Genomic DNA, 72,089 nt, shown 5'->3' with positions numbered 1-72,089 from the left:
CTACAGGATGCTTCCCTGTGACACAGAATCACTATATTTGACAAGAAGCAAAATTGTACACTTGCCAAAAAGGGGAACAAAATGACCAACAGATGGAGCTTCATATGATAAAAAAGCAATAATTAGCACAACTGATTTTTACCAAATGCGATGTACTTTATACCAAATGTACAACACGTCGGCCGTCATTCATCACCAATACTTGTAGCCGAGGGTCAATGTTGCAGGCAGCATCAGCATATCAGTAGATATGGTGAGGAACTGACGTCGGATCTTGGCTTTTAGCATCCCTAGTGAGGTCGGCCGATCGCGGTAGACTTGCTACTTTAGGTAACCCAATAACAATAATCAAATGACTTGAGGTCTAGGGAACTGGGAGGCCAAGCATGATGGAAGTGGCCGCTGAGCAAACGATCCTCACTAAACGATGTGAGCAAGATATCTTTCACATGTATAGCAATTTCGGGTGGAACGCCATCCTCCATAAGATCCTCACCTTCTAGCACATGTTCATCAGCCAGGCCAGGGATGATGATATTCTGTAACGTATCGACGTACCCCGCAGTCCATCATGCTGACAATTTCAAAAAGCAGAAAAAAGGTCCGATCACTATTCGTCTGATGACCCCACACCACACCATAACTTCCTCATCATGGAATTGGCTTTCCACATTTTTACGATTTTCTGTAGCCCAAATTGTGCAGTTGTGTGTGTTCTCATGCAGTGTCATTGACTTGTTGTTGTCCAGCGCCATCTGTTGGTCAGATTTTGCTCTCTTTCTCGGTTACAATAAAACTCCATGTCTCAAGTTTTACCTCTCCATCTACTATATTCTTTGATTAGTGCATTTTCAAGTGTTAACGGAAAGTATTGCAAATACAAACATTAACACAACTAAAAGAAAAATTATTATCAGAGCTTCGCTATAAAAGTTCTAACATTAACATTGAATCACATTTGCTGAACAACGGCAAAAGGTCTCCGCCCAAACAGACCATGAAGGCACAACGGTACCAACCGGTCGCCGTGTAATCCTCAGCCCACAGGCGTCACTGGATGCGTATATGGAGGGGCATGTAGTGAGCACAACGCTCGCACTGCAGTATATAAGTTTACGAAACTGCAGCCACTACTTCTCAATCAAGTAGCCCCTAAGTTTGCTTCACAAGGGCTGAGCGCACCCACTTACCAACAGAGCTCGGCAAACCGAATGGTTTCCCATCCAAGTGTTAGCCCAGACCGACAGCGCTTACCTTCGATGACCTGACTGGAACTTACCACAGCGGCGAGGCCCTTAGCAAAGAGCTGCAAATGTAACTAATAAATAGAATCTGACACCCTGGTTCATTGGCTAGTTCAGATCACACTCACCTGCATCACTATAAGGAGAAGGGAAGAAAAATACTCAAAAGCATTCAAAACTTAATTCATCAATTGCGTACTTCCCTACATTAAAAAAGTACAAAAATCCAAATCTTTGAATTGTCCTATCATTCCAGACACTGGGAAAAACTCATAAATCTACATTAATTCACAAGTTCCTGGTTACACCAATATTCACTCTGGAGAATTTCCAAAATCTTTAGAAATCATTCAGAATATGTTAATTAGTATGTCTCGCCTCTTGGTTAATCCAAAATTTAATTACCTTATTATCTTCGCCAGCCAGCGGCATAGATGTTCTAGGCGCTTCAGTCTGGAACCGCGCGACCACTACAGTCGCAGGTTCGAATCCTGCCTTGGGCATGGTTGTGTGTGATATCCTTAGGTTAGTTAGTTTTAAGTAGTTCTAAGTTCTAGGGGACTGGTGACCTCAGATGTTAAGTCCCATAGTGCTCAGAGCCATTTGAACCTTATTATCTTAAAAACGGTTATGATCACTTAACAAAATTTACGGAGGAAGGAGAATCCTAATGAGCTCCTCATTGTTGCTGTTCTTAACTATTACTTGTTTCCAGAAGCAAGATCTTATTTTGTCAACTCCCTGGTCATTTTAAATTAGTTTCTCAATATGCAAACATAACAAGTGTGGCTTTGTATGCTTTGCATAATAAATATTAGTATCCATCCAATTTCTGTGTTGCAGAAGCTCTTCATCTTATTGTGGCTTATTTGAGAAAAGTATTTACTCACCCATGCTCATTAAACAGATATCTCCTCTTTTCTCATCTCAAATAATAACTGGACTGTTCTCTTCCCTACTGCATTCTTCCCTACATTAAAGAAGTAGAAAAATCCAAACCTTTGATTTGTCCTATCATTACAGACACAGGGAAAAAATCATAAATGTACATTACTTCACAAGTTCCTGGTTACATCAGCTTCATCAGTCATTAATCAATGAGAACCTTTAGAACATGCCAAAGCACCGAGTAGCCTTTTCAGCTACTTCTCTATTTTATTCAACATGCACAGAAAAAAAAAACTCAGTAACTTCCCCACATTGAGAAAGATAAAGGAATCATACACTTCTTACTAATTAACATTGTCACAATATCATGTTCTCCATCTGGAGATACAGCTCATAAATAAGTCCTTGCCTATTAAAACTCAGATAAAATCAATGTCATAAACAACACTTCATTTCCATTCATCATTGATATATCATATTTTCAGATGACTAACTTTTTCAAAACTCTCAACAACAACAAGCTGGTGTTAGAAACCTATGTTAACACATGTACTCGTAATAGGAATAGAGCCGGAAAATGAAAATTTCAACAACATTGTTAACAGCTGGCATCCTTAGATTTGCTGCACCCATGACATATGAAGTTGGATTATCCCAATGAGGATTAAATGGTATTCTACCATCATATCAATATCACAAATTCATCCTGACAGTTTAATCTTACTGAGAAAATAACAACGGACTATAGAAGACATTTTTCATGTCATGTACTTATGTCACACTGACCAGTGGACAATCTCTAAAATTCAGAACTAACTTGACATAACACAGTAACGAACAATAATCTCTTCTAACAGATGCATACACACAAGCCAGAACAGAAACATCAAGAAAAATATAAATATTCGGAATAATGAAATGCTTCATCCAGTCCACCATTTCAAATTATACTTAAATATAACTTCCAGTAAGGACAGGTTTCTATTTGAGAAAATTCACTTATTTACTGCAAAAGTAATAATTTAATAAAGTATCAAGAAAAAACTTAACAAATCTACACACAAGTCAGTCTAATCAGTTTGTAGGATACATTTGGTCATGCGAACATTAATAAAAATTCTTCAAGCACAAGGCAAAAATTATCAGCTCCATACATTAATCATGATGAGAGAAAACTGGTACTATTAGAGAAAAACGAGAATCAAATGAACACACTAGGAAATGCATTTTTGGCAAATTGTCCGTACTCAAACCACTGCAAATTTCTCACACCAGACGTAACACTCAGAAAAATGGCACAAGATAAAGAGAAAATTACTTCAGCAAGGAAGAAAACATAAATACAGAGAAAATACATGAAATAACAGATAGGAAGCATAATCATAACTAGCTGCGGACACCTACTATCACATGAAAAACCACTAAGCACGTTACTCATCAACTATCATATGGAAGAGTATTGGGAACTTCCTCATCACTTATGCTTTTTTCTGAGTCATCAGTCTTGTGATTGGTGTTATGTGGCCTGCCACAATTTCCTCTTATGCGCCAGTCTTTTCATCTCAGAGTAGCCCTAACAGCCTACATCCTCAATTATTTGCTGGATGTATTCCTATCTCTGTCTTTTTCTACAGTTTATGCAATCTACAGCTCCCTCTAGTACCACTGAGATCAATCCCTAATGTCTTAACAGACGTGCCATCATCTTGTCCCTTCTCATTGACAGTGTTTTTCACATATCCCTTCCCTCTCCGATTCTGCACAGCACCTCCTCATTCCTTACCTTATCAATGCATCTAATTTTTGACGTTCGTCTGTAGCACCCCATCTCAAATGCTTCGATTCTCTTCTGTTCCGGTTCTCCCACAGTCCGTGCTACACTACAATACAATACCGTGATCCAAATGTACATACTCAGAAATTTCTTCCTCAATAATCATGAGGAATGTATGTATTCCTCATATCATATAAGGAACATTTTCATAAAGGAGAATCACAAAACATAAAAACTGCTTCTGAAAGATGGAAAAATAGCACTACAAGAAAAGTACACATCCCTTATTTCTTTATGCGCCATTCACATTGGGAAACTAATGAGAGACAGCTCATCAGCAGTAAAGACCCAAACAGATCCAAACACACAAAGATAGAATGCATAGGGGTTATTTGGTTACACAAGGAAAACTATCAACAACACACGGACAGAGACTCTAGATACTTCACCCTGGCTACAGTTGTATTAGAGAATCTGGTGATACTACATTTTCTCAAAGGAAACATGAGTTATTGTTTTATGCTCATTAGTAGTGACAGACAGACACACATTAACCTTTAACAATGAGGTGGCTCTTTATATAATTCTATCTCTCGCACGTACTGTACAATAAGGGATTCCTTCCTTACTTTCACACAGTTGTGTTACAATAGCTGCAAATTTATACACCTTTTCTGAAATTACATCCTTTTCTCCTTTTTCCCATAAATTCAATTTCAGCAATATTTGTGACAAATGCCAAACCTGATATATTCTGTTCCTCTTTAGTTACATTTATTTGTTCATTTACTTTAAGGAACCCAAGCTCAGAGTCACCTCTCGTCTTTTGGAAGATCTGTACTGTGTGGTCTTTAAGTTCAAGTACAGGTTTTCCCAGAATAATTGTGAGCTTACATCTCACATCAAACAGTTCTTTCAGCTCATAAGCTTTACATTTTGACTGATTTTTTATGTTCCTCTAAACATTTTATAGTCAGCTTTCATTTGATCAGTATTCGCCCTGGACGACTTTCTTAATTTATTTACGTCGATCTATGTTCTTCTGTATTAACCTAGTCTTTCTTTATATTAATACAAAAGCTGTAATGATAGAGAACTCGCATCCTGTGCAATTTAGGTTAATGCAAAAACCTGCTGCCCAACCTACACACAAAGAAAAATTACAACAAAACGAAAAAAATCTGTAATACTGACTTACTGTACCACAATAATTACATGAAATAACGAAAAAATAACATCCCAATGTATCACAAGAGTGTCTGTATCTCACCATGAAAGATGAATATTAAATAACTATTGCAGACTTGGTTTTTCAGAAAACAATAGTAGACTCTGTAATTATAGATGAGTTCAAACAAGCCTCCAAAGTCTGATTTCTCCACAAATTAACACAAAAATGGAAAGAACAATCATCAAATCACCTTCAGTAACCAAGAAATTCGTACTGCCCATCAACATCTTAGAATCATAAAACAAATGGCCTTACAAATCACTTGAAAATGTTATTCTGAGTGGGAAGAGCTGCTTGTAATTCACTTGAAATTAGAGATGAGTAGCACTGGAATGAATACAGATTACCACGCGCTCTGAGTCAGTTGAAAGTGAAAAGAAGTCCAGGTATTCTGTGCACGAAATCCACTCGTAAAATAGCATGCAAAAAGAAAAGATTTTAACTAATTTGAATAGTATTAGAGATCCTAACCATTTAAAAACAAACACAATGCTCGGGATTTGCTTCAGTCTCACATTTGCAGCAAAGGTTGCCGGCTGAATGCGCCGAGGTTAACAAAATACAAATGTCTCAAACGATGCTTGCTGTAGCATGCTGTCTTAGGCGATATTCCGGAAGAGAATGTCTTCCGTGTCAAAGCATCCTGGAATCCAAACGAGTTCTACCACCTAGCGTTTCTACTGGCCTGCCTCGGTGAAAGTTTTTAGCCTTTTTGTAAAATCTAGCAGCACATCTACATCTATAGCCACATTCTGCAAATAACTGTGAAGTACATGGCAGAGGGTATGACCCTTTGTATTAATTATTAGTTCTTTTCCCATGCCATTTACGTATAGAGAGCGGCAAGAGTGATTTATTGAACGTCCCTTTGTTCTGTAATTAGTGTGGTCCTGTCCTCGTGATCCCTGTAACAGTGACATGTAGGTGGTTGTAGTATATTTCTAGAGTCATCGTTGAGAGCCAGTTCTCGAAACTTTGTCAGTAAACTTTCTCGGTATAGTTTATGTCAGTCTTCAAAAATGTGTAAGTTGAGATTTCTCAGCATCTCTGCGACACTCTCTCTCTCCTATTTTCTAGAAAAGATGAGTTACTCTCGCGGTCAGAGTCAGCGCATGACTGGCAGTCTATGATCAACAAATGACTTACACCAAGTGTGGCGGACGTCTGCGATGTATGAAAGGCTTGTTCCGAAACGGCCTCCTCTAAAACGTTACAGCATGTCGTGCAAAACTCTTTGTAACATGAAGTGTTTAAGATGCCCAAATTTCAGCAAACTGCCCGTAGCCTTCTGTTAAACAGTTTGCGTGACAGATAATATATGGGCAGATTTCCTGACCTACGTGTTCGCCAGATCTAAAGCGACAGTTGAAAGTTCTTGCATTTTGAACTCGGGCACCAAATACAGAGTGTCTTTATATTTTCGCATTTTGGAAGGCTGCGAAATCATAGCCAGAACTTCAGCACTACGTTAAAGCATGTAGGTTTCATTGAGACGTCAGATTGATTTATGTATCACTGCTAACGAAGAGCATTTTGAACATATCACGTAAGAAAGCTTTTGTTATACGAGTGCTATTCGGAAAGTGGGGAACGATTGGTCATGAAATGGAAACCACTGTGAAAATCTGACAAGGTTTTTCACAGACGTATTGGGCAGTGTCTCTAGCATGCACGTCGATCCCATCAAGACGCTCTTTCCAGTTGCGAGCGAGTAAAGGTGCCTAGAACAACAATGTCTCCCACCAAATAGGAAGGAACGCTGAGAGGCTTCGCCTTAATGAACGCAGCCCACCTAACACAACTGAAACGCACTTCCTTCCTCAGCAATTCTGAGCCGCACTCTACAGGGGCAGTGAAAACGAGCCTGCAGCCTTTTCGATAGGAATTGTTCGATCACCCACAACACAGTCCTAATTGGCTCGTCCTGAGTATCATCTCTGTTCATATGACACGCTGGATTTGAAAACAACACTTGGGCGTAGGCTACGCGCTGTAGACAAGCGTAGAGAGTTATCGGAAAGCACAGGTGGCCGCCTTGTATGACGGTGGTGATGAAAATTTGCTATAACGCTCCGAAAAATGTCTAAGTCGGAGCGGCAACTACGCAGAGAAGTACCTGGAAGATGTAGCTAAACGTGCAAAGGAATCAGTTTTGATTTTCATTTTGGTTTCCGAACAACCCTCGTATTTTTTGGCTGTCTTCGTGTTTACCTTGATTAATTAGTGGGAAGAGTTGTAGAAACTGTATTATCATTTGGGAATACTGCGTTTACATACCCACGTATATATAAGAACATTTTGTTTTGTTCGTGAGGAACGTTTCTTACATGTTATACGCTGTATATTACTGTAAAATGGTTACTGGAGAGGAAAGTGTGTGTTTAACTGGAAAGAGTGATAGGGGTTTTGTTTTGTATTTCAGTTAAAAGCTCAGTAGGGACCGCCAGCGCAAAAGTGCATTGCCTTCTGCGACACAGAGGCGGTTTAGCGGCAAACTCTGAGGAAAATGACGTCCGTAGCGGAGAAGAGGCTCATTATATTGCCCGCGCAGGAAACTCACGATTCTGTCTGCGGAGCGGTTCCGGTCTGTAACTGTCACTCCTTTGTACACCTGTAGGTTGGTAGGTACCTGTCGGTCCCATCCTTCTGTATTTCACATAATAACTACTGAGTAAACAGTATTTTTCCCTATGGTCGAATTTATTCCACAGAACATTCATGTTGGTTTACCTTGAAGTCTGGTTTCGAAGTAGCTACAACGGATAAAGATCTAACTCCAGATACTTTAATGACACTTCGCCCTTGGGATATGAGGAAACGGAGGGGAAGTTAAAGCAAAGCAAATACGAAACGTAAAACTCTGGTAGCTACTGCAAAATTAAACAAGTGAGCTTAGTCCAAGCATTTTCTCCAGCACAGCTGACATGTAGCCTATCACATGATTCCGAATACTGAATACATATAACTCCCACAATATATCTTGACTGTTAAGGTCTGTTATCAAAATAACTTTAAAACGAGCTATTGTGTCCATATTATGTACCATTGTCTTGCAATCAGTCGTAGCTTTGTCGAATGCGGTTCAGTTACTCTATTACTGAATACAACGCCGCTGGCGTAAAACATGCACTCGAAAAATGTATGTTGGAACGAAAAATTAAATCAAGTTAGCCTTAATGAATTCGTTTGTTAAATGACACTTTGTACTCATACAGGTATGTGTTCTTAAGCCACTTATTCCAATCCTGGTCGACGTTAAGACATGAGGAATGTATTCATAATTTTGAAGCCTTGGACAGTGGAATAGTTTACAAAAACAGATTATTTCTTCCGTTCCGTTACACTCACGGCAATTTGCATCGTCATAATCACCTTTCCGGCCACTATGTTGTTCTAGATACATCCCATACTGTGCAGCTCATCCCAAATTTCTGATCAGCTGACAGTCAGCATAATTGTCCAAATACACTACTGGCCATTAAAATTGCTACACCACGAAGATGACGTGCTACAGTCGCGAAATTTAACCGGGAGGAAGAAGATGCTGTGATATGCAAATGATTACCTTTTCAGAGCATTCATACAAGGTTGGCACCGGTGGCGACACCTACAACGTGTTGACACGAGGAAAGTTTCCAACCGATTTCTTATACAAAAACAGCAGTTGACCGGCGTTGCCTGGTGAAACTTTGTTGTGATGCCTCGTGTAAGGAGGAAAAATGCGTACCATCACGTTTCCAACTTTCATAAAGGTCGGATTGTAGCCTATCGCGATTGCGGTTTATCGTATGGCGACATTGCTGCTTGCGTTGGTCGAGATCCAATGTCTGTTAGCAGAATATGGAATCGGTGGGTTCAGGAGGGTAATACGGAACGCCGTGCTGGATCCCAACGGCCAGGTATCACTAGCAATCAAAATGATAGGCATCTTATCCACATGGCTGTAACGGATCGCGCAGCCACGCCTCGATCCCTTAGTCAACATATGGGGGCGTTTACAAGACAACTACCATCTGCACGAACAGCTCGACGACGTTTGCAGCAGCATGGACTATCAGCTCGAAGACCATGACTGCGGTTACCCTTGACGCTGCATCACAGACAGGAGCGCCCACGATGGTGCACTCAACGACGAACCTGGGTGCACGAGTGGCAAAACGTGATTTTTTCGGATGAATCCAGGTTTTGCTTACAGCATCATGATGGTCGCATCCGTGTTTGGCGACATCGCGGTGAACGCACATTGGAAGCGTGTATTCGTCATCGCCATACAAGCGTATCACCCGGCGTGATGGTATGGGGTGACATTGGTTACACGTCTCGTCCACCTCTTGTTCCCATTGACGGCACTTTGAACAGTAGACGTTGCATTACAGATGTGTTACGTCCCGTGACTCTACCCTTCATTCGATCCCTGCAAAACCTTACATTTCAGCAGGATAAGGCACGATCGCATGTTGCAGGTCCTGTACGGGCCTTTCTGGATACAGAAAATGATCGATTGCTGCCCTGTCCAGCACATTCTCCAGATCTCTGACCAATTGAAAACGTCTGGTCAATGGTGGCCGAGCAACTGGCTCATCACAATACGCCAGTCACTTCTCTTGATGAACTGTGGTATCGTGTTGCATGGGCAGCTGTACCTGTTGCATGGGCAGCTGTACCTGTACACGCCATCCAAGCTCTGTTTTACTCAATGCCCAGGCGTATCAAGGCCGTTACTACGGCCTGAGGTGGTTGTTTTGGGTACTGATTTCTCAGGATCTATGCACCAAAATTTCGTGAAAATGTAATCTAGTATAATAGATTCGTCCAATGAATACCCGTTTATCATCTGCATTTCTTCTTGGTGTACCAATTTTAATGGCAAGTATTGTATTTAAGTTTCGCACTGGCATGGAAGAATACAGATCCAAAGCTGGCACAAGAACAGCAGTTTATCATCTCTAATTGATGATTTACTTTCTCGGCCGATAATGAATTATATTATCAAATATATGTTTATTCTAGTATCCACAGATACAAACTACATCAGAGATAGTAAAATTACCTTTCAGAAAAAATAAAAAACATGCTTTCAAAATCCGCATATGAATGGTTGATGAAGAAAAAATAACGTAATTGGGTAGACAGTTGATGCTTATGTACAAAAGAATGTGAGAAGGGGCCGATTACTGCACGAGCCTTACCCTCTGCCGTTTTTAATGACTGGGAACCAAACAGGTGAACGTAAACCATCCACAATCTTGCAGGATCTTTTTCCCGCCGCAGCGATGTCGGAAACTTGACGTTTTACCGGATTACTGATATTCACGGTACACTCGTGGAATGGTCATATGGGGAAATCCCCACTTCATTTCTACCTCGGAGTTGCTGAGTCCCACGTCTCATGCGCTGACTATAATACCACGTTCAAATTCATTTGAATCTCGGTAATCTGCCATTGTAGCAGCACTAACAGATCTAACAACAGCACCAGATACTTTCTATCTTTTATAGGCGTTGCCGACCGCAGCGCTGTATTATGTTTACGTACCTCGGTATTTGAATAAGCTTGCCCATACCAGTTTCTTTGGCGCTTCAGTGTAGAAAGCACTACAAGTATCATAAAACGTCCCTGTGAGCAAACTTTTCGTCTCCACTGTGCAAAAAAATGTAAATGCCACGCTGCTGGAAAACGTCTGTAGATTTGGTTCTAACCGATTGCTACCACAAATATCATGGAAGTTCAAGTGAATGCTCGCCATGGCATGATACTGAACTCAGCAGACTGTGTCCATAGCGCAAGCATCCGTTCTTCCTGATGAAAGCCACAACCATCGATCTCGTATAATGCTCTAGTGGAATGAGTCCCCATTTGTCTCTGCTCCACAGCATGGTCTGGCAATGCCAGCAGGCGGTACTCGATCTCGCAGTAGGTAATGGTCATTACTTTTCGGTCCATATACACAAGGGTGCTATAAATGATTCGTTGGTCTTCAAAATTCTACGTTTTCCAAAATACTGAATATATAATTATGATCTGTGTATGAATAGAACTGTAAACGCATCAAGCTTGCATTTTGCACTGTATCAGTGCTCTCGGATCACACGACACGCCTAAGTGATTGTCAAGTTCGTTCCAAACGTCACATAGCAACAAGTTGTAGCTCCTCTGTAAGACTGTCTCCATCAGAAGCAACATGAGCCCAGTTTACCAACGTTCTTACGACGCCAGTAGCTTTTCAAGTGTGATGGCAGCTCGACGCTTGCATATAAATGTCTGTATGCGTAGGTTGAGGATAGACGGGATGACATAATGAGACACCCACTCTACTAGTAACCAAGACGCCGAGAAACGATAAGCCAGCATCCTTCTCTATTTCCATGGTAAACTCAATCTTCGGTTTAAGTTCTGTCGAATCAAGTTCGGCTTCCTCAGAGTCTTCCATAAAAAACACTTCTTCCATGGAAAGGGCTGCACTACGAAAGCTATGATGGATACAGACTTACAAAGGATCTAGAACATCCACAATGTGTGTTCAAAAATAATGGTTACACTCCACAGCAGATTAGTACAGCACTAAGAAGGAGGAAACGTGACAACCCACAATATCAAGAGGATAAGGAGCATTCCTTCCACACGTCGGCAACCATACGTATAAAGTAGGCAGGAATCAATGGAATTACCAAGTTAAAGTAATTTCTGGCCACCGGCGAAGATCATTGCCATTCTCGGTTCAGTAGAGGACGATCTGGGTCTGCTGAAGGCCGGGATTTACAAAATTCCTTGCCAATGTGGCAAAGCGTACGTAGGTCAGACGATACGCACAATACACGACAGGCACGTTGAACATGAGCGTCACACTAAGTTTTCGCAAACAATTTCCACGGGACCGTTTATGGATCATTCTGTCACAAAAATCTTGGCCCCGGCGTGATTCTCTGGATCCAGTAATTAAAGAATCAGTGCAAATACATCTAGCACAAAATAAATCATGATGGCGGCTTTCAGCTTGACAAGGCATGGGACACAGTGATCTCTTCAATTTCTTCTGAGAGAAAACATTTTAGTTATAATCTCATCTGACTTTTGTTTGTTTTTTGTTTTTAGCGAAGGAAGCGCGCATTCTGTGACAGGGCGGACATGAGTCTCACTTTTACACATGCGCCTGAGGCCCACAGATGGAACAGTATTTGCAGAGGTTGCGGATTTCGATAGACGCTCCTATGAAAGCCGCCAATGCGCATTCGTTTCCAAGCCAATTTTTGCTATAAAGCCAGCAGTCTCCATCCAGGGGGTTGTAATCCCTCCTTTCACACTCTTGCATCCTTCCTTACCCCTCGTCTCCCTGGCAGCCCCAACACCCTTGTCATCCTCCAATCCTCACTGCCGTGATCAGAAAGCTCAACACTGTGGTCACGGAGGTGGAGATGCTGACGGATATGAATGCCATCCCTCCCTCGAAATCCGTTCCACCAACTGCATTTATAATGACCCCGGACCCACCTTCCTTATGCATGTCTTCACCGTATCTGCCTCCTCCATGACCACCTGTTTACCCAGGGAGCCCTTATTTATAACTGCCACCACCCTGTTGACTCTTCCTGCTCCCCTCCCGAGTCCTAATGGGGCCAAAAGTGTCTGGTCTATAAAGATCACCTTATCTGCGCCTGTAGAAATCCTCCCACCTGTCTCCAACTGCAAGGCCTGTCACTTACTCAAACAGCGTTCCAACCTTGCCTCCTCTCCTTCCTGTACTACATGTTATGAAGTTCACCTTTTCCACTAAATGTAAGACAAAACCTCCTCCCTCCAGACCAGAGCCCACCATCCCCATTTGTCCCATTGATCAAACCCTCACCCCAACAATTCCTTCTGGCCACCCTCCCACAACTGAAGACATCATCCGGTTCCTTATCATTGTCCTTCAAAGCATTCACCCCTTCCAATGCCCACACACCCTCCAGCAGATCTCCCTCGCTGCCTGTTCCGTTTTCCACCTGAACGCCTACGATATTTACTCCACAACCAAGCCCACTACGTCTTTACTCGCCTCGACACCTTCGTCTAAGCTTCCCTCGGTCCCCGTCTTTCTCCTTCTTATTTCTCTGTCCTCAAACAATGACAGTGTCACATCTCTTATCAAAAGATCCTCTTCTTTCCTGCTAACAAGCCCCTATTCATGCTTATCCTGTCACAGCACCTGATTGATACTTCATCCTCAATTAAACCTACCTCCAACCTCACCCCATGGCCCACATCTCTCCCTATCTCCTTCATTGTACCGATAATCCCCACCCTGTAGCTGAGTTGGGGCCGCTAGTGGCCACCTTAAGCATATCTCCATCTGGCCATAACCCCTGTTGAATGATCCTACAAAACACCTTATACTCGGCTTTTTCCCCACCCTCACCGTCGCCTGTGCCATCATATACGTCTGTCCTGCTGTTCCTGTCCCCTGTGACTTCCTCTTTGACCACACCTTCTACACCTATTTGACTGCTGCACGCCATAAAATTCATAGCCATAACTCTGCCAGACTCTGGGGGTGGCATTAGCTCCAAGACAACTTGTCACTCTGCCTCAACATACCTGCACCGAAATTAACACAACTCCAGATCTCGTCCTCGCTTGCCCCACCCTCCTTGTGCATTTCACTGTGGAACACCTCATCCCATTGGCAGTGACTACTTCCCAGTCCTCACCACCTCCTTTGCTCCTCACCCTTCCCCAGCTCCTCACCCTGACGCCCTTCCCAAGGTCACTCGCAGCTACTGCCACCCCATCTGGAAAGCTTACCGGGAATCATCGACACCCAGGTCTGAAGCCACCCTTTTCCCCATTTTGAGATCATTGATCACGCTCTGTCCTTCTTCCACAAGACCGCCTCTTACGGTCTGCTGGCCTGTATTCCCATCAAACCTATCCATCCCCACCATCCTACCATTCCTCCACAGTCCTCCTTCTCTGTGAATCTGTCTGTCTCTACAATTCCTTTCTGTGCACACGTGACCAGGACACATTCCTCTGCCACTGACAATTACAAAGACATGTTCGAAACCATCTGACAGCAAATAAACGCAGGGACTGGCACCATTAAGACATTAAAGTCCTCGTCCGCTCCAAATGGAACACTGCCCGTGGTCATGATTGCATTACCTACCACCACCACAAGGAACACCCTCTCTCCTTCCTCACCACCCTTGCTACCTCTGCAACACCTTCCACTCCATAGCCTTTTATCCCAACTTGTGGAAGATCTCCCACATTCTGTTGTTCCTTACACCCAACAAACCCCGTTCTCACACCTTCTCCTATCGCCCCATATGTCTCATCTCCATACTCAGTAAGGTCTTCGAGTCCATCCTCTTCTGTTGCATCCATCACTACGTAACTCAACACCAGTTCCTCACTCTCACACAGTGTGGTTTTCTGTCCTATTTCGCTGACAAGCAGCTCCTTAACATTACCCATTTCCTCTCCCTCCAGCTTAACTCCATTCACTTGCTATTTTTGTTACTCTCGACCTCCAGACTGCCTGTATGGCATTCCTCACTCCTTTTCAAGCTTCAGCTGCATCATTGCCTCCATCCTCTTTTCACTCTCACCATCCTTCCTATGTTATCATTTGTAATACTAATTCCCATATCTTCTACCTCACCACACCTATCCATCTCCTTCAACATGCTGATGACACTGTCATTCTTGCCCTCTACCCTACTGTTCAACGGTCCCAGCGCTCCCTCCAAACTCACCTAGACGAGTTTACCACTTGGTGTAACCAGTGGCTCCTTTGAATCGATCTGTCCAAAACACAGGCAATCATTACAGAAAGTACCACCCCCTCTCTCTGGCTCATGGTTTCTACCTCAGCACCTATGACCATCCTATCCAACTTACCTGCAGCATGAAATTTCTTGGCTTCACCCTAGACCATCACCTCACCTAGACTCACTATCTCCTTACCATCCAATTCAAATCCTACAGTAGACTCTGCCTCCTGAAATTATCGTCATGCTGGACATCGGGTTCCATCCTTCTGCCATCATTCTTACCTACAAATCCTTGATCTGTACCGTCCTTTGTAAAGAAAGTGTTCCTTGGATGTCTGCCCCTCAGAAATTCTATAAAGCCCTCCAAATCCATGAATGCCAAGCACTCCACCTCACTTTCTGTATGTCTCTGGTCCCCGAAGAGGACGGTTTATGACACAATTCTCACATCTCCTTGTTTTCCTTGAACACATCTGTATCCTCTACACCAACCACCGCCTTGATCCCACTCACCCCTCAGAGGTCTCGTTTTCTCTCCACTCCCCACTTGCTGCCGCATCTCTACCAATGTGCAGCACCCTTTCTCTGTCTCCACACCCTTCACCTCCTCTCCCAAAGAAACTTCCGACGTTTTCCCATCCCAGATGATGTGCTTCACCCTGATATTTATACTTCCTTCCAACTTTGACCCTCCAATTCCCCTCCCCTCTTCCCTAGGGCTCTATCTCCTTCTCCTCCCCATCTGCTCTCTCCTAACCCCTCAGTCCTTCTCACTATTCCGTTTTGTAGTACTTTTGCTCCTTCCTGGGCTGATACCCCACCAACCCATCTCCTGCCCCTTGGTGTACTACCCCTTCCTTTCCCTCTCCTCCGCCAAACCCCTGCTCTCTTTCCTCTCTCCCTCCTCTCTGACACTCCATCCCTTGGCAGGTCCAATTTTAATCCAGTTAGTCATGATTTGGTGCTCTCCATATACAAGTGCAGTGTGTGTTCAGTGTCATCGTCTAAAGTGGCTCTCATTAGTGCCATTAGTGCTTATGTGCCACATCTCTGAGATCTCTGTGGAGCGTCTTCTTAATTATATGTGGATTTTATGTAAATGTGATTTGTAATACTACCCATTAATTATATATTTTAACTTCCATTGTTTCCCATTGTCACGTGTGAACATCGTCTTTTGTCCTCATCTCTTATGTATGTAACGTTTTATTTTATACAGTCTCTTGGCTGCAGGGCGGCGATTGTGTCACTGCCAGCCCAACCCTGCTCACACAGGCAAGGATATGAAATAATAACTGTTGTTCTTATGGTCTTCAGTCCAGAGACTGGTTTGATGCAGCTCTCCATGCTACTCTACCCTGTGCAAGCTTCTTCAACTCCCAGTACCTACTGCAACTTACGTCCCTCTGAATCTGCTTAGTGTACTCATCTCTTGGTCTCCCTCTACGATTATTACCCTACACACTGCCCTCGAATACTACATTTGTGATCCCTTGATGCCTCAGAATATGTCCTACCAACCGATCCCTTCTTCTAGTCAAGTTGTGCCACAGATTTCTCTTCTCCTCAACTCTATTCAATACCTCCTCATTAGTTGCATTTCTATATTCTTATTTCACAATATAGAAATGAAAAGACTAGTAGTCCCCCACTGAAACCTCACAGAATATCTCATCAGTGATAACTACAGCAGCACTGATGCGTTCTCTGAGCTGTTCCAGTGTTCTTGGCACATCCCTTAATGAGCCCCGAAAGGAGAAAGCCACAAGACGTTAGGTCTGGCAACCTGGGTAGACAAGGGAACAGAGCCACATCATCTTCATCACCAAACACAATCCAGGGTAAGGAAGTTCGTCGTTTAGGTAGCGACAAACATCGATGCTCTACTGAGGGGTTGCCCCATCTTGATGGAAGATGAAATTATCGGAATGAGAAGTCAGTTGTGGAAACAACAGCAACTGCAACATATCGAAGCAAGAGGTATACGTCAAAAGCTTCTCAAAAAAGGAAAATGCAAGAGTTTTCCGTCAGAGACTTCAAACAAAAAAAAAGACAGTAGCATTTCGAGTCTAAGAGATATCCAACACAGACTTCTCACAAAAGTAAATAACTAAAAATGAAAAGACGTAGACACACATCAAGCGCACACACACACACACACACACACACACACACACACACACACACACACACATGCGTGCGCACGCAAATGAAACTCACACACACGACTGAAGGCTCAGGCAACTGAAACCAGTCGCCTGACACTGCACTCGTGTGTGTCAGTTGGATATGCGTGAAAGTGTGTGTGTGTGTGTGTGTGTGTGTGTGTGTGTGTGTGTGTGTGTGTGTGCGTGTGTGTGTGTGTGTGTGTGTGTGTGTGTGTCTGTGTCTATTGTTGACTAAGGCTTAAAGGCTGAAAGCCTTATTTGTGAGGCGCGCAGTCCGGAATCGTGCGACGGCTACGGTCGCAGGTTCGAATCCTGCCTCGGGCATGGATGTGTGTGATGTCCTTAGGTTAGTTAGGTTTAAGTAGTTCTAAGTTCTAGGGGACTAATGACCACAGCAGTTGAGTCCCATAGTGCTCAGAGCCATTTGAACCATTTTTGAACCTTATTTGTGACAGGTTTTTCGTTGTGCCTATCTGTTGTTAAATTCCATCCTGGATTTTCAATTGCTTGAAAAAAATTAGCTCATACATCTTCGGCTGTGACATAGCACAGAATACATGAACCACTGGCAAATCTCGTTCGATTTCATGAAGATTTTCGGTGCCCTATAGTTTCACATTGTAGCTATTAACCTTTCCAGATAAATGCAATGTTGCTTAGCCGATGATTAACAGCTTGGAGGCGAAATGTTCATTCTCAAGTGTTTACTGCATTACGATGCAAAATTGAAGGTGCCGTCTACAATCTTCTGGTTTTAATTTTTGCACGAGATGCAGACTTTTTTTTTAAATTCAGCTGCCGTTGAAAAATTGTCCACAGCGTTTGCTGCGATGTTCCAAGTTCGTTGCCCGTACGGACCATTTACTTTTTAGGACTACGTATGGAACATTCCCTCACCCTCTCCACGCTGCGTTTGACAAACTTGGTCGATTGGTAAATTAATGTTTAGAGAGACAACCAGTGTCTGTGAATGCTGTGTTTACATGGCGGTGAAGGCACTGTACTCATAACGGCAGCTGGTGAGCATAACTCAAAGTCGGTGATGTCAACCATATTTGTACATGTAATATACTTCGGAAAATATAGAACTTTGAAAACAAACGAATCATTTATAGTTCCCCGTATGTACAGGGTGTAACAGATGTACGTTGAGATATTGCTACTAATGACCGAGGACACTGTAGTGAACAACATTACATCAATATTTAGGTCATCTGCAAATTAATAAGTACAGCTATTACGAGTCGTATATTTTTAAGTTGGTTAGTATCTCCAAATACATGTGGCAAGAGCTTGCCATTAATGCTTATTGTACCCTGGTCAGCAGTTCAGGCGTTGAAATGTAAATGTGTGGACGAAAAAGTTTAATCTATACTGATAGGCGTAGACCACCTACTGATACAGATAGGACAGTGCAGAAAACATCAGGGCGTAAAGCTTATGGTATGTTTGGGTAAGACAGTTCGACACAGAGACAAAGCAACAAGAACACCGATATGCGTACATATTAAGGTACCACACATAGAAATATGTGCACTTACATCCGTTCTACACTACAGAAACTGTAATTAACAGGCACAAAGTGCCACTATAAAAATATACAATAACAGAAGCAAAAAACAATATAATAAACATAGCTCTGCAAACGAAACTTCCGCGAGATAAGACGGTATTATGAGCAGCAGCCGACTTCAGTCCGAAATAGCGACCCGCTTTGTACAAATGTATTTGAAATGAAGTTCACAGCTAATTGGGGAAGGACTGAGAGAAAAACTGTAGTGAATAAGAGGCTAAGAAGTGGTGCAGCACACCAGTATGTCAATCAAACGAACAGTGTCTTAAGAATTCAGTTTGTTGGTGCAACATTTTCTCAGAATCACTACATTAAGGCAAAAAGCCTAATTTGATGTGAAACGCAGTAAGTGGCCACATTTAAAAACATACCTGTTGAGAAAATTTGCAAAGGTAGCAGTAAAAGATACCTGCCTAGAATAGTGAGAAAAATTCATTAGTACATTTAAGCATCACACTCATTACTCGTGGCAGACTAATCTACCAAGTCCCGTACGAGTGTGCGTTCGCACAAGATGGTTAATGGCCGGGTAGCCATATTTTAACTATATATGACTGATATACATCATTGGGGGTATGTTGAAAATGTGTGACCCGACCGTAACTTGAACCTGGGATCTCCTGCTTACATGGGGTATGTGATGGGCAAACATCTATTAGGCGCACTACGTATATCTTAGAAGACAACAAAAACGATGGCTATTCTTGGAAAAGACCAAACACGAAAGATAAACGATGCCTGACAAAAAATGAAACACTCAGAAGGGGAGAAGAAAGCTAAATGAAGTGACTTCGTAGGTTTTCCCGGCGTAATAAGTCTTTAAACTCTCTTCTGGTTTGCTTTCGATTTTATTTGATTTTAGTTAACTTGAGTCAAATTGATTTTAGGATCCGGCAGCAAACCCAAAGAGACTTTCATAATTAAATGAAACTTCACGGGTTGAGAGGGTATTTGATCTTCTTTCATAATTACAAAATTAGATTTACAGAGTAATTGTCAGTATGAGCAAGCATATCAGCATAACACTGGAGGCACCTCTCCATCCAGGATGCGTGCACAGAATCGATGGGGCGTCATAAAGCAACTGTATTCATTACTAAGGCAAGTTGCCCCGCAACTATTTTAACTCTTCCTTCATGTCTTCTGTCCTGGCACTGGGATGGAGTTAACATCCAAGTTGGTCCCACATGCTTTCTATGAAGAACTGATCTGGGAATCTTGCTGACAAGGTGAGTACCTCATCATCACGCAGAAAGTTAACAGAAGTATATGTCACCTATGGACGAGCGTTCGGCTGTTGAAAGATGGCACCACCATACTGTCACGTGTGAGGTAACACACGATGACTCAGGATTTCAGTAACATACTGTTCTGCCGCTTTATTTCCTTGAGTTACCACTAGGCGTAGCCCGACGTCGTACCCGATGGGTCGATACACCATGCTGCCAGGAGTGAAACCGCTGTGCCTCTCCAAAACATTGGAAGGTGGGACATCCCACCAGGGTGACGCCACAACCGCCATCAATGGTCATCCGAGGTAGTGCAGAGCCTCGATTCATCGCTGAACACAATGCAGTTCCATTCATCGGCCGCCCATGCTTCCCAGACATGGCACTACACCAACTGCAGCCTTTTGTGTTGTGTTAATGGCAGCCTACGCATGGGATGGTACTCTCGTAGTCCATCTGCTACTGGTCTCCAATCAGTGATGATGGATATCTCAGAATGTTACAGGGAATCCATTACTTGGTATTGGATGGCAAGTGCTGGACCAACATTGAGCCACTTTTGTATCCGAATGCTCCAAAAATCTGGGTATTACACGATTAGATCAGTGGGTCGAATGGAGAACCATAACGAGGTACCTTTCAAACTCTGTCAGGTGTTGATAACGCTGTCTCACACGAGAGTGGTGAATCTTAGTGTCCTTTATAGTGATAATATCTGAAGCTGTTAAGGCCCCTTAAATATCTTTCGAGGTTTGGTAACAACGCTAACACAAACAATACCAACAGAGTGTGGAGGCCGTTGTACTGGTCACAGAGGGTTACAGCTCCTGTCAGTTACGTACCATCCGATGGCGTTTGCATGTATAAGGCCACATTAACATTCGAGCATGTTTTGTGTGTTGTTCACTTCCTTTGTCTGTAGCATATCTCTTGATTATAAAGTGATATTCAAAACTGCTGTATTTTGATAGTGACTTCATTTATGAGTACAAGAACGTTACAATTGAGAACGGATGAAACTTCCAATTACATGCGGATCGATCGTAAACAAAATTGTAAAACAATGGTTATTTCAGCGATACTACACAGAACTAAGCTGAAAAGAGAAAATCCACATTCAAGATTAAGAAATAATGAAGATTCAGATGTACTAGAAGACTAGAAGATACAGACAAAATCTGTACGCATAAAACGATGACTGGTATACATTTTCAATCTCTAGTACATTTATACTTTATATTTGGGTACTATATATCCGCGTGTGGGTTTCAACAAAAAATAGAGTCTGTGCAATGAAAATGTGGTTGGTTGTCCGCGCTGTGAACAGGAAAAATAAGAAAAGAAATATTTTCAGTTTATCAGATTAAAGCGTAGGAGGAAAAGACTTTGAGAGCGGGTGGCAGTACAAGTATAAAAATGTGCACGAGTTGCCAGAGCGCGTTTGTCGGCAAAAGGCCGCGCGGGACCGTCGGTAAATTCCACTGCAAATATACAGACGGTCAAATAAATTGAAACTGCGTACGTCTTTGTTCTGTGGACTTACTAGCAGAATCACTCCATGCGTGTAAATGTGAGCTTCTAGCCAAGTTATTTGTTTCGTTTGGTGTCTTGTGCGTACGTACAACGAGTGTACAACACGAAATAATTTCACGAAGCGGTGTAATTCTTAATGTTTTTAACAATATAAGTATTTGGGTGGACAAGAATATTAAGGGAACCAGTAACACCTGTACTGCGAAATTTCATTAAAAATGTGACTCTACATATATGAATATTCGGAACTATAGATGATGGTGCAATAATGACTGTGGTAATTTCAACACCCATAAAAAAGTGACACACCATAAACGAAAGCCAGCGAAAGTGTGGAACAGCAGCGGTTATGAAAGAACAAACAGTCTTGGTTTCTAAATTTGATTTCTTATTTTATTTATCTTCCAGTGACGAGTTTCGTCTTATACATCGCATCTTTAGATAGGCTACCAGAATATGGTGTAAGTAAATTTTGCCATCAAATCTGCAGACGACCTGTACGAGGCGAAACGCGTCATTAGAGGTTAAGTAAAATAAAAAAAATAAAAACAGTTTATTAACCAAGATGTTTGTTCTTTGATATTGTTACCACCGGTTGCTGTACCACACTGCCAGGGACTGGAAAAAGCAGTGTTAGTTAGGTTTGCAGAAAACTGACGTTCAATTAAAGGCAGCAGTAATTTGTCTTTCATGAAAATAGACATCAGACGAAGCGAAAATGTGATGCACGATCCAACACTAGCGTAGTCCATGTGGATGGGAGCAATGTAAGAGGGTGAGTAATTTCTATCGAGGCACATTTACTTGTCTTGCTTTTATTTTATGACTGTAATGACATTTTGACTATTACAGAACATGCTTCTACTGTAGGAGTACCAAATTATCCAGTTTATCCAAATTCCACTTTCTTTTTAATGCTTTACTTGAACACACAGTTGCGTACTCACAAAAAAATTAATAATTCCATTTCAAGGTGATGGAAATTGGAAATTTGTGATAAGTTTCTATAGGACCAAACTGCTGAGGTCATCGATCTCTAGTCTTACACACTACTTAATCTAACTTAAACTAAACTATGTTAAGGACAACACACACACCCATGATCGAGGGAGGACTCGAACCTCCGACTGGGGCGAAACCACGCGAAAAGAAGCAAGGCGCCCAAGACAACGCGGCTACCCAGCGTGGCTTTCGGGGGTACCACGTGTTATCTATCGCTGTGAAATCGAAACTGGGCGTAAATTGGGAGAAATAAAAGCAACACTTCAGGCTTTCGTTGACTGTCGTGGCACGGCGGCTTCATCTTGTGCTTCGCTCCTCTAGCATAGTGTACCGTGCATCGAGTCGGCCGTACTCCTGGCGTCGTCATTGATAATAGGTGTTGTGTTTATAGAGAATGTTTCGACTATTGCTAAAGGTTGCTAAAAGTAGACAGCCTACAAACATTTCTTACCGATTAGCTCAAATCGGAAACCAGAGCTACATTTTTACAGAAAACTGGATCTAATAGATGGTGTGAATTCATGAACAATCGTTCTGAACATGAAAATTAAGAACTTACGACTTTGCAGTAAATTTTTTCAATCCCTTCTCGCAATACAGCCGTGCAAGGTATATTTTTCTTATTAAATATGCATTTGACTTATGTAAGAAGTATACTTTCTGTAGAAAGTGTAAATAATTTGTTTACAGTCAGTTATCACTATAAAGGTCTCATTTGTTCTCAACACTGTGATAACATCAAATGCAAGAGAGAATTACTTAAGAAGGTGCGAGGAAGCGAGACCTATGCTTTTGTAAAAAAAAAAAAAAAAAAAAAAAAAAAAAAAAAAAAAAAAAAAAAAAGTAAGTCATATTAACAGAATTTTCAATCGGTTCTTGGTAGAACAACAATATTGTAGAACAAAAGCAAACTGGTGCATTTCATTTATTAAAAAAGTAAGTCATTGTGGTTCACGTAAGGAATGTTTGTTCAAATGGCTCTGATCACTATGGGACTTAACATCTGAGGTCATCAGTCCCCTAGAACTTAGAACTACTTAAACCTAACTAACCTAATGACATCACACACACCCATGCCCGAGGCAGGATTCGAACCTGCGACCGTAGCGGTCGTGTGGTTCCGGACTGAAGCACCTAGAACCGCATGGCCGTACCGGCCGGCGATTGTTTGTAATATCTCCGGTGTTTTCATTTGGAAATGTTGGAAACCTATTCTACAATTGTCATCGGTGGACAGAAGTGGCCGTTGCGTTACTGACTTCGAGAACTATTATTAGAACTGGTCAGTCCACGTACTACCGAGTTCTTCGTGAGGTACTGTCACAGCAGTCCGAAAGTGCTAAATGCTAAGTGGTAAGTGCTAAATGGTATAATAATTTTTTCCGACTTCTTTCCAAGACGCTCCTCAGTTGCTTTTTCTCAGCTAAAACCGACATGCCACCTGCCACACATTTGACCCCGAATCTTGTTATTTACACCAAAAAGTAGTAGGGCTTACTCAATGGTCCGGCGCTCAGACCCACGTTTACCACGCGACGACGCATGAGGACGATACTTCTGTTTTGCACCGCTGCATTCAGTCAACAAACGGACGGTGAACTATGTGAAAATATACACTCCTGGAAATTGAAATAAGAACACCGTGAATTCATTGTCCCAGGAAGGGGAAACTTTATTGACACATTCCTGGGGTCAGATACATCACATGATCACACTGACAGAACCACAGGCACATAGACACAGGCAACAGAGCATGCACAATGTCGGCACTAGTACAGTTTATATCCACCTTTCACAGCAATGCAGGCTGCTATTCTCCCATGGAGACGATCGTAGAGATGCTGGATGCAGTCCTGTGGAAAGGCTTGCCATGCCATTTCCACCTGGCGCCTCAGTTGGACCAGCGTTCGTGCTGGACATGCAGATCGCGTGAGACGACGCTTCATCCAGTCCCAAACATGCTCAATGGGGGACTGATCCGGAGATCTTGCTGGCCATGGTATTTGACTTACACCTTCTAGAGCACGTTGGGTGGCACGGGATACTTGCAGACGTGCATTGTCCTGTTGGAACAGCAAGTTCCCTTGCCGGTCTAGGAATGGTAGAACGATGGGTTCGATGACGGTTTGGATGCACCGTGCACTATTCAGTGTCCCCTCGACGATCACCAGAGGTGTACGGCCAGTGTAGGAGATCGCTCCCCACACCATGATGCTGGGTGTTGGCCCTGTGTGCCTCGGTCGTATGCAGTCCTGATTGTGGCGCTCACCTGCACGGCGCCAAACACGCATACGACCATCATTGGCACCAAGGCAGAAGCGACTCTCATCGCTGAAGACGACACGTCTCCATTCGTCCCTCCATTCACGCCTGTCGCGACACCACTGGAGGCGGGGTGCACGATGTTGGGGCGTGAGCGGAAGGCGGCCTAACGGTGTGCGGGACCGTAGCCCAGCTTCATGGAGACGGTTGCGAATGGTCCTCGCCTATACCCCAGGAGCAACAGTGTCCCTAATTTGCTGGGAAGTGGCGGTGCGGTCCCCTACGGCACTGCGTAGGATCCTACGGTCTTGGCGTGCATCCGTGCGTCGCTGCGGTCCGGTCGCAGGTCGACGGGCACGTGCACCTTCCGCCGACCACTGGCGACAGCATCGATGTACTGTGGAGACCTCACGCCCCACGTGTTGAGCAATTCGGCGGTACGTCCACCCGGCCTCCCGCATGCCCACTATACGCCCTCGCTCAAAGTCCGTCAACTGCACATACGGTTCACGTCCACGCTGTCTCGGCATGCTACCAGTGTTAATGACTGCGATGGAGCTCCGTATGCCACGGCAAACTGGCTGACACTGACGGCGGCGGTGCACAAATGCTGCGCAGCTAGCGCCATTCGACGGCCAACACCGCGGTTCCTGGTGTGTCCGCTGTGCCGTGCGTGTGATCATTGCTTGTACAGCACTCTCGCAGTGTCCGGAGCAAGTATGGTGGGTCTGACACACCGGTGTCCATGTGTTCTTTTTTCCATTTCCAGGAGTGTACATGGACAACTTTCAAATGCGTCATCGGATGGATAATAGCAAGTCCACAGTGTTCAGTCTTAATACTGGGTGTATTCACAAACTCTTCAACTTGTGACGCCGATTTTCTTACAGAAATGGGAATACTTCTGACAAGTATTAATTGCTTCAGAGTGCTCTTGTACGGATTTTTGGTTTCTTACCTAGGCTAAAGAATTAGCGTATCAATGCACACTAAAGACCAAAGGATTTTTATTATTCAATATTTTTCATATTGTACTCTGTGAATTAGAACCATGTAATATAAACTGAAAATTTGGTGGACCTGCTGAACACTTTCTTAGCTTTCTTTCGGACCCTCTTGTGAATTAGGCAAGGTGAAACGCTAGTTGCAGTGGCACCCAACATGTATACTGAAATTGACTGTAAGGTCGTCAGAGCTTTCATCGCTTTTTCCAAATGGATGGCTGGCAGTTATTTAAATTTAACCAACAGATACTCATTAGAACGATGCAGTCTTTCTTTCTAACATACTTACGTAATTTCCCAGGGGATGTTTCACTTGCATAAACTTCGCCATAGTTCTGTAGATTAGGTCCCAGTAACGTACTGAATCCAGCTCCCTTTGCTGATGCAATGGACCTTTCCAGAATCCTCGCAACAAATCTTCCGTTCGGCTTCACTGTAACTAACTTCGCTTTCTCATGTGTTTACATATTCGTCCTATTACCCCTAGGCAGTGAATCAATGCGACGCCCTCCAGAAGTTCCCATTAGTCTTTCATTAGGACTCCACACGTATTTCTCTCTTGTTGTTAGCTGGCCGCTGTGACAGAGCGGTTCGAGGCGCTTCAGTCCGGAACCGCGCTGCTGCTACGGTCGCAGGTTCGAATACTGCCCCGGGCATGGATGTGTGTAATGTCCTTAGGTTTAAGTAGTTCTAAGTCTAGGGGACTGATGACCTCAGATGGTAAGTCCCATAGTACTTAGAGCCATCTGAAACATCTCTCTTTGTTATCCCTATGTAAAAAGGGCGTATTCAGAATTTCAAGAAGGAACACAGAGCTCTCCCCCCTCCAGGGGCTTACGGTTCTATCGTGAGTTTATGCGTAGCGCTGACGGTGCCCCGAGCAATTGAAGCCCATTCTTCCTTCCCTGGCTGCATTTCCCTCATCGTACCTCTTCATCTCTATCCACTCTCCTTCCTTGCTGTGCCCTCCTTCCCCCTCTCGGTGTTCTGATTTATGTCGACCTGGCTATCCCCCTGATTCCCTGCAACGCCTGCAATTTTATTCCTCATGCCTGTTTTCTTTTATTCTTTTTGGTATTTTGGTCTCATAAAAGAAATTATTCAGATAGTGAAGGGAGACGAAAATTTAATAGTAATGGGTGACTGGAATTCGAGTGTAGGAAAAGGGAGAGAAGGAAACATAGTAGGTGAATATGGATTGGGGCTAAGAAATGAAAGAGGAAGCCGCCTAATAGAATTTTGTACAGAGCACAACTTAGTCATAGGTAACACTTGGTTTAAGAATCATGAAAGAAGGTTGTATACGTGGAAGAACCCTGGAGATACTAAAAGGTATCAGATAGATTATATAATGGTAAGACAGAGATTTAGGAACCAGGTTTTAAGTTGTAAGACATTTCCAGGGGCAGATGTGGACTCTGACCACAATCTATTGGTTATGACCTGTAGATTAAAACTGAAGAAAATGCAAAAATATGGGAAATTAAGGAGATGGGACCTGGATAAACTGAAAGAACCAGAGGTTGTACAGAGTTTCAGGGAGAGCATAAGGGAACAATTGACAGGAATAGGGGAAAGAAATACAGTAGAAGAAGAATGGGTAGCTCTGAGGGATGAAGTAGTGAAGGCAGCAGAGGATAAAGTAGGTAAAAAGACGAGGGCTGCTAGAAATCCTTGGGTAACAGAAGAAATATTGAATTTAATTGATGAAAGGAGAAAATATAAAAATGCAGTAAATGAAGCAGGCAAAAAGGAATACAAACGTCTCAAAAATGAGATCGACAGGAAGTGCAAAATGGCTAAACAGGGATGGCTAGAGGTCAAATGTAAGGATGTAGAGGCTTATCTCACTAGGGGTAAGATAGATACTGCCTACAGGAAAATTAAAGAGACCTTTGGAGAGAAGAGAACCACGTGTATGAATATCAAGAGCTCAGATGGCAACCCAGTTCTAAGCAAAGAAGGGAAGGCAGAAAGGTGGCAGGAGTATATAGAAGCTTTATACAAGGGTGATGTACTTGAGGACAATATTATGGAAGAGGATGTAGATGAAGACGAAATGGGTGATGCGATACTGCGTGAAGAGTTTGACAGAGCACTGAAAGACCTGAGTCGAAACAAGGCCCCCGGAGTAGACAACATTCCATTAGAACTACTGACGGCCTTGGGAGAGCCAGTCCTGACAAAACTCTACCAGCTGGTGAGCAAGATGTATGAGACAGGCGAAATACCCTCAGACTTCAAGAAGAATATAATAATTCCAATCCCAAAGAAAGCAGGTGCTGACAGATGTGAAAATTACCGAACTATCAGTTTAATAAGTCACAGCTGCAAAATACTAACGCGAATTCTTTACAGACGAATGGAAAAACTGGTAGATGCAGACCTCGGGGAGGATCAGTTTGGATTCCGTCGAAATGTTGGAACACGTGAGGCAATACTGACCTTACGAGTGATCTTAGAAGCTAGATTAAGAAAAGGCAAACCTACGTTCCTAGCATTTGTAGACTTAGAGAAAGCTTTTGACAATGTTGACTGGAATACTCTTTTTCAAATTCTAAAGGTGGCAGGGGTAAAATACAGGGAGCGAAAGGCTATTTACAATTTGTACAAAAACCAGACGGCAGTCATAAGAGTCGAGGGGCGTGAAAGGGAAGCAGTGGTTGGGAAAGGAGTGAGACAGGGTTGTAGCCTCTCCCCGATGTTATTCAATCTGTATATTGAGCAAGCAGTAAAGGAAACAAAAGAAAAATTTGGAGTAGGTATTAAAATTCATAGAGACGAAGTAAAAACTTTGAGGTTCGCCGATGACATTGTAATTCTGTCAGAGACGGCAAAGGACTTGGAAGAGCAGTTGAACGGAATGGACAGTGTCTTGAAAGGAGGATATAAGATGAACATCAACAAAAGCAAAACGAGGATAATGGAATGTATTCAAATTAAATCGGGTGATGCTGAGGGAATTAGATTAGGAAATGAGACACTTAAAGTAGTAAAGGAGTTTTGCTATTTAGGAAGTAAAATAACTGATGATGGTCGAAGTAGAGAGGATATAAAATGTAGACTGGCAATGGCAAGGAAAGCGTTTCTGAAGAAGAGAAATTTGTTAACATCGAACATAGATTTAAGTGTCAGGAAGTCATTTCTGAAAATATTTGTTTGGAGTGTAGCCATGTATGGAAGTGAAACATGGACGATAACTAGTTTGGACAAGAAGAGAATAGAAGCTTTCGAAATGTGGTGCTACAGAAGAATACTGAAGATAAGGTGGATAGATCACGTAACTAATGAGGAGGTATTGAATAGGATTGGGGAGAAGAGAAGTTTGTGGCACAACTTGACTAGAAGAAGGGATCGGTTGGTAGGACATGTTTTGAGGCATCAAGGGATCACAAATTTAGCATTGGAGGGCAGTGTGGAGGGTAAAAATCGTAGAGGGAGACCGAGAGATGAGTACACTAAGCAGATTCAGAAGGATGTAGGTTGCAGTAGGTACTGGGAGATGAAGAAGCTTGCACAGGATAGAGTAGCATGGAGAGCTGCATCAAACCAGTCTCAGGACTGAAGACCACAACAACAACAACAACAACATTTTGGTCTCCTCTTGGGGTTGACCTCCAATTCTAAATTTTTCTGTTTTTAATGTGAGCCTAGTGTCTATGGCATAGATTCCTCTCCCCCTTCCTTCCCTTCCTCCTTCCAGACTGTTGCCCCCCCCCCTCTCTCCATGCCGCTAGATCACCAGCATGTGTAGCCAATCCATATGGTGGAGCTGTTATGTACCCATCTGGCTGAGACCCCTCACAACATAGGGTCACACTACCGATACTTGAATTGTTCCCTTCCCATATGTGTTAAGGAGTGGTTGCTTGTCTTCATGAAGCCTTGGAACTCCTGGCAACAGCCGCCTTCTCTTCCCTCGCTACCACTTGTGGGGAGGGATGAAACACCCTCTGGTGACGACCACCGACTAGCTGATGTTACCTCCATCGGCTTCATTACGTCTAACCTCAGCTGTCACCACATGCTAATTCAGTGGGAATGCAACGGATATTATCGTCAACTACCGGAAATCCGACATCTTGTTTCCTCTTATTGTATGTTATGTCTTGCTCTTTAAGAAATACACTACTGTGATGATCACCCTCCAACATTTCGTTGTTATTGGGCGTTCTGTCGTAACTGTGCCACCCCAGGATAGTATCTTTGTCATTAGTGACTGGAACCCCATTTGTATCAACCTGGAAGCTATAATGGTACGAGCGCTAGCGACCCCAACAATTACCACTTACTGTGTCTGTCTCCCTCCAGGTAGGCCACTTTCTTATGTTGAACTTATGTCAATACGGCAACGGGATATTGTCGTTCCCCTGCAGCTGCCAGGCAGACAGGCCCTCATACTGGGTATTCTGACGAGCCGATTGGCCTTTATATACATCTGCTATCCACTTCGACATCTCTCTCTAGGACTGCACTGCTGTGGCCGTGCAAGGCATCTCTGCCACTACTCTTCATGCTGTTGGTACAGCTATCCCACTAACCGCAGGTCCCCCTCTTCGTCGTTCGGTACCTTGATGGACTAAGGACGTAGCAATCGCTATCCAGGACCGCCGACGGGTGCTGCAGCTATTTAAGCGAAACCCTTCACATACGAAAGTTATCGCTTTTAAGCGTCTCTATGCTAAGGCTCGCTACCTGATTAAAAAGGTAAAAAGGAATGCTGGGAGCGGTATCTTTCCTCCCTAGAGACGTTTGCCTCTTCCAGATTTGGTCGAAGCTCGAAAGGCTCCTGGACTGCCAGCGATAATCAACTGTCCGGTGTCTTATATTCCACAGTGTTCTGTGTACTTGCAGAACACTTCGTGACATACTTAGCGACAGCATCGGCGTCCTTTTACTGTCCTGCTACCTTTCTCTGGCAGAAAAGCCAAGTTTAAAAGACCCCCCCCCCTTTATTTTAACCCCCATGAAGCTGAACCCTATAATGAACCCTTCACTGAACGGGAATTCTTGCCGGCTCTTACCCACTCACACGACGTGGCCCCATCCACAGCAAGATGATCTAACACTTTTAGATTACCTAGAGGCAACATCTCCTGAGTTCCTTAACCAAATTTCGCTCACAGGTGCCTTTCCCTCGTACTGGTGAGAAGGAACAGTAGTCCCCATCCTTAAGCCTGGAAAAAGCTCAACGTCTCTCGACAGCTACCACCTAATTAGCCAGAACAACTTTGTAAACTGCTCGAGAAGGATGGTTAGATTCCGATTACTTTGGTTACTCGCACCTCTGGGCATTCGTGTGGCTTCCAGGATGGACAAATTCCAACTGATCACTTACTCAGATTTCAAGTAGAAATCCGACAGACTTTTACTAACCGCCGGTATCTTTTTGCGTTCTTCTGTGACTTACTTAAAGGATACGACACAGCTTGGCGCTATCACGTTTTAGTTACCCTCCGTGACTGGGACTTTCGCGGCCCGCTTCCTGTTTTCATCCTCGAGCTTTTATTCCACCGGTTCTAACGGTTTCGAGTTGGCATTTCACTCAGCACCCCTCGGATTCAGGAGACCAGTAATCCACAGGGTTCTGTGTTGAGCCTCATACTCTTCCTCATAGCCATCAATGGGCATGTAGCCTCTGTTGGGTCTCTTGGTTACCCCAGGGTCCTATGTTGACCATCTTTGTATCTCCTACTCGGCAGAATCTGCTGAACACCGGCTCCAAGGCGCAATCCGACCGGCCTCTGCAAGGGACCTCTGCTATGGCTTCCAGGTTTCTCCTTTCAAAACGGGAGTTGTGTATTTTTGCCTTTGAGCCACAGTACACACCGATCCAGAACTTTATTAGGCGGCCAACACCTAGATGTTGTATCACTGTTCAGTTTCTTGTGCCTTATTTTTGATAAAAGGCTGACGTGGCTGCCCCATATTCGCCAGCTGAGGACTACATGCATGCAGACGCTTAATGCTGCCTCCTGGTCCACACATCTTGGGGTGCAAAGCATGCTACTCTTCTCCGTATTTACTGTGCTCTGGTTTTTGTCCAGACTAGATTAGATAGTCAGTTTTACGGCTCAGTTTCTCCTTCCACTCTGAAATTACTCGACTCTGTTCATCATTGTGAGGCGTGGCCGGCTATTGGTGTCTTTTGCACTAGTCCCATCGACGCGCAGAAGTAGGGATTCCTCCTCTACAAATATGGCGGAGTCCAACTCCTGGTTACTTACCCAATTGTTGTTCGACGATTCCGTGACCATTCCAAGAATCTTGTCTTTGCAATGGAGGATGTCTCCCTCTTGATGCCCGCCCCCATGTGGGATTGCGAGTTGGAATTCGTCTCATTTCCCTCTGTCAGGATCTCACTGGAACGTGCCCTGTGTATTTCCTCCCGCACACTTCCCCTTGTTCCCCTTGGATGGTGAGTAGACCGCAGCTTCGGATCGACCTATTCGAGGGCCCCAAGGTCCCTGTGACCTCTATGGTTTCCTGGAGTCTAGTACATTCTATCCTTACAGAGTTCCAGGGTGCTACCATCTCTTACAGAGTTGGTTCTAAAACAGGTGATAAGACGGGATATACTTTACTGACATGGAATACCAGTTACTGCTGGAATCCTGTAGTGTGTTCACAGCAGAGTTGCTAGCCATTAAAAGGGCCTCCATTTTGTTACTCAGGCATCCCTCCGCAATGTTTTAGTATATGCGACTCAATGAGCAGCCTCCACGCTGAAGATGGTGCTCTCGTCGCACTTTGGTCTTTGCTATCCATGACTTTCTTTGTGTCCTTGACCGTACCTCCTGCTCTGTTGTCTTTCTCTGGGACCCAAGTCATATGGACATCTCAGGGAATGAACCGACTGACCGTTTGGCCAGAGAAGCAGATACTTACACCCCCTCCCCCACTCCCTCATTCCCTTCCATGATTCCTGCTGCAGATAAGCGGATCTACGTCAAATCTCTGTTTGCCCATAAATGGAATGACATCTGGTGCGCTACTGCTCTCAGTATTAAACCCCACACAATCAAAGAAACTACTGCGGTTTGGCGCAGTTTCTTCCGCTTCTCTAAGACGGAGTCTTATGCCATCTTCGCTTTGGCGATATCAGGCTCAACCATTGTTTTCTCTTAACGAGCCACCCACACAATGTCGCTGGGGAGAGAGACTGACAGTATCCCGTATATCCGTGGAATGTCCCCTTCTTTTGGCCCTTCATACTAAGTATGACCTTCCAGATGCTTTGTCCTTAATCTTAGCAGATCATTCACACATAGCTGAACAGATCCTCAGTTTCATACGTGAAAGTGATTTTGATTTTCAGAGTAAGATTTTGTTTCACTCTTGATCTACCCTTTTATGCTTTCTACTGTGTGTGTTTTAACTTCCCCATTTTTATAGTTTGAGTTCTCCGACTGGATCCGTCCCCTTTTAGTGGAGCCTCTCTCTTCCACAAGTGACTTTGGAATCGCAGGGCTGATGACCTTGCCGTTTCGTCCCATACCCTACCTCAATCAGTCAATCAAACGCAGAGATGTTCGCCATTTCGTTACATTTATTCAGCGACAAAGCATTTCTGTAGGAAATAGCGTCAAAAGTTAACAATCTGATCGTGCTGGTGACACTATCTGACTCTGATTAAAATTGAAGCTGATACACCTGTAGAACGCCGTTTCTTGTAGGAAACATTCATCCTACGAAATAGAAGCTTCTGAGAAAATTTACTAATGGCTAGTATGATTATAGATGAAGGCTTTGTCTTAGAAACCAATGCTAATTCTTATACGAACGGCCCATAATCCCTATAAATACTTTCAAGCAATCTTCTGTGATAAACGTAAGGCTTTATCACGTCTTAATATGAACTTGTATCACATTCAAACTGATATCCAAGAAGACAGATACTTGTCATATTTTTATCTCATATCTCATTAGAAGGATACGTCTGTTGTTATTACTGAGTACGTCAAATATGGCATTAAAAGCTGAATTGCTTTTTGATGTGACTTCATTACACTGAGCTAATAGTAACTGCAACAGGGACTAATAATGATTTATGTTCATTCGCCGGAAAGGTCATAGTTGATCCATAGACAGGATCAGAACACTGTTGCAGAAGTAAGGAAAAAAGCATGCCACATTCAGAAGAACGCAAAATTCCCAATACTAGCTAAGTTTCACGGAAGCTCGAAATTTTGTGCGGACGGCACTGCGAGATGCTTTTAATAGTTTCCACAATGAAACATTGTCTGATAATATGGTAGAAAACCCAAAGAGATTCTGGTCGTGTGTAAAGTACACCAGTGGCAAAAAATAGTCAATACCGTCACTGCACGATAGCGATGGAAATGTTACCGATGATGGTACCTCTAAAGCGGAGTTACTAAATACAGTTTTCTGTAATTCCTTCACTAAAGAAGACGAGATAATATTCCAGAATTCGAAACCAGAACACCTGTTAGCATGAGTGACATAAAAGTAGATATCTTCAGGTGTTGCGAAACAACTCAAAACACTTAAGAAAGGCAAGTCTTCCGGTCCAGATCGTATACCAATCAGGTTCGTTTCAGAGTATGCAGACACAATAGCGCATCTCTGAGAAATCATATACAATCGCTCACTTCACGAAACGTCTTTCCTAAAGACTGGAAAGTAACACAGATCACACCAATATTCAAGAAATAAGATAGGAGTAATCCATTGAATTACAGACCCATATCACTGACCTCAATTTGCGGTAGGGTTTAAGAACGTATACTGTACTCGAACATTATGAATCACCTTGAAGAAAATGACTTGTTGATACATAACCAACAAGGACTCAGATAATATCGTTCTTGTGCAACGCAGCTAGATCTTTATTCCCATGAAGTAATGAGTGCTGTCGACAAGGGATCTCAGATCGATTCCATATTCCTAGATTTCCAGAAGGCTTTTGATACCGTTCCTCACAATAATAAAATTGCGTGCATATGGAGTATCGTCTCTGTTGTGTGACTGGATTCGTGATTTCCTCTCAGAGAGGTTACAGTTTGCAGTGATAGACGGTAAATCATCGAGTAGAACAGAACTGATACCTGGCGTTCCGCAAGGTAGTGTCATGGGCCCTCTGCTGTTTCTGATTTACATGAATGATCTAGGTGATAATCTGAGCAGCCCCCTTAGATTGTTTGAAGATGACGTTGTAATTTACCGTCTAGTAAAATCATCAGACGATCAATTCCAATTAGAAAATAATCTAGAGAGAATTTCTGTATGGTGCGAAAAGTGGCAATTGGCACTAAACAAAGAAAAGTGCGAGGTCATCCACATGGGTACTAAAAGAAATCCGATAAATTTTGGGTATACGATACATCGCACAAATCTAAGGGCTGTCAATTCGACTAAATACCTTGAAATTAAAATTACGAACAACTTAAACTGGAAAGACCACATAGATAATATTGAGGGGAAGGCCAAACAAAGACTGCGCTTTCTTGGCAGAACAATTAGAAGATGCGACAAACCCACTAAAGACACAGCTTACATTACACTTGTTCGTCCTCTGCTGGAATACTGCTGCGCAGTGTGGGATCCTTACCAGGTGGGATTGGCGGATGACATCAAAAAAGAGCAAAGAAGAGAAGCTCGTTTCGTGTTATCGCGCAATAGGTGTGATAGTGTCACTGATATTTACACGAGTTGGGGTGGCAGTCACTGAAACAATGGCGGTTTTCTTTGCCGCGATATCTATTTACGAAATTTGAATTACCAACTTTCTCTTCCGAAAGCGAAAATATTTTGTTGACACCCGCCTACGTAGGGAGAAATGATCATCATAATAAGAGAAATCAGAGCTCGAACGGAAAGATTTTGGTGTTCCCTTTTACACATGCACCACTCTAGAGTGGAATGGTAGAGAAGTAGTATGAAAATGATTCGATGAACCCTCTGCCAGGCACCTAAGTGTGAATTGCAGAGTAACCATGTAGATGTAGTTGTAGATAATTTCGTGATGAAGTTACAAACTTTGGGGGATGTTGAAGAAGGATAAGGAACCGTAGTCCAGAAACGAGCAAGTCGAATCATATACGCTAAAATCTACTGAAATTTTGCCTTACCCACAGGCAGTATTCAAACTGAGGGTCCCAACATTCAAACCCTGACCATGACGTACGGAATCCTACTAAATACTCTACAGTACCTTAACTCAACTTCCCCTGGTAATGGACTAGTACGGGTGTACATAATTTGATGTCAGAGGACCGAAAATCCGAAGTCTATGGTACAGTAATAATGAATTCAATTTACTTGTACAAGTTTCACAAGCAGCTGCACTTGCAATAGTTGTTTAATATGGCATCCCCATTGGTAAATGCAGGCATGTGAATGCGCATATCTTAGGGGCGAGAGGCTTCCTCTGGAACGGGCAAAAGCATGTCTCTGAGGATCTTTGCCAGTCACAGACAGGACCTGAAACAAGTTTGTCAGACTTCTGTTGTACTCATTTCAATGTCACCACTCTCGTTTGAATACTTGGGCAGCAGCTCCCGTTTCAGCAGCAGTACATCCGAGCGCAGCTCTCCGCTTGTTGAGTTGTAACGAGCTTCTAATAACTAGCCCTTTGACTGCTCTGGACATGTTAACACGAGCAGCTGCTACAGCCCCCTAGTGTTCTGGACCCAGTTACACGTGCCTTTGGTGCGTCGGTGAGGTGCTCTAGATCTGTTTGTGCACTGCCACTTGCCTCTGCCAGTGTGCTTGCGACGTGCTGAGGCAGGCGGCCGCTCTGGTCTCTGTGCGCTCTGGATGTATGAACGTGTGAGGCAGTTAGCTGAAAGGCAGAGCGGCGAAGTAGCCGAATTTCATCCTGAGTGCTCCATAGTTTTCCAACGTTCCGCCTATGTGTGTCTGCTGCTTTGGTCTTATTTTCATCTTCGATTTTGGCTGAGAATACGACACACCGTTGTGGCTGTAGAGAGAAAGAAATCATGAAGTTTTGACAAGCAATGATACCTCGTTATTGACATCACAGGAGAAAAGAAACTGAAGTAGAGTATCAGACGCCTCTGCGTTAAGACCATTTCTGTAGTGTTTCCGGAGAGAGTGTTAGGAATTTAATGTAACTAAATGTAGCTATAAAGGATTCTAAAGACTGTAGATAAACAAGCCGGCCGCGGTGGTCTCGCGGTTCTAGGCGCGCAGTCCGGAACCGTGAGACTGCTACGGTCGCAGGTTCGAATCCTGCCTCGGGCATGGATGTGTGTGATGTCCTTAGGTTTAAGTAGTTCTAAGTTCTAGGGGACTGATGACCACAGCAGTTGAGTCCCATAGTGCTCAGAGCCATTTGAACCATTTTTTTTGATAAACAAAAGTTTCCATGGCAACTGAAATATTTAAAACATGTACTTACTTAGCGATTATACATTATGACGCAACAAGAAACAGGTTTCGATAAAAGCTGAGTAGCCCGCATAGAATACTGTAAATGTTAATATGCGCATGTCACAACATTTTTTCTTGACGAGATGTTAAAACGTTTAAAAACAGGAGTTCGTTACATGCGAAGAAACTGTAGGTACTTCCATATCTTGATAGATAAAACTTAATCTTATGCCAAATTACCTCGTTTCAGTATTTTGAAATTTTTTTGAAATACGATATGTGTTACAACTACCTGACTCTGGTTGCGTGTGGATGGAATAGTGGCTGCACTGCACAGAATCCTCACATAGACATAAAAACCAAAGCTAAAATCTGGAGTCCAGTGCACTGAAAGCAATATCCGTACGTTAGCTACATTTCTTCCGCAACAATGGTTTACCTAAAGTGATCATTATTTAAAGTTTATGCAGTGTGTTGTTACCTCCGTAAAATTATTAAAATTTCGTGCAATGCTTCACTTAACTTGATGCAGCACAGTAACTACAACGAACAAGAAAAAGAAATTAAGTCCTTTATCCAGCGAAGATATCAGGCTGCAGGCTGTAAAATGTGAAAGAATCAAATTACTTCATCATTCACTTTTCTCAAAACCATATGATAAGAATTTCGTAAACGTGCCACGTTTGCTCAAGAACTTTGCTGACAGGCTGTGTAATACGGTTACAATGCTCCCGGTAAAGACGCAGAGTAATCGTTATCACACCACTTCTTGTTAGATATCTTGCAACCTGTCCTCGTGTGTGAATACGTTGTTCTCTATCGTATACGTGATCTAGGGGTAGCATCTTTGATTAACTATCAAAACGTCTACGGTCCCGGGTTATAACCACGTCACCGCTTAAATTTTGAATAAAAATCATTAGCCATGGCGGCCGAAGGCTTCCAGCATAAAAAGTTACACTCAATCCAGCCAACGGCCTCATCAAAGAGGGAAGAAGAGCGGACAGATATTCAGAAAACTCTCTTGGCATTAGGGTGGGAAACTAGCCCGAAAGTCGGAAGAATCAGCAATGATCAACGGCATGAGGATGCAGTAGGCAATGGAAGCCACTGTAATAAAGACACAGAACATATGGCCTGCAGTTGAGGAAGTGTCACGAAGATCTCTCAATTTGGAAAACATTGCACAGTAGTCCCCCAGTCGGATCTCCCGGAGGGGACTGCCAAGGCGGAGGTGACCATGGGAAAAAGATGAAATAAGCAACGAAAGGATAACGTTCTACGAGTCGAGGAGCGGAATATCAGATGTTTTAACGTGGTTGGAAAGCTAGAAAATCTGAAAAGAGAAATGCAAAGGCTCAGTTCAGACATAGTAGGGGTCATTGAAGTGAAATGGAAAGAGGACAAGGATTTCTGGTCATATGTGTATACCAGCAGCAGCAGAATGTGGTATAACGGAAGTAGGATTTGTTTTGAATAGGAAGGTAGGGCAAAAATGGTTCTGAGCACTATGGGACTTAACAGCTGTGGTCATCAGTCCCCTAGAACTTAGAACTACTTAAACCTAACTAACCTAAGGACATGACACACATCCATGCCCGAGGCAGGATTCGAACCTGCGACCGTAGCGAAAATAGGACACAGAGTAGGTTAAAGTGAACAGTTCAGTGACAGGGTTGAGCTCATCAAAATCACCCAACATAGATAATTCAGGAATACTGCCCATCTCTCAATCTGAAGATCAAGGGATAGAGAAAGTATATGAGGATAGGGGAACGGTAAAACAGTACGTAAAGGGAGATGAAAATCTAGTAGCCATGGGGGGCTGAAATGAAGTTGTAGCTGAAGGAGTAAAAGGAAAGGTAACAGTAGAAAATGGGCTTGGGACAAGGTATGAGAGAGGTGGAAGGCTAATTGAGTTCTGTAATAAATTTCAGCTGGTAATACCGAATACTCTGTTCAAGAATCACAAGAGAAGGTATACTTGTAAAAGTAGATTACATCATGCTCAGGCAGAGATTCCGAAACGAGATACTGGATTTTAAGGTGTACCCAGGAACATGTACAGACTCAGGTCACAATGTAGTAGTGATGAAGAGTAGGCTGAAGTTTAAGAGATTGGTCAGGAAGAATCAGTGCGCAAAGAATTGGGATATGGAAATACTTCAGAATGGTACGCCTGAAGATCTCTAAGGCTGTAGATGCAGCAGTAGGGAATAGCTCAGAGGCAGTACAGTTGAAGGGGAATGGACACCTCTAAAAAGGGCAATCATAGAAGTTTGAAAGACAAACATAGATACAAAGAAGGTATCTGCGAAGAAACCATGGGTAACAGAGAAATACTTCAGTTGTTCGATGAAATAATTCAATACGAAAATGCTTAGGGAAATTCAGGAATACAGAGAAACAAGTCGCCGAGAAATGAATTTTAGGAGGTGCAGCGAAGCTAAGCTGCATGAAAAATGTGAAAAAATCGTAAAAGAAATGATTGTCGTTGGGACTGATTCAGGATATTGGAAAGAGAAAACAACCTTTGGTGAAATTAAAAGCGAAGGTGGTAACATTAACAGTGCAACGGTAATTCTACTGTTAAGTGCAGAGTCGAGAGCGAATGGGTGGAAAGAGTACATTGAAGGCCTCTGTGATGGGGAAGATTTGTCTGATTTGATAGACGAAGAAACAGGAGTCAATTTAGAAAAAAATAGGGTATCCAGTATCAGAATCAGAATTTAAGACAGCTTTGGAGAACTTAAGATCAAATAAGGCGGAAGGTACAGATAACGTTCCACCAGTATTTCCAAAGTGATTGAGGGAAGTAGCACGCTGGTGTGTAGAATGTGTGAGTCTAGCGCCATACCATCTGACTTTCTGAAAAATATCATCCATACAGTTCCAAAGATTGCAAGAGGTGACAGGTGCGAGAATTATCGCACAATCATCAAAACAGCTCAAGCATTCATTTTGCTGACAAGAATCATACGCAGAAGAATGGAAAAGGAAATTCATGATTTGTTAGATGACGGTCAGTTTGGGTTTAGGAAAGGCAAATGCACCAGACAGGCAATTCTGAGCTGCGGTTTGTAATGGAAGTAAGATTAAGGAAACAACAAGACACGTACATAGGATCTGTTAACCTAGAAAAAGCGTTCGACTACGTAGACTACGTAAAATGCTGCAATATGTCGGAAATTCTGAGAAAAATAGGGCACGATTTAGGGAAAATAAGGTAAGGTATAGTACGTACAAGGACAAAGAAGGAATAATAAGATTAAATAAGGCGTAACACAGTGATGTAATCTTTCGCCTCTACTGCTCATGGGGAAGAAGTAATGATGGAAATAAAAGAAAGATTCACGAATGGAATTAAAATTCAATGTGAAAGGATATCAATGATGACATTGCTATCCTGAGTGAAAGTGAAGAAGAATTACACGACCTGCTGAATGGAATGAACAGTCTAATGAGTTCAAAATATGGACGGAGAGTAACAAGAAGAATGACGAAAGTAATGAGCAGTAGCAGAAATGAGAATATCGAGAAAGTTAACATCAGGATTGGGGATCACGAAGTTAAGGAATTATGCTATCGAAGCAGCGAAACAACCCAACGGACGGAGTAAGGAGGACAGAAAAGCAGACTAGCACTGGCAAGAAAATGAAATTCTGGCCATGAGAAGTCTACTACTATGAATCACAGGCCTTAATTTGAGGAAGAATTTCCGATAGTGTAGTTTGGAGCACAGGATTGGTAGTGCAACATGGACTGTGGGAAAACCAGAAAAGAAGGGAAAGATCTGACATGTCCTGGAATGAGGAGTTTCGCCGGAGAATCGGCGGGAAAAGGACTGAAAGGAATACATTGACAAGAAGAAGCGATAAGGATGTTATAACGTTTGTTAAAATATCACAGAATAACTTCCATGGCACTATAAGGAAAATGTAAATGGTAAAAACTGTAGAGGAAAACAGAGATTGGAGCACATCCCGCAAATAACTGAAGACGCAGGTTGCAAGTGCTACTCTGAGATGGTGGAGAGGTTGGCACACAAAATAAATTCATGGTTACAGCGTTTGAAACCAATTAGAAGACTGATGAATCTCATATGAAATTACTGAACACGCCTCATGAAACGGAATCAACAAATGAGGAGCGAAAACGTTACTACTCCGGTTCCCAACGATTTTCAGTGATTTATTGCGATATCAACTATGTATTCATCCTTTGTTTCTGTTATTACAATTATGAATTGAGGATAGTAAGTATTATGGAAGAGTAACTATGAAACGACACGAAGTTAGTGAGGTCAACCCAAAGATACATGTCGCTTTCGTCAAAGGCTTCTAAACTTAAAACTCATGGAAACATGTAATTTTTAGACGTGAAATAATATTGACATAGCTGTATGTTTGTCTATGCAGCAACTAATTTTTTTTATGGATATTTAGTGTGAAAAACGAAAGTTGTCAGAGTACCAGTATTTATTTTGTGTCTGGAGCGACGAAGCACACAGCAACGGAGGAAGTCGTCACGCTCAGTGCTCAAGGAATATGCAGCTCGGGCGAGCCGGTCCATGCAGCATAATCCGAACATAGGTAGCGCTTGGAACGAGGTCCCTGAGTACAGGTAGCGGCGCAAGTTGACAACAAAGCAGCGTTCACCCGGAATGCAGAGAGCACGTCTGTGGCGGTCAAAGGGTTTGAATCGACTTAGTTTCATTTACTGTCTGCGTTTCAGCCCCTTGTTTTAAATTTTATTTCGTGTTAGCGAATCTAGTAGCCACTGTTGAGCGTTCTAATAACTATGTGGTGTATATTTTAGTCAGTTACCGTTGTTGAAGTCGTTAGTTGGGAAGCAGCTTCCATCTCGACAGCACACATTAAAAAGAGCGTTTCGTTTATGAATTGTAAAGAGCTTGTGGAAACGACTTATTTTTATTTACTTCGTGGATTTTAGTCTAAATTTTTAAATTTATTTAGTCTTCTGTACGTAGCAGCCACAGTTCCACGTGTTAATAACTTTGTAGCGTATGTTTTCGCCCTTTGTATCGGAACAGGCGTTCCTTTTCGTGTGAAGAGCCGCCAGTTACAGTTGTAGAGCTCGTTAGCTGAGCGGTAGCTCTCGTCTCTGCAGCATCAGCATGTCTGTACCCACAGTAGAGCGCTTCGACAACTGGCTGGTCTATATTTCCGCCGGCTTTAGTACGGATAGCAACAGTGATCACTACGTTCGTATGCGAGTTGCGTTGATGATACTTCGCTCACAACTCAAGGCGGTGCAGGTTTCGATTTTGCAGTTTCACGCTACTGCCAACGGGCACAACTATGGTGGGTGGACACTGGGGGGAGGGGAGGGGACCGAGGGTGTGTCCCTCGTATCTCCCGAGTAGTTTACTACTGTGCCCACCCTGTTTACTACCTGCATTTAGGAATGATCCCTCACTATTGACCAAGAAGGATGTCGTTTCAGAGAGTGACAGGCAGCGAACAACTCTCCACCTGGCCGATCGAAAGGTCTCGTCTGACAAACTGGTTTCGGGTCCTGTCTGTGACTGACAAAGATCTTCAGAGACATGCCTTTGCCTGTTCCAGAGGAATCCTCTTTGCTCTAAGATATGCGCATTCACATACGGTGGCATTACTGATAGTTGGGAGCTCCAATGTTAGGCACATAGTGGGGCCCCTTAGGAGTGCGGTTGCTAGCGAGAGAAAGAACCATAACAAACAACATTGTAAGATAAAAAGAGATATCGCTACAGTGACCACTGTAGATGCTTTAAAATAAAGCGAAACGCGTCTGGCCTTAAGACTCCTATTACAGTCGCTAAAGATGGCAAAGAAATTTAGTTTGCACTCTGTGTGCATAGCGCGAGGGATTATCCCAGATGTGAAATAGGAGCTACCGAAAGCCGTGAAGAGGAGAGGTTGCAGCCGCTGCTGTAGTGGCTCATGATGGTACTAACGTTGAGTATCGCTTTGGATCGTAAAAGACTGTCTCTGATTTTGGACCTCCATTTGAAGTAGTAAAGACTGCAATTTTTGCTTGCAAAATGAAGGCAGAGCGCTCTGTTTGTAGCATCGTTGACGGGACCTTTCTTACAAATCCGGGTGGCGGGACTTTATCAGACACTTAGACGGTACTACGCCCATGTAGGTTGCAGAGTTCTCAAACCGAAGCACGCGGTGCTGATGATTCGGATTCCGCTTGATAAATCACGGGTTCATAACACAGAGAAGGTGGCGGCTACGCGGGCAAATGGGGCTTTGTGCAATGGACTGGGCAGTTTTTGAACTTATAGTGTCTCGGAAAAGTACAGAAATGGCATCAGTATCAAAGGATGTAGGAAAAACATAGCGATAGACATAGTAACAGTTAATACTGCAGCATACCTGTGCTGGGAAATAACCGGAATTCCAAGGGCTAACACCAGGCACTGAGGCTGAAATAGTTATGGGTCCCGAAATCTGGCTAAAGCCGGAGATAAGATCAGCCGAAATTTTTTCAAAGGACCTACGGTGTTCAGGACGGATAGATTGAATGCAGTTGGTGACGGCGTGTTTTTTGCTATTATAAGTGGTTTATTTTGCGGTGACCTGGACATAAATAGCTACTGTGAGTTGGTACGGGTCGTGATTACGCATGAGAACCGGTATCGGTTGCTTTTACATATCCTCTGACTAAGATGTTCCAGTTGCTGAACTGCTTAATAACTAATCATATCAAATAGGTATCCCATTCATTCAGCCTACCATCGATGTGTTGGCGCAGACATGGTAAGTACAAATCATCGTCACAAACTGTACTAATTGCTTTCTCTGAAAATTATTTCAGTAACTAGTTCAGGATCCCATTCTTAGTGTAAGTGGTAATATTACTGACAACAGCGCCAATAAAGCGGAATTGTTAAACACAGTTTGCGGAAATTCTTTTGGCAAAGGAGAAAATGTAAATATTTCAGAATTCGAATTAAAAACACTTGCCAAAATGTGTAACTTAGAAGTAGATTTACTAAGTGTAGCGAAGCAGCGTAAATCACTAAATCACGGCATATCTTCCGGTCCAGGTAGATTTAGCAACCATAAGGAACCGCTCGCTCGAGACAGATCTGTACCAAAACTCTGGAAAGTTGCACAGGTCGCACAAATTCGTACTAAACGAAGTAGGAATAGTTCTATGAATTACAGACCGATATCACGGACGACGATTTTCAGTGGGAATTTGAAACATATACTATGTTCATCCATTATGAACGACCACAAAAGTAGCGGTCTAGCATGGATTCAGAAAATGTTGTTGTCAAACACATCTTGCTCCTTATTCACACTAACTAATGACTGCTATCGACTACGGAACTCGACTGATTACATATATATTTACGGAAGCCTTTTTACACGTTTCTCGCAAAGGGCTTCTAATCAAATTACATGGCTGTGGAAGATCACTTCAGTTGTGCCACTGGATTCATGATTTCCAGTCATTAAATTCACGTACGTAGTAATAGGTAGAGAAACATCGAATAAAACAGAAGTGATATCTGGTGTTTCCTAAGAAAGTGCTTTAGGCCTTCTGCTACTTCTAATCTACGTAAACGATATAGGAGACAATCTGAGCAGTCCTCTTAGTTTGTCTGTAGATGATGCTCTTATTTACCGCCTAGTAAGGTTATTACAAGATCAAAACAAATTGAAACATGACTTAGCCATGATATCTGTCCGGTGCGAAAAGTGTCAATTGCCTCCAAATCTGGAAAGGTGCGAGGTCGTCCACACGAGTACATAAACAAACACGTTAAATTTCGTTTACACTAACTAACTAACTATAAATGACATAAATCTAAAGGCTGTGAATTCAACTAACGAATTACGGGTAACTTAAATTGGATTGATACCACAGATAACGTTGTGGGGAAGGCACCCCAAAGACCAATATTTATTGGCAGAATACCAGCTCTATTAAGAAGACCCCCTAAACTATCCTTGTCCGTCTTCTGCTAGACTATTGCTATGTGGATGGAATCCTTACCAGATAGAACTGATGGAGAACATCGAGAAAAACCAAAAAGGGCAGCTCGTTATGAATTATCGTGAAATAGAGCAGAGAGTGTTACCGATATGACATGCGAGTCGGAGTGGCAGTCACTGGCGAAAAGGCGTTTTTCGCTGCGGCTACACAAACTTCCTGCTCTGAACGCAACAATATTTTATGTGAGAAATGATCATCATAATAAAATAAGAAAAATCAGAGCCCATACAGAAAGATTTAAGACTTCATTGTCCCAATCGCAGTAAGAGAGCGGGACGGCAGAGGAATAGTAAGAAGGTGGTTCGGAGAACCTTCTGCCATGCACGTAAACGTTAAGTGAAGAGTAGTCATGCAGATTTTAAATGTATTGTCGCAGGCAGCGAGAATTCTAGTTCGAAGATCCTCTTCAGTTCCATATTTTTCACATGGCCCCACAATAAGTCCACGAAGCAGGACCTCCTTTGCCTATCTACTTTTAAGCGAGGGTCTGATCTAGGGGTAGGCGGATCATCCGTCCAAAGTCAGGCGCGATTCCATCACGCTTGAAACACAGCTGTTGACGTATAACAAGCAGGATTTGTTCCAGGAATCTAGGAACAAGGTAATATGTCTGTGGTCGTCACTACGTCCACTCTTGAATAATAATTGCATGGTTTTCGTTTTAATAGTCAAGCGGTTATTATTCAGGATGTCTGCTCATAGCTGCGGTTGTCCCTCACACAAGACCATTTATACACTGTGCATTTAATCGGGGGTTGGGGGAGGGGGGGGGAGAAGAAACAGTCCTGGTATTTAATCATTAGCTATGCCTGCCCACACGTTGACGGATAATCTCTTGTGATAGCTCCACACAACTGTAGCGTGAGGATTCTAATAGGATCAACCGCAGCTATTGCAACGATTTAGCATTTCGTCTCCGGTGAAGGGGGAGTCATCCGTGAAAAGTACATCCGCAGGACAGTGAAGATCGACTTTAAGGCACTGCAAGAACCATTGCCTAGACACGATGTTCGAAGCCAGGAGGTTCTCTTTCTGTCGATGGCACGGATGTAACTGCATATTTCGTGTACTTGCCACACAGTACTCTGTCAAAACATTCATTTCAAGCGCAACTTTTCGAGTGTGTTCTCAGGCGCCTCATCCACACGAGCAAGGGCAGTATCTTGTAAGTCGGGAATCTGTGTATTCATCGTCCTCTGTTCTTGTACTGCGGTAACATACCTGTTTCCCTTAATTGTTGGAACAGACTTACAAACTGGACGTATTCTGCGCGGCTATGCGGTCGTTCACAACGTTTGCGCTTCTCTGGTGCTTCCATTTGCATCTCCATGTCAGAAAATCACGTCTACAACTTTTAACATCGTGTGTAGCTCAATTTGGTTTGGATGATCGATGTTAGTATTTTAATTTGTACATACAGACTGCGGTGTAGTACAATAAAGGCATTGTACACGGTACGCCTTCTGCACTGGATTAGTTACGTTATTATTCCACGGATCAGTCAAGAGTAGACTGAAGCGTTGTATTAGGGCCTCGATGCTTCTCACAGATTTGGGCTAACACTCCGCAGCCATTTCCATCAGTAGTTTTACCTGGGGGAGAGGGAGACCGTGTCGCATATAGATATACATCCTTAAGGCGGCATACAAGGGAAGCATTCGAATTTAGCAGATACCAACGCTTTCATTAAGAAATTAATTGTAATGTATGATGGACACAGTTGCTAATGCTAAAATAAAGGACAGTTTATTATCAATTGTACAGACCATAGCAGTACGTAGCATTACGTTTATGTGTAGTTGAGCAAGGCTGTCGAGTGCAGTCAAGCTAGCGCGTCTAAAATCAATACGAGTTTTTGCGTGCAGAGCTAGTTTGTTGACAAGTGAATTTTAATGAACCCACTTTCCCTGGCAGCAGGCTACATGACTTTCTGAAATGTTTATAATATTGAAGGGAGCTCAGGAGACGTTAATGTAGATCTGAGATAACTGTTAACTAACACAAATATCATTTTATGAATCAGGTGGCCAAAAGGCTATGTACGTCCCACTGAAAACTCACTGAAAATCTTCAGACTATGCCCAGGAAGCGGTGTGAAAGCAGATAAATGCTCTTAGGGATTGACTGCCCTACAGTCTCAGCAGCAGCAGTACCGTTCCTGACAGAGATATCAGAACGAATTTTTCTTATAACTTTAGAGTCGGTCTTTATCAGGAGTAACGTCCCTTATCTCTCCACCATCCATGAAAGTTCTTAACGTCATCAGGGAATAAAGCTGTACAACAACTGGGTTCTGGGCACTATCGGCTTGCAGTTCCATTTAGGCGACATCTTCCAAAAAAATAAATAAATAAATAAATAAATAAATAAAATAAAAAAAAACATACGCCCGCAATCCAAACGAGTTTTCAAATACCGTCCACATCCACGGCCTATCGTAATTAAAGTGTCAGACCTGTAACGGAAGGTGAGTAATACGAAACACATTTCGTAATATGCAAGTTTTCGCGGTCCTCCACTGAAGCGATAGCTCAAATTGCGAGACTGAATGGAACGCAGCAGGGATTCAGTTGCAATCAATTTAATTGTTTCGGTGAACAATAGGGGCTGTGACGCTTTTAGCGGAACAGTCCAGCTAACAAGCAGCTGACTGCCAGCTATCGAACTCCCTGTTATCGGAACTGGACTGTATTCACCTGTTGACCTTTGTCTGCGATTTATAATCGGCCAAAGCAATTCACGTGAGGAGGGAATAACAAACTGAAACAAAATACTGCTTCCAGCATGTTCTGATAGCCGAAGGTAACTTCCCGATTACATTCTTTACACTAATACTCTTTCCAGTACATTCAGTACCAATTTTATAATTGAAAACGTGCTGATACAGGTAAAAACTTCAACAATAATTGCAACGAGGATTAAGCAATTAATTTTCATTAAAAAAACGTATAACTGCGGAACTTAAATGTTCAGCTTTGTATTCACTGTACATTGCTAATTGTACTCATGTGGTTAACAACCTTATTAAATTTAGGTGCATTATCAGTGCCGTTCAGAGGTCCGACGTACGTTTGCTTTACAGAGACATAAATGTATGTTTACTGTTTGTTACTATGAGTAATCCAAAGATACGGGTAATTATTTCGCCACTTTCGTGCATGGTCAATTATCATTTTGATACCGGTAATTCGTAACTTGCTTTTTTCTCTTTCATCTCGAAACATTTCTCACTGGGTACTGTGTGTCACTCTTCCATTTACGTGTTGTATGAAACTGTTTCTTCCTATGTTCTTTCACCATTAATACTACATCTTTCTGGAAAAATTTTAGTCCGGAGCTCTTGGAACTAAGAGATTTTAGGCTGATGAAATTACGATTTTCATTTTCCATCTATTCCAGGCAATTTGCAAACGACATTAAGTTGCCTGATTGTGGGCTGACAGTCTTGCGTAGAATACTCACCATACAATATTTATTTATTTGTTGATTTGTTTGACTTCGCAACATTAGGACTATAAGACCCTCTCTTGCATACAAGCAGCTATTACTTATATTTTATACTGCATTGTTTATGAGACATCTCTTTCAATCTATCTCAAATTTACTATGAGATGAATCATTCGAAACTGTGACGATATAAAGAAAGAAAGAGACAAACGTCAGAAACTAAAGGAATATTCGCAAGAAAAGCAGGCGAAAAGCAAGATGAGGTGAATCATGGGAATGAATGGGAAAGGAAAAAGAAGCGTAACCAGAAGAAGAAAAGAGCATTGGCTGCACTTTTACAAAAGGGAAATGGTCATTTTGTAATGTTTTTGGGCGGAACAGTTGAGGAAAGTAAAATGGAGAATTTCAGATTTTTCATAGAGTAAGTAAGCTTCTCGAGAGGCGGAGAGCAAGTTTTTTGAGTCGTAATTTGAGAATAATTTTGCTTTACAGCTTTACACTATTAGGTTAGTGATATGTACTTGACAGGCGATATAATGTAGTCCACGTACACTGAGTAACCAGTGTAACAGTGATAGTATGCAGTTTGGCACTTAAGGCATCTGATAATCTCCCTCGTAAGTGGGCAAATGAGGCAACACATAAATAGCTTTGGACTGCTGAGAAGTAGTGGAGACCCCACAGAACGAATGAAACGTACCTCACATTCCCCTGAAATATGTACTGAAATTTATGGCGTAGACACAGACCAAGGTGTTTGTTTATGTGACGACCTGTTTCCTACATTGTCGAAGTACCCATCGAAAATTATGTCCAAAATTTCCATTATTGTTAGTACAGTATTGGGGTGTGTTCAAGAAGAACAGGGGAGATGTGTTTGCAGAAATTTTTACTCATGAACGGATGATGAGATAACTAAATTACTAGGAATTTCTTTTAATTGTAGATCGAGATTCTGTGCCCATCTCTATACTGAGCACGGGTGGTCACTAATGGTTCAAAAATGGTTCAAATGGCTCTTAGCACTATGGGAGTTAACATCAGTGGTCATCAGAACTTAGAACTACTTAAACCTAACTAACCTAAGGACGTCACACACATCCATACCCGAGACAGGATTCGAACCTGCGACCGTAGCGGTCACGCGGTTCCAGACTGTAGCGCCTAGAACCGCACGGCCACACCGGCCGCCGTCACTAATGGCCGTCATTACAAACCGTGACAGAACCTGCCCCCTTGGTTTGAAATGGGAAGTTCCTTGACAGTAAAACGATATTTTTTGAAGAACGCCACCAAGGACAGTAATTGTAGATAATGGGACTAAGTCTTTACGTATTTGTAAGACAACTGATTTCCAGTACAAATTTTTACTCTCACCAACAACATGCTCGTTGCTGTTTAACAATTAGCCTGGAAACAGTTTCAGTGCGCTATCTGAAAAATTTAGATGTTGCTTTGTTCTGGACAGTATGTCAACGTTGCAGTATCTGGAGGGATGTTTGTCGTTTAGGTTAATGAATGTTGAATGAATACATTCAGTTGACGGCGGGCAGTATGTTCTAACCTTTGAGTGGACCAGTTAATTTGCTGATCGCGCAGTAATCACAAGGTTGTTGTAGGTTTTCTTTCTTAATCATAAGCCAACGTACGATTCGTTTCACAAGGTCCTTTCACCTTTAGCATCTAAAATACGTCACGCGCAGAGTACTAAGTTCATTGACTATATAGAATTGCTGGTAGTCTGGAATGGGTGGAAATTTTGAATCTAACCATTCACTGTAATATTTCATTTTCATTTTACTGGAAATGGTAAGTAAACTGATAGATCGACTGTCGGTACCTCGGTATTTTCGTTGGGATCGTGGACATGAAAGAAGTTCCAATGAGAGGGCCAAGGTGTTGCCAGGATAAAGCGACTGGTCTACGAGATGTGCCAGGATAGCTCAAACACAACACCACTCTCTCCAGCAGGAAGGGTTTTCAGTTTCGACACTCCTTCTGGCAAACGTCATTAGCCTGCCACAATTGGGAAATTTCACAAGTAATGCAGTGTGTGTAGAAAACATCGAACCTCAGAAATAGTGTTTGTGAAACGTATCTTTGAAACATTTATGCCGCGCTCCACTAGCCACCTAGCGGAGTCTTGAGGAGAATAGTTGTGGCACGACTATCTGGTCTCTCCTTCCCTGTTTCACTCGCGAGTGGCGTGAAGGAAGAATGATTGTCGGTAAGCCTCAGTATTGGCTCTAATTTCTCGAATTTTCTTGTCGTGGTCATTTTGCGAGTTGTATATGGATGCAAGTAATATGTTGCCCGATTTTCCCCCCAAGTGCTCTCTCGATATTTTGATAGTAAACCTCTCCGTGATGCACAACGCCTCTCTTGTAGCGCCTGTCACTCAGGTTTCTAGAGCATCACTGTAATGTTCTGATGTCTGCGAACGCACTGTTGTTGATACAGTCTTCCAGTCAGCTAATGGTATTTAGAAGCATGTGCTGATATTTAATTTCCAGCGGTCGGGGAGGAGAAACAAAAATGTTCATCTGTGATCCACGGATCAGTCACGAGTAGACTGAAGCGCTGTATTAGTGCCTCGATGCTTCCCACAGTTTTGGGCTAACATTCCGCAGCCATCTTGGTGCTAAGCGTTTCCATCAGTAGCTTATCTGGGGGAGAGGGAGACTGCGTCGCATGTAGATGTACATCCTTAAGGCGGCATACAAGGGGAGCATTGGAATTTAGCAGATACGAACGCTTTCGTTACGAAATTAATTTTAATGTATGATGGACACAGTTGCTAATGCTAAAATACAGGTTTCGAGAGAAGGACAATTTATTGGTCCGTTCATTATTAATTATACAGACAATAGCAGTGCGTAGCATTACGTTTATGTGTAGTTGAGCAAGGCTGTCGAGTGCAGTCAAGGTAGCGCGTCTAAAATCAATACGAGTTTTTGCGTGCAGAGCTAGTTTGTTGACACGTGAATTTTAATGAACCCACTTTCCCTGGCAGCAGGCTACATGACTTTCTGAAATGTTTATAATATCGAAGAGAGCTTAGGAGACGTTAATGTAGTATTGATCTGAGATAACTGTTGACTAACACAGAGACCATTTTATGAATCAGGTGGCCAAAAGGCTAAGTACGTCCCACTGAAAAGTCCATGAAAATCTTCAGACTATGCCCAGGAAGTGGTGTGAAAGCAGATACAGAACGTTAACACCACAGATAACATTTCTGTGAGAATCTGTTAAAGAATGGGGTACGATTTCATGTGCGGACATTAGTACTAGTTAAGTGTGGTCACGTGTTCTGATAGGTATATTTCTTTGGAAACGAATACATCAGTAAAGCAATGAACCTAGTCATCTCTTTGGTAAAACTAATACATTTACTGATAGCTTTTAAATGTGCTATCTGGATCACTAAAATATATGTTTGATAACTGGCTTGTTTGTAGAATTACGTGCCACTTGCATCTACATGTGTGGAGCTGATGGGTGGCTGGAATTTTCTGAGTGTGGTATGGTGTTTATTAAAGCCGTAGTAATGACTTTGGCTGTTGTTCGTTTTGAGGATCGAAGGAATGAACAATAGCAAATTTGATTCGGCTGTTAGGTGACACTTTAGAGTTGGGTCATTTTCATAGCAACATTCTGCTGTTCAAAGGGCACTAATCTAAGACAATGCCGAAAACCCTGACCCAGTTCTGCAGTACCCTGGGATTCCGGAGAGATCATTCAAGGGTTCCGCAATGCTTATGTGTCTTCTTTTATAACATACCGGAAAGAAATTAAAAAAAAGAGAAAAGGAAGACCGATAAAAATCAGTGCTTTTAGAAACTGAAAACTGCAGAATAACAACTATCCCTCCATCCACCTCCATTTGGACAGTCAGTGCTAATGCTACACCGCCAGTGAATATGGCTGCATTTATCAAAGATCCAACGGCAACCTTGTAGACAGCAAACTCAACACTGTCGAACTGACTGCACGAGGACTGAGCGTAGCAGGGCACTCTGACCGTCACCGTCGTCCTCTTGCAGTGTGTCTCCATCCACAGCAGTCAACATCACGCTGTCGCCTATCATCAGTATTTACCAAGTGAAGAACAGATCAAATGCCAAGATGAAATCTCATTTATTGTCAGTGCAAAAATATAAATTAATTCTGTTAACGGAATTCTTGTATGGGTTAAATGTGTTATCATTATCTGTAGAACAACGCCATGTTAGTAATGTCACCGTTTAACAATAACATATACGTGCGCAACAGGTTCCTTAGCTTCCGCGTACGCACAAAATAAGCACTGCAACAGACTTGACGCCGAAACCGTCGTAAGAATTTAGCATTCATCCTAAAACTTAGTATTAGATACCTCTGCAATAATGAGAGACGCTACCATAAAATTTAATTTTAAAAGTCCTGTTTACCTTATTTGCAGGTTTAGTTATATTAAGTTCATTTGTGTTAATTCGAAACTACTTTTTGACCCAAATACATATTACTTGATGCACATGTCTTTTTGTGCTGATAATCCTTATGTAAAACCTTGGATTAAAAACACACTACAGAAAGAAATCAGGGGTTTCATGACGAAGCGTCAGAAAGATTAAGAAATGTTGACCTAACCGGATCCCAGTGAACGTTTTTGCAATGGAATACAGAAGAACTTTCGTCGTGTCCATCTATAGCTTATGCTTCCATGAAAATAGAATCATATTCTGCATTTAGTGCATTACAATTGGAAGCAAAGTCATACGGGATGGTTGAACGCCTTAATAGTAGTATCCACAGGATCCTCAGTGGGTGAGAACACTACTGACCTGCGTAACAGATCAAAGATATTCCACCTCTACATACACTATGTGATCAAAAGTATCCGAACACCTGGCTGAAAATGACTTACAAGTTCGTGGTGCCCTCCATCAGTAATGCTGGAATTCAGTATGGTGTCGACCCACCCTTAGCCTTGATGACAGCTTCCAATCTCTCAGGCATACGTTCAAACAGGTGCTGGAAGGTTTCTTGGGGGATGGCAACCCATTCTTAACGGAGTACTGCACCGACGAGAGGTCGGTGAGACGTGGCACGAAGTCGACGATCGAAAACATCCCAAAGGTGTGTCATAGGATTCAGGTCAGGACTCTCTGCAGGCCAGTCCATTACAGGGATGCGGTTGTCGTGTAACCACTCCGCCACAGGCCGTGCAGTTTGAACAGGTACTCAGTCGTGCTGCAATCGCCATCCCCTAATTGCTCTTCAACATTGGGAAGTAAGAAGGTTCTGAAAACATCAATGTAGGTCTATGCTCCCGAATTTTACTGTTGGCGCTACACGCGAGGGATGATGTTCACCGGGCATTCGCCATACCCACACCCTGCCAACGGATCGCCACATTCTGTACCGTGATTCGACACTCCACACAACGTTTTTCCACAGTTCAATTGTCCAATGTTTACGCTCGTTACACCAAACGAGGCGTTGTTTGGCGTGATGTATGGCTCATGAACAACCGCTCGACCATGATATTCAAGTTTTCTCACCTCCGGCCTAACTGTCATAGTACTTGCAGTGGATCCAGATGCAGTTTGGATAGATGTCTCCCTATTACACATTACGACCCTCTTCAACTGTGCCGGCCGAGTTGGCTGAGCGGTTCTAAGCGCTGCAGTCTGGAACCGCGCGACCGCTACGTACGCAGGTTCGAATCCTGCCTCGGGCATGGAAGTGTGTGATGTCCTTAGGTTAGTTAGATTTAAGTAGTTCTAAGTTCTTGGGGACTGATGAGCTCAGCAGTTAAGCCCCATAATGCTCAGAGCCTTTGAACCTCTTGAACTGTCGGCAGTCTCTGTCAGTCAACAAACGAGGTCGGCATCTACACTTTTGTGCTGTACGTCTCCCTTCACGTTTCCACTGCACTATCACATTGGAAACAGTGGACGTAGGAATGTTTAGGAGTGTGGAAATCTCGCGTACAGACGTATGACACAAGTTTTACCCAATCACCTGACTACATTCGAAGTCCGTGAATTCCTCGGAGCGCCCTATTCTGCTCTCTCACGATGTCTAATGACTACTGAGGTCGCTGAAACGAAGTACCCTGTAACAGGCGGCTACATCATGCACCTAATTCGAAAAACGTATGTTTTTGGTGTGCCCGGATACTTTTGATCACATGGTATATTAACAAGCTCTCGCTTTTCTAGTATCCTAGATGCTAGAATCCATTAACGAGACACATTGCCAAACAGATTTTCTGTTGCTGTCGTCAGCCTGTGGAACAAACTACCTTGTACTCCACATGCAATTCAATACTTTACTGAATTTAAGAAAAAAGCTGAAGCACTTCCATCTATTAACTTCTTAAGTTTCCCCTTAAAAATCAAAGCGTATATCCATATTTATTTGTAAAACAATGTAGAAAATGCGCACTGTGTTCCTATGTTAGTCTTTTTTCACTTTTCGTTCTAAGTACCGTCAAGTAATTTAGTTCTCTTCATTATTAGCGTTCTACCACATCTTTATTTCTCTTTCTCTCGTCTTTTCTATCACCTCTGTTGATGGACGACCAAAAATCTAAATATTTCTGCCAACAGTTACATTACTGACATCTTGGGTTGTTGGGTGTTCTGCCGGATATCAGCGTCGTACTTGCACGATATTTCAGTCACGTAGCTCGTAACCATCATCAGGTGCGACCTGAGACTGCTCCTCGAGTGGACCTGGTCCAGTATTTATGCCTATGGCCTTCCCCCTTCCCCAACGGCTGCAGGCGCTTCCTCTGTGGTCCGCGCCCATTCCCTGCGACCTGCTGGAGCGTTGCTGCTCCGGTTCTAGGTGTTCGGTCTGCGGTCCGCGCCCACCAGACCCGCTCCTGGGGGTTTCATTTACGGTCTGGGGTACCAAGCGTTCCGCAGACGGAGTCACTGAGATATGCAGCCGCGAGAAGGACGTACCTGTGCTTGCTAGCGACGCGAAGGGTGTGGCAGATCGCCGTCCGGCCGCGCTTGCGCCGTCGGCGGCCCCATCTGGCCCACCACTTATGACGACCAGTGCTATGGCTATGGATTTGTTGGGCACAGCTCCGGAAACTTTGAAGACAGCGCTGTCTGCTCCACTCCCCGATTCTGAAGATGAGAGCTCCACCGCCCCTCCACCACGCGGACGAAGCGGGAAACAGAAGAGGAGAGCAACAGCCGCGACGTCCGCTGTTCGCAGCTCGCCGATCGAGGAAAGGGCCAAGCAAGATTTCGCCCCTGACGCTGATGGTTTTGTCCCGGCCCGGCGCACTGCAAGACGCATGCAGTCATCGACGACGCTTCCAACTGCCGTTGCCAACTCATTCGATGCGCTCGCTGACGCGCCGGACCAGCTGCCGCGCGATCCTGCTCCGAAGAAAGACTCCCATCTTCCGCCGGTGGTCCTCCAGTTTCGGCCGGCCTATGGGGAACTGCAGAAGTTGTTGCGCAGCTGGACAACGGCCGTGTATAACGTAAAGCCTGCCGGATGAGACCTGGACAGGGTCAAACTCAGCACTGCTGACGACTATCGCCGGGTCACTCAGGAGGCGTCTGAGCGTGGTATCCCGTTCTATACCCACGCTTCCGCACCTGACAAGGTCTTGAAGATTGTAATCCGGGACCTCTCATTCAACATGGAAGCCGATCACCTGCATCGCGAACTCGCTGACCTGGGCTTCTACATACAGGCAGTCGTGGAGATGAAGTCGCCTAAATCACGCGATGATATGCCGCTCTTCCTGGTCGTCTGCTCCGACACCGTGGAGAACCGCAAACTATACCAATTGACGCGGGTCGCCGACGTTCCGCTTCAGACCGAAGATCTTCGCTCCAGGAGAGGCCCTGTGCAGTGCTTTCGCTGCCACAGGATCAATCACGTCGCGCACCACTGCTCTATGCCGGACAGATGTGTTAAATGCGCTGGCGCCCACTCAGGTAGTGCGTGCCCCCGTCCGCCCGCCGAGAAGCCGACATGAGCACTCTGTGGCGGTGCTCATGTGGCCAGCTATCGTTGGTGTGAGGTGTGGAAGCGTGCCATCGCTCGCCAACGTGGCCAGACACCAGCGCCGCGTCCGAAGAAGCCAGCAACGAGACGGCCCGGCGTCTCTTTCGCGGCGGCAACGTCACGGGCGCCCTCCGCCGTCCCGTCTGCGTCGGCTGATCCTGCTCCTGCGGCGTCCGATGCCGTGCCGACACCTGAGGCTCCTGCGCCTCCACCATAGCTGATAGTGGCGGACCCAGGTACTACCTCTCCTGGGTCGTCGGCCGGACCGCGCCCCGCCAATCGCTGGTGCGTGGGTCAGCGCCCCGTGGGTACCCAGCGCTCAGCACCGTCAGTCGAGCAGCCTCAGGTGGACTCTCACAGGGAGTCAGCCACGCCTCCCCCTTCCAGCGACGGGGCCGCGCCGGCTGCCTCCACCGCTGACCTGGCCAACCTCGTCGCGCAGCTTACTGCCTTGGTGACCAGTGCTACGAAGTTGCTTGAAGTCCCGTCGCAGCAACTCACTGCTGCAGTGCCGCTGGCCTCGCCAGCCCCGACCGCTGTCAACACTCACCAGCTGCACAATGGGCAGCGTTAGAGGGCTCACGGTCGTCGCGTGGAATGCCAACGGCGTCCGCACTCAAGCTGGTGAACTTCGCCAATTTCTTCGAGATGAAGCCGTCGAGGTCTGCCTTATTAACAAAACCCACCTGAAGCCCGGGGTCGACGTCAGGGCGGCCAACTACTCCAGCTATCGCACCGATCGACTGACGGCGGGTGGTGGGACTGCCGTTTACGTCTACAATGGGATTCGTCATCACTTGATACAGCTTCCACCACTGGCAACCCTGGAGGCCACTAGTGTCGTCGTTCACACCTCGGCGGGCGCCATCACGTTCGTCGTTGCCTATCGACCGCCGTCTCGTCCACTGGACCCTGCTGACATCGTTGCTCTGCTCTCCTTGAGGGGGCAGGTGTTCATCGCTGGGGACTTCAATAGTAAACAAACTCCAGGATCACCAATGCCGCTGGCCGCTGCCTGCTCCGGGTAGCAGAACGCCATCATGCGATTGTGGTGGGGCCGTACGACCTGACAATCTTCCTTGCCCGTGGCCTCCCGGATATAATCGACATCGCGGTCGTCAAGGGCATCCCTCATCAAATCACCGCCGCGACGAGGACGGCACTGTCTTCTGAGCATGTCCCAGTGGTTTTTGATATCGACTTAGACGCCCTGCAACAGCCCAGGCGAGGCATCTCACTTGCTGGCATCGACTGGGGTAGGTTTCAAGCAGCAGTGACGGACTCACTCGCCGCCGCGCCGCCCCCTGCGGAAGCTGGAGCGGACGCAGCACTTCTGTACTTTGCTTCAACCACGATCGACGCTGCCAACATGGCAACGCCGCCCCGACCTCGCACTCCGCCTGACTACTCCCGCCAGCTGCCGCCGGACATCCTTGCGGCCATCACTGAGAAGAACCGGGTCTACCGGGAGTGGCAACGGACAAGAAATGCCGACACCAAGCGCCTCCTTAACAGGATGCGGCGTGACATCCGGGTCGCCATTGACAACCATCGCAATCGCGACTGGAATAACAAGGTCGCCATCCTCTGTCTTGACGACGGCACGGCCTGGCAGACGACGAAGCGTTTCCTACGTCGCACGCGACGTATCCCTCCGCTGCTGGTCAATGGTCACGCTGTCTGCGAACCAGCTGCAAAGGCTGATTTCCTCGCAGACGTCATTGAGGCTGCGTTTACGCCGATCGAAGAACCGACCGACGCTGTCCACGACGACCTGGCTGCTGACCGGCTCCCACGCTACTTGGAGGCACGCTATGACGATGACGTCATTGAAGAGACGACGACGGAGGAGGTGTCGTCCATCCTGCGTACCCTGAACCCCAGGAAAGCTGCGGGCCCAGACGAGGGTTCCAACGCCCTACTCCAGAAGCTGCCGCCGGTGGCTGTCACTCATCTCGCCGCCGTCTTTAATGTAATCCTCCGGTCCTGCACATTTCCTCAGTCCTGGAAGCATGCAGAAATCGTGGCGATTCCGAAGATGGGGAAGGATCTGCCTCAGCCCGAGAATTACAGACCTATTAGTTTACTGCCGGCAGTCTCCAAGGTCTTTGAAAGGGTGTACATCAGGCGGCTGCACCGCCACGTTGACGAGGAAGGCCTCCTGCCCGAAGAGCAGTTCGGCTTTCGCAGGGGCCACTCGGCAGTTCACCAACTCCTACGGCTAGTGGAAGATGTGTTCGTCGCCCTCGAGCAGCGCGAGTTCTTCGGCGCGGTGTTCCTGGACGTGTCGCATGCTTTCGACAGTGTGTGGCACCGCAGCCTCTTGTTCAAACTTTTTGAACTTGGGGTCCAGACGTCGCACGTCGGTCTCATCCATTCCTATCTTGCCGATAGGACCTTCCATGTGCGGTCCGCACATGGCTTGTCCTCCGTCCGCCGCATCAACGCCAGTGTGCCACAGGGAGCGGTCTTGGGACCACTCCTGTATTCGCTGTACACTCCTGATGCGCCGAAGATCGACCGTGTGCGGCTCGTCCTGTACGCGGATCACACGGCTCTATATACGAGGAGCCTCAATGCCGCCGTCATGCGCCGCCGTCTGCAGCTCGCCGTTGACACCCTGGCAGCCTGGACCGTCAAGTGGCGTCTACAATTCAATGGGGCCAAGACGCAGTTCCTGATCGTGACCAGGCGGCTCGTTCGTGTGGGTCTGCAACCGCTCACCGTCGGTGGCAGCCCTGCCCCGTGGTGTCCCACGGCGCATTACCTCGGCGTCACCATCGACTGTCGACTCACGTGGGTTCCGCACATCCGCGAAGTGAAGGCCAAAGTGCGGAACCGGCTCCGCATCCTGTACCCGGTGCTGAACCCCGGCTCCCGCCTACCACCGCGTCTGGGCATCACTCTCTACAAGGCGCTGCTCCGCCCTGTACTCCAATACGCCGCCGTCGTCTGGGGGAACGCCGCCGACACGAGCCTGAAGAAGCTGCAGACACTGCAGAATCGCATCCTTCTGCTGGCCTTGCACCTGCCTTACGATTTCCCCACCGCTCATCTTCACGACATCGCGGAAGTACCTCTGCTCCGTGACCTCTTCCAGGCGGCCGCCCGCACCTTTTACGAACGTGCTGGCCGGTCACACGACGCCCAAATCCGGACGCGCAGCGTCACCACCCGCTGGCCACACCTGCTCGCTGCATAGCTAGCACTGCAGAACTGTGCTGAGGAGACACGTGAAGACATGTGAAGACTCATTACATCGCCATGCATGGGAGGCAAAGCACTAACTGCTGCGAACTCCATCACACATCGGAGGGAAAGTCTTCTCCGTGCAGATCCACGCGACGCGAAGCGTTCCGCACACCGAAGATGGAACACCCAGAAGTGGGACTGGTGGGCGCGGACCGCAGAGGGAACATCCAGAGCCGCAGCGGACGAAAAACGGAGCGGCAACGCTCCAACAGGTCGTGGTGAGCGGGCGCGGATCGCAGGCGGAACGCTTGGTAAAGTCTCGCACCTGAAGAAGGTTACGAGCTACGTGACCGAAATATCGTTCAAGTACGACGCTGATATCCGGCAGAACACTCGAGAACCCAAAATGTCATTAGATCGCCAGGAAAGCCTGAAGAGTTACATCAGTTACATTACTCGTTACCTTCTACTTTACCAAGTCAAATATAATTGCTACTGGCTTTATTGGTTACGTCATAGCTATTTCAAACGAATTCTACATAAGAATTCTTACCTTTCATAAAATTGTCATTAGTAGCAACGCAACTGTAATACTGTGCAATATGTTGCAAGCCCTAAAGTTGAGGGAGCCTTTTATGATGTGAAGGCATCCAGATGGCAAGCTGCGGCGCCACAACTCTCCTGGAGACAGCAGAGTCATTTCTGTTGGCTAAGAGAAGCAGTTACTTAATTAGCAGCAAGGATTCACCTGGCCCGTGATCGACCGAAGGGTCTCTGGTGTTACTGCTGGTGGTGAGTCGAGCGCCAACGGCTGAGCTCAATGTAACGGAGTTCACTAAGTGTGTTTGTTATTTCATTCAAAGAGTCAACTGCAACACGAGGGTAAACTGTTGGACTCAGATGATGTCCGGCAAAGTGGACGGTTGCGTATAGTATAGCTGTAGAGAATTCTTAAGAAAGATTGCGTTATTAGAGTTAGTTAGATGGTATTAAGTAGAGTAGAGTCAACAGCATCACGAGGGTAAACTGATGGACTAAGGTGGTGCCGGACAAAGTGGACGGTTGCGTATAGGATAGCTGTAGAGAATTCTTAAGAAATATTGCGTTATTAGAGTTAGTTAGATGGTATTAAGAAGTATCCCATTATTACAAGCATTGTGAATCATTCGATCTGCGTGGCATTAAGTTACACGAGGGACACATTGTGTTATAGCTCGTGTAATCATTTCGTGTAGGAAATGTGCTGCGGCAAGAATTGCAACGCGTAATTAGTCAAGGTATACCTTAAATAACTTTGAGTACCGTTCATTGCAATGTAGTTCTTCATTTTGCTTCACTCTTAACTCGGCAGCACAACGTCATGAACGAAGCAACAACTTGGAGTTATCCTTTGCAGCAAAGCTGACATCGACGTTTATAATCTCACGAAGACGCCATACAATAGTAGAATAACTGCTGGATGTGCCTGATATTTTGCACCTATAACTACAGTCCTGGGGTGTACGTTTGTTAAAACCAGCTACTGGGGACATTTCCTAACGGAAGTATTGTACATTTTTTTCCGTAAAGTCCAAAATGGCCGCGCAGGTATGGGTATATGAGTGAAGTGCAAAATGGCTGTGCGGATATGGCTATACGACATATGTAAGGCTGTAGAGGCACGAAGAGGAGAAAGACAGAAGCAACCTATAAGAAAATTACAGAGCCTACTGTGAGCAAAAGATCAGCTATATTAGTATAAATAATTTATATGGCAAATCAGTACTTAGGAAAGGAAGGGAAACTAAAAGGTGGAAGGAATATATAAAACGGATGAACAAGGGAAATGAACTTGAAGACACTGTAACGCAGCGCGGGGTAACCGTGCGTTTTAAGGCGCCTTGCCACGGTTCGCGCGGCTGCCCCCGTCGGAGGTTCGAGTGCTCTCTGGGGCATGGATGTGTGTGTTGTCGTTCGTGTAAGTTAGTTTCAGTTAGATTAAGTAATGTGTAAGCCTAGGGATCGATGACCTTAGCAGTTTGGTCGCATAGAAACTTACAACAAATTTCCCAAAATAACATCGAACGAAAAGGAAATAGGAAGAAAGATTAGTGTTTAACGTCCTGTAGACATTAGAGACGGAACACAAGCTTACATTAAGGAAAGATGGGGAAGGAAATCGGAAGTGCCCATTCAAACAAACCATCCTGACATTGGACTTCTAAGATGTAGGGAAATCAAGGAAACTCTAAATCAGGAGGGCCAAACGAGAATTAGAAACGTCGGCCTCCAGAATGCGAATCCAATGTGCAAACCACTGTGATACCTTACTTGGTGTGAGATATAACACTACGAGAAGAATTTGACATAAGTCAAAACGGACATTCTAAGGTACACGAAATTCCGTCACACTGAAATGCATTGGACAGTCAGCCATGACAAAACTACCCCGTGCGTTTTGTGACATATATGAGACAAGCGAAATCTCCACATACCTAACGAAAAATGCAGTAATTATTCCAGTTCCAAAAATGACATGTGAAGACAGCTGAAAATGTTACCAAAATATCAATTTAAGAATTATTGTAAAATACAGACACGTTTTATTTACAGAAGAATAGAAGCACACCTAAGGGAGAGAAGTTTTCAGATAAATATAGAACGAGGAAAGCAGCACTGATCTTAGACTTATCTTAAAACATAGGGCAAAGATAGACAGACCACTACTACAGAATTTGTAGATTTAGGACAAGCTTTTGACGATATTGATTAAACAAATGACCCTAATCTTGCCAGGGTAGATAAAGTGAAAAATCTACTAGACCTTACTTACCTCTAGCAGTTCATCTACAGACGTGGTATCTGCGACAGTTGATTCTGGGGCACCGTTTGGAAAGTCCATAACTAAGTTACACAGCACCCAGCCGGGTCGTTGAATTAAGTGTGGCGAGGAGGAAAGTATGGCGAGTGGAGCAATTGGACGTTCCGCAGCAGCTGCTGCGCGGGACAGCAGAGCTGCAGCGCGCCGCATACAGATGGACGGTAGGCAGCTGGTAGGACTGTGCGGTACGAATATTAATCCCGCGGCGCGCTTTGCCATGCAGATTGCGAGTACTTTCGCCTCACGGGCAGCCTAACTTTCGCGTTTTCTGCTTAAGTGAATTTCCTGCGACGGCGACGGTGACTTTTGCAGAGCTCTGCTATCATTTGAAATAGAAGACTCCTGCCCACTTTCGGGGAGAACACACGCTTTGCGTAGCAAGTGGAGTAAAATTTGCTCGCTCATACATTCATGAGATGCGTGGTGGTTCTCGTACATTGGCTCGAATGAAACTAACAGTGCAGCTCGATATTTATTTAATTTGGAAATCTTTTTTTCATTGTCGAAATCCTACAATTCTGCTATAGTATACAAGACTGGCCATCAAAATGGTAACAGCAGGAATGAATAATTTTTAATTATTATGCGTTAACAGCATAGAAGGAAAAATAGATGATTAAATTTTTAGTTGATTTGAACGTAAGCGTTGCTAAATCTACATGGGTACTTCATCGCTGTTGCTTCAGTTCTGAGCTAGAATTTGTCATTCTTATACAGAGACATGAGAACACGTAAGGCATCCAAGAACATTATCGAACACGATCATTTTCGTGGTCGAAGTGTTATGGCGTGGGGAGGCATAACGTTTGATGGTTGTACTGACCTCCAAATCCCTACGAACAGTATACTCACTGGTCAGGATTATTATGCCACTGTACTCAAACTGCATGTGTGTCTTTTCAAGTCTCGATATGGCCTTAGCTTCCTTATCATTAATGGTAATGCGATACTGGATGGAACAGTGCATGTGAAAGAGTAGTTGGAACGAGAAGATATTTGGCAAATAGAGTGGTCTAAACGTTCGCTCAACTTAAAACGCATCAGCAACATGTGGGATGCAATGGGGAGGAATATTACAGCAAGTAAACGAGCACCAACGACCATCTAGCAGTTTGCAACCGTTACAGCTGGTGGGATGAATCTCCCTGTCAATAGAATTCTTTATCAACTTTAAAGCCAACTTGAGAGTACCTTCCAGATCATGTATTGCCTTTCCTGCTGACCACACGCCTTATTAAGAGCCATGCTATGCCTTTTGCAGTGTGAATAAAAGTGTAACGTCTGCTAAATTTAGTGCGAATTTCTTTCAGTTATCTTCGGTTCTATACTGTAGCATTTTTCTCTATCATGGTCCAAATTTCATCAACCTAGTTGCTTGGCACTGTCACATCACGCGAGAAGACTTTTTATCTGAAGTCTGCACACCAGTGTAGTAACAAAACCTTGAAACATATGCTAAACTTTTGTTCAAGTGGTTCAAATGACTTTGAGCACTATGGGACTCAACTTCAGAGGTCACCAGTCCGCTAGAACTTAGAACTACTTAAACCTAACTAACCTAAGGACGTCACACACATCCATGCCCTTGGCAGGATTCGAACCTGCAACCGTAGCGGTCTCGCGGTTCCAGAATGTAGCGCCTACAACCGTAAAATTTTGTTTTCACTAATTCGAACTCTAGGAAACTCGTCATGAAGTTCTTAAAGTTCCTTCGAAATCCTATAGCACTTTCGGGGGCATTACAGTATTTATAACTATAGATATTTTTAATGTGAAGAAGCTTACAAAATAGAAGTTTTATTGCCAAAGTCGCAGTTGATACATATCCTGATCATTAGTTTCAGCAATGTTATACTGCCATCTTCCCATCATCGAATACCTGAATTATAAAGCCCCACCTCGCAACTGAAAACATGGAGGTAATACAAATAAATCAGTTTCTGCGTCAATAACTTATTTATTTTGCACTATGATTTTCGATGGATTATTTACATGGCTGGTATTGGTGAAGAGTACAGACGTCTTTTCACAGTCGCAGATGAATGACAGAATAGGTCTTTTGAGGAACGGTACAGTTGGAAAGGTCTGCATACTGTTGTCTGATGCATGTCCTCTCCACCACAAACTAAAGTATGCAGACCTTTTACAAGTCTCCCGTCTCTCAAAATACGCTAAATAGCCTACACTTTCCTTGACCTGTGATTGTGAAAAGACTCCTGTACTCTTCATCAAAACCAGCCACGTAAATAATTCTCCACCCCAAGATGATACTGTGAACCATTGAAACGCGTAGTGGCAAGATAAGCAAGTGACTGACTCGCAACTGCTTTATTTGTACTGATCAACAGTCGTAGTCCTCAAAATGTCGCCCGTTTTGTCGAAATATTCACATGGAGATTGTGGTATCGATAGCTACGATGCCACAACGTAGGTGCGCTGTGCTTGGTTGGCACTACGACAGACATCGACGACAGTGCACTCTAGCCGGAACGAGGGAGCTCTACGAACTCCGCTCCAGATTCTCCCCATTTTATCAAGTGCAGGCAGCCAGGAAACATCGCTTCAGCTTAGTTTGCTATTGACACTTTTCATCAGCTTCGATGTGTCTACGACGTCGCACCTACGTCCTCATCACCTAAAGTTATGTACTATGTTTGCATATGTTTCTACACTAGTAAAGGTGCTTTAACTGTATTTGCAATACCGACGTGGTTTACCTTTTCCTGCTCCTACTCACTTCCTGCATTCGGCCTACACTTCAGTGTACAGGAGCAGACCCATGCGCCGCCTTCCACGTGGGACACAAAAGAGATAAAATCCCAGAAAAGACACTCTCATGCAACACTAAAATAAAAGCCATAACTGCAACAGTGAGGTACAGAGGCGTCAAGTGCATCAGATAGAGTATATCCACTGCTGAGAGTTGTGTTGTGTTGATAACGGGCTCTGCATTTCTAAACATTCATGGTTGTGTCTGTTTGTACTATATCGTGTCTTCCTACCACTTTCGCGCAACGAAGCTCTGAGCGTGTTTTTTAGGGAATTAACTAGTTTGAACCTGGGACCTGTTGCTGGTAAGGAGACGCCAGACCACACACGACATGTAGAATTCAGAAGAGTTCAGTGAGACTAGCGATGATATAACCAAATACTTAATGATCTCAGCGTCAGCTCCACTGCACTCCCTGTAAAAGAATCTTAATACTAACTAAATTTAGTGGAAAGGGTTCAAGGCTTCCCTATTTTTAGTTAGCTGGTAAAATAACGTCGAAAAAGCAGTTAAGTTTACCATTGGAAATTTTATTCTACTCACAAAACATCGTTTATAAATTGCACTATTGACAAAAGGAAATGCTTTAATACAGGATGGTAAAAACCAACTGCGTTCAACAAAAATGTGAACGAATATTCCCTGAATGGGTTTCCAAGTTCTACAAAGGATCGAAGGATGACCTATGCCATATCACATCTATAATCTTGGTTTAAATTAAGTTTCACAAAAGAGAAAACTATAAAAATGGTCTACAGTGATCCTCAATTATCTTTAATTACTTATCTAACTTGTCGTAAATTACAGTGGCTGATGTGGCTTCTCAATAGATATAACAGAAAAATCATCGCGTTTCAGATTTTTACTTCAAGTGGCAAATGTGGACACCAAGAGTTTTAATTAACGATCGACACTAGTATTACGCAAAAAAGGGGTGTAACAGATGAGACTTCAGCAGTTCTGAGTGAAGCCTTATGCGCTCAAAAATGCGGCATCGCGTGCGTTCTTTACCTTCTCGGTGTTTAGGCAGCGTCAGGGCGACAGCGGCCGTCGCACCAGCCATCCAGCTCTCCGTCTCAGAACTAACTCTCTCTAACCGCTCCTTACTACAATTTACCGAAGTAGATTTAAAAAAGCTATCTGGCTGTGTTTTCATCTGACCAATCAGGGTCTCAATGTTAACCTTAAGCTCCGCCTACAAAAATTCTATGTATCGAATGAGAAACGTTATACTTTTCGTGGTGGGGCAATGTTTTTAAAGTTTGCAACGTAACAGAGACGCTAAACAGTCTCACGCTAAAACCTGCAGCTGGTGTGGTCCTTTTAGCGTTATCGTAAGATCTATACTGTTCTTCTGGAAGGCTCTATCTTTAACATGGGCTGGGGGTGGTCCTTGACGTACCTGAGACGCAAAAAAGTCTCACGCTAAAACGTGCGGGTGGTGAGCCCTAGTGGTTACCTGGCGACGTGGGTGTCCTTATCGTATGGTCTTCTAGCTTAACACGGTTCTGCTCTCGGCTTCTGTTCTCGTTTCTCCCTTCGGAACTGCATCGGTCTCTCGGTGGGAAGGTACGACATGCATTTAGGTATTCTTGTGTTAGTCTGTGGTATTCCATTTGCTCACTCGTTACTCGTATTACTTTGGTTAATTTAATGTCACAATTTATTCATAGCTATGTGACATACTATTGGATTTGCTTATCATGTCAGGGTTTTCATGGAAGGTGTTGGATTTGCCTGACACCTTACATATCACCACCCTTCGAACTTAATTTTTGCACTGAATTTAGGCAATGATTGAATAATTGTGTAAGTCACTCAAAAATTATTCCAGTGTCTAAATTTTGTTGCCTACTGTTCAGCCACGTTATTCTGTTCTATGCTAGTTTGTATTACTAATTTATATTTTTATATTCTTCCACATTATAATAAAAAATGACAAGAGAAGAATACTTTTATACTATTATTAATTTTTAATTATTTCTTTCTTTATTTAAGTGTGAAGTTTGTTTTTTTAAGAAGTTTGTTATTGAAAGTGAGGAGTCTTTCAAATCTATTTTCTTGGAAATATTGTTTTTATAAATTTAGTAATTAAGTAAAATCTATTCCTAACACATTTTATAAATATCACGTACAAGTAATATGTTTTTGTTTCTAGACACTCATTTCAACATTGTTATACTAACAAATAAGAATTATTTCCAAGAATTACTTTGACAAAGAAATATACATACACAAGTATTGAGATATTATCCTAATAAATGGTACAAATGCTCAAAAAAAGGGAAAACATCCAACAAGATAATTTTTTGTTCTTTGTTTAATATAAGGAGAAAATAAGTAAAATATAGTTATTCTTTTATTTTTATGAGGAGAAAATAAGTGGTATATAGTTTCTTTATATACTGTCCATTTCAAAACTAATGACTTATTTTTATTGATAGTCCATTTTTTACTTAAGTCCATAGTCAATAACCGTTATTTTTTTTTAATTTATTAGCTGTCTGGTGTGCTTAACTTATTTAGTTTTTCACACGTTTCTTTTGCACAATTCCTACATCACATAATTCGATTTCACACATTCACATAATCCTATGAATGTTCAAGCATGAGGTTGGCGAATGTTTTTTTTTTGCACCAAGGCGATGGATTTGAGCGAGATGGATGTGGGCAAGTATTTGATGTACAACTTCGTTTGTCGTTCCTTCTTGGCTTTGCAAGTGTGTGTTGCTGTTGTGGAGGTCCCATAATGGAATGGAGCTGTGAGTGCAGAATCTCGTGGTTTACTGGCTTTGTACGCGTAAAAGTCATCGTTATGTGTCGCTGAAAGCGGTCTTTTTTCGTTGTAATACTTCGCAGACGACTAGTTTACAATAGGATAGGGATTTGGGAAGGCATGTCGTCTATTCTGCACCTACCTTCTTTCTTGGTCTCAATCTTGCGAATCTTCAACTTCTGTTCTTCCCGCTTTTTCTCTGCTTCTTACTTGCTTCTTGGTTCTTCTCTGAGCAGGATATGGAAATATTTATTGATAACTAGTCGCTTTGAAGTTCTCCTCCTAGTAACAGTTTGATAAATTGCTTGGGCGCGTCCTTTTTACTTTGTGGAAGTTCTTCAGTTTCGTGCATCAGCGTGCTGTTTAATAGCCGGCTGTGGCTTGCCCAAGCGGTCTTCACGTCCGGCCGTTTTTTTCTCGCTCCGCTGAGTGGGGGGCGCCCCGGGGTTTACGAGCGGTGAAAATCCTTGTCTCTCCACGGGTCTCTTCTGGCGCCCTGGGTGTCTTATGGCGTCCCGTGCCGCCTCTGCACTGCTGTCACTGTGCGGCTCCCTGTTCCATCCCAGCAAGGTTCCACCTAGCGAGCAAATTTATTGCCCACTTTCGCTACAAGGGCCTTCTGTTAGTTTCGCTGTCCTTTCCATTCTCTCGACGCTCCTGCTATGTAGGAATCGTGTCTTGCTAATTACGTCCTTTTCTTTCTTGATACATCTCGCGTTGCAAAGTGTGGGTCGTTGCATCTCTTCCTTGCTGGAGTTTTTACAATGGTTCTTACAAAAGTTTTACTTATAATTATCTAACATATGTCTAGTATCTACTTGTTTTACTCCTTCTTAAAAGGCTTTACAAATTTCAGCGCCCTTTCCATGTTACAATTCTAAGATATTTTGAGTCTTAAAGTCTACTCAAGAATCCTCAAATTCGTTTTTTATTTTTGTGTAGTGTCGTGGTGTATAGAATTTTAGTATTTCATGCTTTTAGACTATCTATGCTTTATCCCTTCACCTTATTCTATGGTATTATTGGTGTTATTATTGAAACTACTTTCTTTTTCCCACCTTCCTCTCTCTTCATTCTTCTTTCACCTGACGAACTTATCTGCAACATAATCTTGAAATATTGTGCTGATTATTTACGAGTAATAAAATTAGTCTTCAAACTTGTACTGAAAGTGTTTAATACTGCCAGCCCTAGGTAAAAATACCTTTGCTTTATCTCGTAAAATACCCTCTAATTCTCTTTTACTGTGTTCCGAAATACCTTGAACTTCTTGCAATTTTTTGTCTATTTCCTTATGGACTTCTAACATGAGTTGAGGCGATTCCCCCTTTTGTGCATACCATTCTAATTCTTCATCCTCTTTATCTCGCGTCACTCTCAATTGTTTGTTTATAACTGGTATTTCTTCTAATTTTAGCTTTTGCTCAAAGAGAAGTGTGACATTCCCGAATGTTACGCTACCTTTCCCCATATCTATTATTGCTTGTCTCTCATTTAAACAATCTGCACCTATAATAAAATCTAGTTAGTTTAGGTATAATCACGAAGTTGGCTTCGATATTTTGACCTTGTCACAAAAGAGTTAACCTTGTTTGTCTCGTAACTTCCGCTGCATTGATTGTAATAGGACCTCTTACATTAATCTTACGTGTTTTCAGAACTGGCAATTCCTCATTGGCATTACACTGCATGAATAAATTTTCTGAGATCGCAGTCAGTTCACTTCCGCTATCGATTACAATATTGACTGGGATATTCTTTACCATGGCCTTCGCAATTGGTTGATTTTGAAAAGGTTGGTTCTGTTCTTCTTCTTCTTCTTGCATCAACGAATCCTCCACTGAGTCATACATGAGTCTTTTAAGGAATTTCCCTTGTGAATTCGAACTTTCTGTAGGATAAGCTTCGACTGCTACTTCTCTCTCTTTTATTTCCTCTTCTCTATTTCTTCCTTCATTTATTCTTTCTTCTACATCCTCTACTTTTTCCTCATCCTCGTCTATCTTCTCCTTCTTCATCGCTACTTCCACATAATTGCATCTAAATGCTCTAATTATCGCTTCATAACTTCCTTCATTATATACGTTGGGTTGTGTGCCCACTTGTAACTTAATGTCAACTTCTGTCAACTGTGCATTATCCTCATTGAATTCGCTTTCCCTGGTTTCCATCTCAAATAGCTCTGCAAATATTCTTTACTTCGTCCTTTCCTCCTACATTCGTTGTGCATGCCTCTGGTAATTCTTCTTCCTGGTCAGTATTCTCCCAATTAATTTCGTCCCAACATGATATTCATATTTTCTTGTCTTCGTTTTCATCTGGTCCCTGCAGATTTGTTTCTTCCTTCTTCTCTTCTCGTGATAAGATTTTTACTTCTCTGTTCTAGGTGCTGCAATTGTCCTGGGTCGGTGCGTCATTCTTTTTGGCATGGACACTTAGCTGTCAACTTGAACGTTTATTGGGGTTTGGTGGTCTTACTTCCACCTCTTATATATGTATTCTCTTTTCTTGTTCAGCTTGTTGATATTGGTTTTTTTGTTGATAATTTGTTGGTCTATTGGTTCTCCAGTACTCGTTCCGGTTGTCGTTATTCCCTCTGTAATAGTTGTTGCCGTTCCTCGGTGAATTACAGTTATTGCCATATTCTCTTCTAAATCCATAACCGGTTCTTTGTTGAAATCTATTGTCGTTTCTTGGTGTGAAGTTATCACATGGTTCGTAATTATTGTTTCTTCGTACTGTGTCTTGTGGATTCCACTGATTTTTGCTTTCGTTTTCACGAGCACTTCGTCTTTTTCTTGCATCATCTTCCGAAAATATGAACTCTAGTTCCCTTAGAATACTTTTAAATGCTTCGACGTCATTGCCTCCGCGACCTACTAATGATTGCTGCTATTTCAATGGTAGCTTCATCGCGCATAATTTAATCAGCTCTCCGTCACTGTATGGTACATCTAAGCATTGATTTTTGTTTGCCATTACTTCGAAAAATTTCACGGGACTCTTCTCTCCTGAATTTTCAAAATATGGGTTCTGTAATAATTCGTATTTCACTCTGTTCTGTGCTTCGATGGACCAATACCGTGAGAGAAACTTCTCTCTGATATCTTCGTACGATCGGCATGTCGCTGCAACATTCTGCATAGTTTCTACGCCTGTTCCTGACATGTGTGCACATATAAAGTCTAATTTGTGTGTTAGCGTCCAGAGTTCTTGAAATCCTACTCGGAATTGATCAATAAAAGTTCGTGGATGTAATGAGTTTCCTTCTCGAAAGTGTTGAAATTTTCTGACTGTGAGGAAATGATCGTTGTCGTACTTCGTCATAGTTCCATATGAAATTCGCGATTCTTCGCCACTTTGGTTCTGATCATTTCTCTCGTCGTTCTTTCCGGTTGTGGTAAATCCATTGGATATTGTCCACTGTAACTTTCGCCTACCCGCGGTGCTGTCTGTCTGATTTCACGTATATTACTTTCCGCCTGTGATTGGAATCGCAAATGCGTAATATCTTCGTTAATTGCTTGTTTTTCCGGTGTTGTTACAGATACGGATGTCGTTGCACACTCTGTGCTTGTTCGATCCTGTTCACTACGCTCTTCAATGGTTTGCAACAACTCTGTTCGCAATTTCTGAAATTGTCGCTTGGTTTGCGCTTCTATTTTGACTATGCGGTTATCATATCTTTTCAGCGCTGCTTTTACGATACGTTTGTGTATCACACTGTTTTCAACAATTTCAGGCGCTGTACCTGCTGCTTGTCTAGTAATCACGTTTGTCTGTTTCTTTAGTTTCTTGACTTCTGCCTGGGTGTTGTTACGTAAACTGTTGATCTCGTCCTGAGTGTCATTACGCAATGTTTGTACGTCCACTTGTACCTTGTCAACGTCTGTTCTCAATTGATTGTAACCTGTTATTAAGTATCCTATCACTTCTCGAGATTCTTTTGCCTCGTCTTCAATACGACTTAGGTGT

This window comes from Schistocerca gregaria, chromosome 1 (genome assembly GCF_023897955.1).
Source record: "Schistocerca gregaria isolate iqSchGreg1 chromosome 1, iqSchGreg1.2, whole genome shotgun sequence".
NCBI lineage: Eukaryota > Metazoa > Arthropoda > Insecta > Orthoptera > Acrididae > Schistocerca > Schistocerca gregaria.
The sequence above is the reverse complement of the archived record's forward strand: the minus strand, read 5'-3'. Positions refer to the sequence as shown.